Source organism: Helianthus annuus, chromosome 9 (assembly GCF_002127325.2).
Source record: "Helianthus annuus cultivar XRQ/B chromosome 9, HanXRQr2.0-SUNRISE, whole genome shotgun sequence".
Classification (NCBI taxonomy): Eukaryota; Viridiplantae; Streptophyta; class Magnoliopsida; order Asterales; family Asteraceae; genus Helianthus; species Helianthus annuus.
The window spans coordinates 125,139,074-125,211,162 of NC_035441.2; the positions used below are offsets into that span (position 1 = coordinate 125,139,074).

General features: G+C 38.2%; 2 protein-coding genes across 3 annotated transcripts; one reads left to right on the forward strand and one right to left on the reverse strand.

Annotated features, from left to right (window-relative positions):
- The first annotated feature begins 17,095 nt into the window (after positions 1-17,095).
- LOC110878497 (protein S-acyltransferase 10) lies at positions 17,096-22,315 on the forward strand. Its single transcript, XM_022126811.2, has 11 exons — positions 17,096-17,368; positions 17,470-17,584; positions 17,914-17,988; positions 18,075-18,143; positions 18,273-18,410; positions 19,097-19,130; positions 20,480-20,589; positions 20,712-20,798; positions 20,879-20,962; positions 21,073-21,138; positions 21,964-22,315. The coding sequence occupies exons 1-11, from the start codon at positions 17,299-17,301 to the stop codon at positions 22,139-22,141; spliced, it is 1,026 nt and encodes a 341-aa protein (XP_021982503.1). The 5' UTR covers positions 17,096-17,298; the 3' UTR covers positions 22,142-22,315.
- A 517-nt stretch (positions 22,316-22,832) lies between these two features.
- On the reverse strand, positions 22,833-32,321 carry LOC110878496 (ribonuclease E/G-like protein, chloroplastic). Of its 2 annotated transcripts, none has more exons than XM_022126810.2 (12): positions 32,183-32,311; positions 29,782-30,036; positions 28,519-29,690; positions 26,185-26,502; positions 26,058-26,099; positions 25,786-25,910; positions 25,288-25,435; positions 24,573-24,645; positions 23,853-23,965; positions 23,628-23,747; positions 23,368-23,520; positions 22,833-23,260 (listed from the first exon to the last, which is right to left on the reverse strand). In XM_022126810.2, exons 2-12 carry the CDS (start codon positions 29,984-29,986, stop codon positions 23,066-23,068), a joined length of 2,664 nt encoding a protein of 887 aa, XP_021982502.1. In that variant the 5' UTR covers positions 29,987-30,036; positions 32,183-32,311; the 3' UTR covers positions 22,833-23,065. The 2 variants fall into 2 exon arrangements, with proteins under 2 accessions (XP_021982502.1, XP_021982501.1); XM_022126809.2 differs by having other exon boundaries at positions 22,847-23,260; positions 29,782-30,033; positions 32,183-32,321.
- Positions 32,322-72,089: the final 39,768 nt, after the last annotated feature.

Genomic DNA, 72,089 nt, shown 5'->3' on the forward strand with positions numbered 1-72,089 from the left:
CCGGTATGTTCGGTACCAGTACCGGTACCGAACTCATCCCTAATCATATATGTGTTAATAGACCATATTGGGCTTTATTGGGTCACAATGGCCAATAGTGGTCATAGATATGTTAATAAACCATATTGGGTCTTAATGGATCACAATATAGTAGATCACACATGTCTTAATGGACCAAATTGGGCCTAAATAATAGTGGATCATAGATGTCTTAATGGATCACAATGTACAATAGTATATCATATATGTATTAAAGGATCATATTGGGCCTTAATGGATCACAAAGGGTAATAATAGCTCATATATGTCTTAATTGACTACATTGGGCCTTAATGAATCACAACAGACAACAATAGCTCATATATATCTTAATGGACCATATTTGGCCTTAATGGATCACAATGGACACTAGTAGATCAATCACACATGTGTTAATAGACCATATTGGGCCTTCATGGATCACAACAGATAATAGTAGATCATACTTGTCTTAGTGGACCATATTGGGTCTTAATGGATCGCAATGGCCAATAGTAGATCATACAAGTGTTAGTGGACCATATTGGGCTTAATGGATTATAACGGCCAATAGTAGATCATACAAGTGTTAGTGGACCATATTGGGGCTTAATGGATCACAATGGTCAATAGTAGATCATACAAGTGTTAATGAACCATATTGGACCTTAATGGATTACAATGGTCAATTATAGATCATACAAGTGTTAAGGGACCATAGTAGGCCTTAATGGATCACGATGACCAATAGTAGATCATATAGTTCTTAATGGATCACAATGAACTATAATAGACCCTACATGTTTTAATGGACCATATTGGGCCTTGTGGATCATGATGGCCAACAGTAGATCATACATGTGTTAATGGATCATATTGTGCCTTAATGGATCACGAGAACCAATATTAGCTCATACATGTCTTAATGGACCATATCGTAGAGGTGCACAAAATGATTTTTTTCCATTAATGGTTTGTTTATCCGAATCGTCGGTTTTTTCTCATTTTTGATTTAATCGGTTTTTACTTTAAGAGATTCGGTTAATAACCATTTTCTTCGGTTATTCACTTTAAACGGTTCAATGAATAACCAGGTTTTTTTAGTTAATTAACCGTTTTTTAAAATTTTTAAATTTTTTCTGTTTCGTTTAATAAGTTTTTTCCGTTATTCAATGGCTATGAGGTTTTAAAAGATTCGTTTAGGTTTCAAAATATTTAGAGGGTGTTTGGGTTAGCTTATTTTTGGAAGAACTTATAACTTATTGAATGCAAACTACGGTTGAGAGGGCACAGCACAAATGGTGTGTGGGCTGCACTTCAACACATAGGCGCATGCTTTTGACAACATAGGCTTTACTGTAAAATGCATCTCGATTGAACTATGCGTCTTGATTTACACATTCTAAATCATATGGATATTTTCTTTTGGATACACCCTACACAAAAGTTCTTAGTGTTGGTGAATGTTTGGATCATAAGTTTTTTTATTATCTTTTTTGTCATTTTAAATATCAGTAAAATACTCATTAAACTAATCTGTGCGTAGTTAAACATTGCATTTTTTCGGGTTGGAAATAGTATAAGGTAATGAAAGCATTGCATCTATAACCATTTGTTTAGTGTCTGATGATCTGATATGTTATAATAAGATGTCATCTTAATTCATAAAAATGTTCAAAAGGCATTGTTTTTTTCCATGTGATACCTAGTCCTAAAATTACTTATGATGGAGTATGGTTATTAATTGAGATTCTTGAATTATGAACTTATGCAGAGGTCAATCAAATCTCAAGCCGATTTACATCAGAATCACACATATACGTTGATAAAGCAAGAGATCTAAACCGCCAGGTTGGTTTGTTTAAATTACGATAAAATATATAAATATTTTGTGATGTTCTTGCCATAGTTTCAACTTTCATTTATGTTCTCGTTTGATTATTGAAAATTCTGCTTTTTCAGTGATATTGTTTGATCATACGACATGAGAATTAGCCACTGGTTACAAGTTTACTCACCACCACGACAACACTAAAGGTGGCCACCAGCCCATGGATGCAAATTTGCAGCACTTTCAAGTCCAAATGCAGCCAGTGATTATATGGACTTGAAGAAAACATTTTAGAAATAGTTCTTAGTTTGTGTATAGTTGTTTCCCTCTGTGTAACTTTTGTAGATAGGTTTTGATTATAAGTTTATGTTATTAATTAGTATTTAAACCGAAAACTTATGTATGGATTTTGGGTTATTATTGTTAATATCATTTGTTTTTTTTAGAATTTCTTATGTTTACATTAGTTTTTATTTTAGAAAAAAATGAAAATAAAATGTGTAACTACACAAAAGTGTCCACATAAAATCACACTAAAAATGTGTGACTAAAAGTTGGACAACAGCCACACTATAGTCACTTTTTCCTATTTGTGTGACAGAATTATACCAAACATCATGGGAAAAAAAGTTACATATGATCAAAAGTTACACAATAGCCACATTTAAAAATACAAAATTTTGTGTGACGAAATGATACCAAACGTCATGCGAAGTACAAAGATGTGTGACCAAATGTTAGACAATAGCCACACATAAAATTACAAAATTGTTTCTTGTTTGTGTGACAAAATGATAGAAAACGTCATAAGAAAAAAAACGTGCGACCAAAGATTAGACAATAGCCACATTTAAAATTACAAAATTTCACGTGGCTATAAATTACTATTAGCCATACCATGGTCACGTTGTTTTTGTTTATGTGCCTATATAATAGAAACAACCACACTTATAGTAAGTTCATGTGACTATATAATAGAAACGACTACACTTGCACTAATTCATGTGGCCTTTGCTACCCTTTAGCCACACTTAATAGACAAAATGTTTGATTACAACCCTTTTTGCCACTCTTTTTTTAAATTAATGTGACTAAAACAAACTTTTTTGGTAATTCATGTGACTATATAGTAGTAACGGTCACACTTAAAGTACATACATGTGACCGTTGGCATCCTTTAGCCATACTTAATGGAGGAAATGATAGATTTTAACCAAAAATGTTGGAACCCTTTAGCCACACTTTTAAGTTCTACGGCCACTAAAAAGTGTGTGTGGCCGTATGATACCTATGATGACTCGAGCTTTGGTCACACTTGACCTTAAAAAAATATGTGTGGTGAAAGACATATAGTCACACTTTTTTTGTGTGACTGAATCCCTATTTTGGCATAGTGTTTGGTGGTGACATGTGGCATTGATGCTAAATTACACTAAGGGATAATATTGTCAAAAAAACCCACTCACATGAACTGGCTGTTCAAATAAAACGTCATAAAAACACCCAATTCAGAAAAACGCCATGAAAAATACCCAGTTAAAAATGCCATAAAACACCCAGTTCAGAAAAACGCCATTAAAAACTCAGTTGAAAACGCCATAAAACACTCAGTTCAGAAAAACGCCATGAAAATACCTAGTTAAAACGCCAAAAAAATACCTAGTTCAGAGCAGCAGATGCTCTATTGTTTGATGCGCTAATATAATAGATGCCCTAGTACTAGATGCTCTAATTAGATGCTCTAATAGATGCTCTAATATGTGGCATGCGTTATTATGTGGGATGCGCTATTATGGAGCAAGTTCAGAAAAACGCCATGAAAATAACTAGTCTAAAACGCCATAAAACACTCAGTTCAGAAAACGCCATAAAACCCAGTTAATTTTTTTTCGAAAAGTATATCAATAGTATATTCGTTTGAAAGATTAAAAAACGTTGAGTTTTATGGTGTATTTTTTTCGAAAAATAGTCACGTATAAAAAAGTTATTGTCGTTTAAATATGATGAGAGAAAATGGCATGTGATTAGCATGTGCACATTTGCTTGGATCTTCCTATTTTACCCCTCCTGGTAGTTCCAAGGCCCCTATTATTTACAAAAATGCCACCGCATCAATCTAAGCCACAAACTACTAAGATCTTGTGGCTGAGAATCGTTCTCACCGTTCTCACACTTTGAGGCGTTCTCTCCTGATCCTATTTCTATATATATATATAAGGCTAGTGTAACAACCCGACTTCTTGAAGTCAAAGTACAAGTCAAAGTCGAAGTCAAAGGAAGAAAAGATTGCTAATTCGATCTGTCATTCCTTGCTTAATTATTACTTGTACTCTCGAACCTCGATAGTCGATACTTTAATTTATGTTGCTTTAGTTGTATTATGTGGAGTAAATGCAATAATCGCTATTAACCGCTATCCATTTAACGCTATCTCACCACTATCGCATCGCAACTTGAATCGCAGTTCTGGATATTGTTTTACGTATGTGTGTGCTATTATGTGTTACTTGTGCATGTTTAATTTTGTTAAAAGTGTTAATCGCAAACGCAATCGCAACTCTATCACAACGCAATCTCATCGCGAACTGGAAACGCAAGGTTATTTATGTTGTTGTATGTTAGCTATGTTATTTGTGTAACTATTATTTAAAACTATCGCATCGCTTAATCGACACTCACTTAAACGCATCACAATGCTCAACGCACGAAATAAAAAGTCGGAAACTAACTCACTCAAGCCATCCGATCGAAGGACCATTCGATCGAATGGTCATCCGTCCAGATGACCATCCGATCGAAGGGCCCTCCGACCTAATAACCTACACCGCCTCTCCTCCTCACACCTATAAATACTCACCTGTCACATCATTGTTCATGATGTGACAGCTCTCCTCCGACCCTTCGCCTTCTCAGCCACTTTTCTTCCAATTTCTAGCGATTCTTGTAAGTTTTCATTTCAAATCGTGTACTTCTATCATCTACACATACTTTCTCATCGATTTCACCATCAAATCTTAACTTTTCACCATGAAATCCGTGGATTTGGGCTGTTCTAGGATGATGTCATCATGGGTTCTTATGAACACCAAAGTGTGACCTCATTCCAGCAAGAACAACTCAGATCTAAAGAATTTCTACAATGATTAAACACTGATTTCACCTAATCTAAGCTTAAACTAAGTGTTTCTAACTTTTCTTCAATATTCTTAACTTTTCATTCAAAAACCGATAGAATTTGAGCTCGTACAGGCCTTCTACTCATCTTCTAGTAAAGTGTCGGTCTGAGAACGGATTACTATCAAGGAGATGACCGACTTAACGGGTTGAATATGAAGTTCCGTCAAGAACAGTTAACTGATCGGATGGGGTGATTCCCATCCGATCGGATGACTTAGACTTGATGGGGTTTCCGTTGTTTGACACGTTGTCAAACCATCTCAGTCAAACCGCAAACTTTTTTAACTTAACAAATTTTACAAGTTTCACAAACGAACAGGTTGCCAAGCTAATTGTCGTCTGATCGGATCGCCATCCGATCGAACGACAATTCGAACGGGTGACTTGTGATTTCCTTTCAACACTTAAACAATTTATAAAAACTTCAAAAATTATCAGCTTCCAATGAATAGTCATTCGATCGGATGACCATCCGATCGAATGACTATTCTACCAAGGGACATGAAGATTTTTCAACATTCCAAATGAACCGCCATCCGATCGAACGGCCATCCGTCCGGATGACCATCCGACCGGATGGCTGGACAAATAGAGACACTTCTCTCTTTTTAAAATGCTACAACGAAAACTTCAAAGTCACATCATACACAAACACATCCTTCCCAAACGGACAACCCTCCGACCGAATGGTCATCCATCCGGATGACCATCCGCCCGGAAGGTCATCCGATCGGATCACTATCCATCACTCAGTTCCCTCGACACCGTTTAACGCACTGTTCATCGCTTATACTATTGTACTGTGCTCAGGCTAACTCTCCAGTGCTCCCTTCAATCCAAGACTGTGTTTAGTTATTAAACACGATCTGTGAGTATACTCGATCCCTTTTTGCTTAACGCACTTTTGGGTGTTACATACGTTACCTATATCAAATCACATCGATCACACAACGCAAACACTTTTTATACGCGAACCGCTTGCATGTTATACGTGTTATTAGATGAATGCTTGTATGTTATGTTTACATAGTGACTGTTGCCTGACACCTTAGCAACGATAGTACTATAGTTTGGACTCAGCACCTGTCGTGGACAGGGGTTGTTAAGGGTATTTCTTCACGTGTCACAGTGGTGATACGTGTTGCGCATTCTACAACTCGCGGTCATGTCTGTGCATATTTCATTGCCGATAACCTACTTGCTTCACATTTTCTACGTGTTACATGTTGGTTGCGTAAATTGCTTTCGCTACTATTATACTATTAAACTTGTATGCTCACCTTTACACTATGTGTATTGAATTTATTTTAACATATGTGACAGGTGTTTAGGATGCTTGTGCTATGCTTTGCTTTTGTGGAATCAAGACTAAGGGAGTCTAGAAACCAAATAAACAATTTATGAGTTGTCGGAACAATCTGTGTCTTTGAGAACACTATGGCTGTAATAACTGTATTTATTTGATATGTTATGGTATGGGACATAACGTTAAATATCTGGTAATTATAGTTATTATGGATTCTCTTGGACAATCTGTTTCGCTCAGTGTCGCGCCCCGATGTTTCCGCCATCGGTTGGGATGTGACAGCTAGGTTCATTAGTGAACAACTCCCTTAATTGTGAACACTAGTGAACTTATCTTAGCTAGGGGTGTTCAAACTATCCGAATCCAAAAAAACGGATATCCGAAATTCAGATATCCGAATTTTTCGGATTCGGTTAGTGATTTTCAAAATTTTCAGATATTTCGGATATCCGGAATATCCGAAAATTTAATTTTCATTTTTTTCGGATATCCGAATATCTGAAAATATCCGAAAATTTCCGAAAAATATCCGAAAACTTATATTTGGATATCCGAAACTATCCAAAATATCCGTTTCCGAATATGAAAAAAATAACAAAAAAATAAAAATTAAATAAAAAGTTGGATTTTCGGATATCCGAATCCGTATCCGAAATTTTGGATATCCGGAATTTCGGATACGGATTCGGATAGTGAAATCTGGTATCCGAAAATTTCGGATATCCGAAATGATATCCGAAATTCGAATATCCGAATTTTCGGATATCCGGTTTTGAACACCCCTAATCTTAGCCTTTGGTTATCAATACACAAGTGTAAATCAATGGGCAGGATTTGATGATAAAAGTACACTAGTGTATTTTACAATTTAATGATGTAAATCAATGGTCAGCATGTGTTCACTCAGTTCACAAATACAATAGGGTTCACTCTAGAACCCCACCTTATATATAAGGTAGGGTTCATGTGAAAACCACCTTTATTGCGAGAACTGCGAGAACCAATGTGAACACAACAAAATAACCTAAAAAAACCTAACCCCCCTCCCCCCCAACCTCAAAAAACCTAACCCCCCCCCCCCACCCCCCACCCAAGCTAAATGCTAAAAAACTAAACCCCTAAAAAAACCTAAAAAATCTAAAAAAAAACAAAAAACACACACAATTTTTTTTTAAGTATTTTTACTTAAAAATCGCTACTTTTAGTAGCCTAAAAAATTTTTTAATACCGAAATAAAATGATTTTTAAGTAAAAAATATTTAAAAAAAATGTGTGTTTTTTAGGTATTTTTAGGTATTTTTGTTGTTTTCACATTGGTTCTCGTAAAAAAGTGTGGTGCCTAACGTATCCTTCTCCTATATATATATATATATATATATATATATATATATATATATATATATATATATATATATATATAGGGGAAGGATGTATAGAAAACCCACTTTAATTTAGAAAACCCGGGAAACTCAAAGCTCCCGATGTTTTTTTTTTTTTTTGAAAAAATTTACACATGTTATATACATGTTTTTAAGGGTTTTGGGCCAAAAAAATCAAAAAAGCGCCGAGTAGATATTTAAAAAAAAAAAACAAGTTTTGGTGTAACACATGTTACAAATATGTCAGATGAATGTAACATGTGTTACACCAAAACTTGTTTATTTTTTTTTTTAAATATATACTCGGCGCTTTTTTGATTTTTTTTTTTTTTTGCCCAAAACCCTTAAAAACATGTATATAACATGTGTAAATTTTTTCAAAAAAAAAAAAAAACATCGGGAGCTTTGAGTTTCCCGGGTTTTCTAAATTAAAATGGGTTTTCTATAGATACTTACACTATATATATATATATATATATATATATATTGGAACGGGATCAAGAGAGAACGGTGAAAAGTGTGAGAACGGATCCTGGCCCAACATTATATATATATATATATATATAGGAACGGGATCAGGAGAGAACGGTGAAAAGTGTGAGAACGGATCCTGGCCCAACATGTGGCAGGGAGCGCTTATTGTTATGCCGGGGTACGATTGTCATTGTCCACTTCCCGCTAAACAATGGCGTTATGATTCCTTTGCCCAAAAATAATTAAATATAAATGGCGTTTTCATCTTTATGCTAGTTTACATGGCGTTTTTTTTAAGTGTATTTTTTACGAATGGCGTTTATGTTTTAATGGCGTTTTCATCTTTATGCTTGTTTTTTCATGGCGTTTTTTTAAAAAGTATTTTTTTACGAATGGCGTTTATGTTTTAATGGCGTTTTATTGATTTCCTATATATTTGGCGTTTTTGTGTTTTCTACTTGTCTTAATTTAGTTTTTTTAACCCTTTTTTTTAATGTTGTTTATGTTTTAAATGGTTACTATTTGTTAATTTTTCTAATCATGGCGTTTTCTTTGATTTGCACAAATACCGTAGTAGATCACACAACCAAACATGTAGTTGTAATAAGTAAAGAGTAAAACACGATAGTCAACATTAAAATACATGGCGTTTAGCTAATCTACATATTCTAACATTCGTTTTGCTATTCTCTCGTCTGCTTTGTCAAACAACTTACGTATTTTTTCTCCTCCTAAAGCCATGAATGTATTTAGACAACTTGTCAGTAGTTTTATGTTTTCATTTTCGCTATGAAACGGGATTTTTCCAATGTATTTTACCCTTAGTTCATTTAGCTGTCTTTGTTTGGGTTGATTTGGGGCATCTTCTGTTGCCAAACCACTTTTCCAACTAGCTATATCCCCCATGTATGTTTCCATATGCCTCATTGCGAAAATCCCACAGTCGATGACGTTAGACTTTGTCCTCCAATCCACCTTTTGTCTGACAACCTTCGCCTTGCTCATGATCTTATGCTTTGGGTGATTTTTAATACGCAAGTAGTTTGCAAAACCTCCGTGCTGCAGTTTTCACATTTTTTTGCATATATTAGTTTGGCATTTTGTCAACATAGTTCCTATATTCAAAGTTTTTAAGATACTTACCAATTTTTCCACCCATCCTTCATACTTTTTTTATGCTGACGTTATCCCCTACACCGCTGTTGTCCAATACATCAACTCTTTTGTGTTTCATGTTGAAACAGACAACATAGAAATGTCTTTCCCAGATTATTGGCACGAAGACCAGTTCATAATCCTTGATGGTTTTATGTTTCTTGTCTCCTTTGAAACGTGTGTTTTTCAGAATAGTTTCCATGTTTCTGTTGAATTCATTGTTTCGTAGTATGTCGGAGTATTCTGTAATATTGAGTACCACATAATTAAACAACACAACAATGTACTATTATAATTTTATCAATTATATATAGCAAAAGAGTTACCAGCAGTATTTTTGTGCAGAATAACCTTGAGGGTGATTCATGAGCCTTGTATCTTTCTTCATAGTTCAGAATATGTGCCCAAGATAGAATAATTGAGACGTGTGCTTGAAATCCTAGTTTCATGCTCTCACAAATCACCCTCATGAGAAACTTTTCTCCCATCTTGAGCAGCTCAGTTCTAAAAAAACATCATTTGGCGTTTTAGTTATACAAACTCATTCTATTATAATACATGGCATTTTGATTTTTTTTGCATGCATATTCTCAAGTAAACGTTATGAATGGAAAGTTTGGCATTTTATTTTGAGCTGTTCTCCGATCTTGAAAAGCTCAGTTCTAAAAAAAACATCATTTTGCGTTTTAGTTATACAAACTCATTCTATTACAATACATGGCGTTTTGATTGTTTTTCCATGCATATTCTCAAGTAAACGTTATGAATGGAAAGTTTGCCGTTTTATTTTGAGAGAAGTGTACATACTCATAATCGCCGATTCCTGTGAAGATGTATGTGGAAAGGTTATTTTCAGGGTTTGTCCTTTTTTCATGTATTACCACTTGCCTCCTTAGATAAGGTGACAAACATGCCTTGCAAAATTTTTTATCTCTCTTCTCCTCTTCAGCCACATTCTTTTTTTTATATTTTTATCTTCTTCTTCATCTTTATCAGCTTTTTCATCACCAGGCAGCTCTTCAGGGTTTAAAATTTTATTTTCTTGCATCAGCTTTGTGATGTCTGGAGTGTTGTCCTCATTACCTTTCTCCTGCACATCTGACATGTTTGGCGTTTTTGGTGGTGATGTGTTGATGGCGTTTTCATCCTGGGGTTTATTGGGTGTCTCTTACTCTTCAAAACTTTTCAAGAGGTTTTTCCCATATGTAGTTGGTGGCTGTTCATATGGCGTTTTATAAAACACTGCCCTTTGTTGGTCAACACTTTTGTTCACCATCTCCCCTTCAGTTTTTTCTTTTTCAATGTTGAATGCCTGACTGTCTTGTGTTTCTGTCATGGCGACGTTTGGTGTCTTATCAAATACATGCATTTTTGGGGTCTCTTCAGCAGGTTGCAGATGTTTTTTATTGCTTTAATTACTTCATCCACCATCCTTGAATTATCAAGACCTTCTTTAATATCAATCATTTGTTTTAGATCTTGTCCTGGCAGCTTCGAAATTTCAGCAATATTCCTCTTAATTGTTTTTCCCCATTGTATCTTGAAATGTGATATTCAAGTGTCTTGAAATCACAACTCCACCTCTCAATATCGTTTTCGTTTACATCTTCATCTGATGATATAGTATCCTTTTCATCATCATATATGGGGGCTGTTGTAGCAGTCGAGGGTTCGACATTTTGTTCTATTGTCACATCCCTTGTATCTCCTTCTCCTTCCCCTTCTCTTTCTCTTTTTCCTTCTCTTTCTCCATCCCCTTCACCATTCCCTTCCCACTCCCCTTCCTCTTCTTCTTCTCCTTCCCCTTTTCCTTTTCCTTCTCCTTCCCCTTCTTCTTTTCCTTTTCCTTCATTTTCATCTTCAATGGCATTTTCATGAACTATTTCCACTTGCATGGCGTTTTCATCAACTGTTTCCACTTCAATGGCGTTTTCAATTCCAGCCATCTCCTTCTCCCTTTCTTCTTCATTTTCACATCCTTCCTCTCCTTGTTCTTCATTTTCAAATTTTTTGGCGTTTTCATGAACTGTTTGCTCTTTAATGGCGTTTTCTTTTTCAGCCATCTCCTTTTCCCCTTCTTGTTCATTTTCATCTCCTAGTACCACCTCATTTTCATTCTCAGTTTCTTGTGTATCTTCTTCTGTTTCAGCTGGCATTTCTTTGGCGTTTTCATCAACAAATTTTGAGATGTTCTCCAATAATGTCATACATTGTGAATATTTAATGTGTACCAGGTGGCTGTTTGGGTATTCACTCTTTGACTGTTTTAACAATGCGCTCATTTTATTGTAACAGTCTTCTAATTCTTTGTATGCTCCATCCAATTTATCAGACATTTCCTGTTATATTAAATAAAAGGATTTTGTTTATCATGGTGTTTTTTCTTTTTTTTTAATTTATTATTTGAACAACATACCTCTTCAGGTTCTTTGTTTTGTTCTTCTTCATCAGCAAAAATGTTGTCATACTTTGTTACTCCTCTGATAAGAGCATGGTTTCCTGATGCAGAAACTTCAAACATCGTTTCCCGGCTTTCTATATCCTCATTCACCGTCCTTTGAAGTGAAGCCTCTTCATCATCATTGAAGGGCATGGCGTTTTGCACCTCATAGTTATAATGATTATCATGATCAAAACCATCATCATCATCAAACTCATCATCATGCTCATCGACCTTGTGAACATCATCTTCATCTTCATTCTCAACATCATCACCATCATCTTCATCATGAACAACAATATGCATTTTTCTTGTTTTTTGGGGCTTGCTTCCTTTACCTTTTTTGGCTGTTTTCCTTTTTACTTCATTGCCCACAAGGTGTTTTGCCATTGCACTCTCAAATAAGTCAAGAGTTTCTGTTGTAACCCACTCAATTGGGTATCCTTCTTTTCGGTCCCATTTTTTCATATTGCAAGCATCGTTCACCAAGGCAAGCTATAACAAAATAGATTTTCAAATGACAAATATTTTTTGACGTTTTAATGACACACAAATGAATAGTGAAATTTTATTCTTACCGCAAGTATGATCAGTGGCCCTGTGTAATGCTTTTTGGGAGCCATGTGGTTTTGGCGTGTTGCAAGCATTGGATGATATAACTACACCAGTTCATTTGGTTTATTTGAACGTCTGGTGTAACATTGTGCAAGAATTTTTTGTTGACGATTACGTTGTCAGTTGCATGCCCTATTATAGTGAAGAATGCTACAAGGAAATTTAGGCAGAAGTTTCTCCCAAAACCATGCATCATAGGAAAAACGTTATCAAAGTATATCCTCACACTTGGTCTGTTAACCCAGCCCAACCCTCGGAACTGTGCTTTCCACTCAGCCACCACATGGTCTTTAGTTGTTGGTCTTTTTTTCATGTTAACGGGCACCCTTCCATTTGGTATACCCGTTAAAGAGTTTACTAATTCTTCATTTATATGTATAGTATGGTTGCCAACGTTTAGGGTGTTTATCTTTTCATTATAATTTTCAACCAACCAGTACGCAAGCATTGTCGGTACGATGTCTATTTTCAACTTTAGTGTAGCACCAAACCCCATTTGCTGTACTGTCTTTCTTTGGTTTTCGTTTAGATTCATAAACCAACCAGTCAAGTTTGTAGGTTTTACTCTTGACAAGATCCTAACCCCACTGAACTCATGATATGGTTCTTCCTCAACCTCCACATTCTGACTTAATGCCTTTCTCTTATTGGCGTTTTGGGCCTTTCCAGTATGCACATTTATTCTCAATCTTAACCTCTCTTTGCCTATAAAAAATGATTTCATGGCGTTTTAATAGTATAATTTAACATAACTATGATACATTCATGGCGTTTTATAAATCAATAAGAGATTATAGATGTTGAATAACTCAGTAACAGTTAAATGGCGTTTATAAGAGAATCCATACATTTTTTGGCGTTTATTAACAAAGCTATGACGGGATTCATGTGTTGTGGCCTTTAGTAACAAACGATACATATTTTGGCGTTTTGGCAACAAAGTATGAAAGTGCATTGTTACATCACGAAAAGTAACATTTGTGTACCATGTCCTCTTGTTGTCTTCTTTCGTTGCTCGTTCATTTTTTGGCGTTTTGGAGCAGATGACCCTTCCCCTTCCCCCTTGTAGAAACTGCAAATTTTTGTTAAAATTAGAACGCCAAAAGCAGCATAAACTAGCACAATGTAAATCGAAGTTAACTCACGATGTTTTTTTTCCTCTGGATCTAGTTTGATCTTTCGACGCCATAGTTTTTGTTGTTTCGCGTTTTCTAGGGTTTTCGCGTTTCACGTTGATTTTGGGGAGGTTTTTCTAGGAAGTATATATGTTTCGGTCAGGCTTTGATGTGTTTTGTATATGGACATTTACCTTTTTGCCCTTATGGAAGCACGCCACACTAATAAAAGTAATGTTATTTACGAAAATGCCACCGCGTCATATAGTCCATAGATTGTTTTGATCTGACGGTTCCTAATCGTTCTCACCGTTCTCACACTTTTAGTCGTTCTCTCTAAATTCTCACCCTATATATATATATATATATATATATGTATATATGAAAAAACTAGTTTAAATGAGAAAACCAAAAAACTAACTAAAAAACCTAAAAAACATACCAAATTTTTTTTTGAATTTTTTAATTAAAATTTGCTATATTTAATATATATTAAAAAATTCAAAAAAAAAAGTTGCATTGCACATGTGCAATAATACGTAAAAGCCTAACCCCACCGACACCCCCCCCCTCCCCCAAAAAAACCTAAACCCCCCACCCCCACCTCCAAAAAACCTAATTTCACCCTCCCACCAAAAGCCTAAATCCCCCCCCCCCACCCTAAAAAAAACCTAAAACTAAACCCTAAACATAAACCAAAAAAAAAAAAAACCTAACCCCCCCCCCCCCACCTGCACCCCTCAAAAAACCTAATCCTAAACCTCCAAAAAACCTAACCCTAAAAGCTAAACTAAACTCAAAAGCTAATTTTAAGCATATAATGCACATGTGTAGCATATACATATAATGCACATGTGCAGTACACGTATAATGCACATGTGCAGTACACGTATAATGCACATGAGTAGTACAAGTTTAGGGTTGGTATTTATAGACTGGGGAGTGAGTTTGGGACAAGTGGGTCTGGGACGAGTGGGGCATTTGGGATGATAGCGCATTTGGGGCGACTGGCTGCGAGAGGGGCCAGGCCCTTATGTTTGAAATCCAAATTCTCGTGTTTTGCCGGTTTTAAGTGTTTTAAACATATAAGTGATATGTATAAGTGGGATATATGAAATAATGAATGAATTTGTATGTATAATAAGTATGAGGTTGCGTAAAAATGTATTTAAACTATGGACTGAACGAGTAACAAGTATGCATAAAATATGAATTTCGCTACGATCGAGGTTTTAAATTGCGGAATTGAAAGAGGATTGTGAATATGATATGAAGGCAAGTTTCCAAGGGTAGAATTACAAGTAATCTTTCTAATTGAGGAAGGCTCTAAAAAGCGAGGCGTTACAGTAAGACTTCAACCTTCACGAGTCGAGATAATCGTTCTTGTGAGATGTAGCCTAAACGTTGATACCACAACATGGATGAAGTATCTAAGTCTCATTTCCGTTTACTCTTTGTTAGTGATTCATTAATGTTATATGATAACAAACATTTGGGGAATTCATCATTTAGTTCTAATTAATATAGACCACCATCCAGAAAACCATAAGAATACACTTGAGAATTAAAAGAAATTGAGAGTTCTCCATGACCATGGGAAACAACAAAACCGTCCAAGTCTAACTTTGGTCCTAATACAAGATTCCGAGTAATCTTGGGAATATATAAGATATCATAAAGTTTAATACATTAACATGTTTTCATAAGTAAATTTAAAGTTCCCACAGCTTTGACTTCAAGTTTTTTCCGTTTCCTAGTTTAAGTGTTCTTTGGTTTCTTGCCAACGTCCAGATTGTAAGGAATCCCTGGGTAGAATTGGTTACATGATCGATAGAACCAGAATCAAACCACCATGTATTAGTTGAAACTTTTCAAATTAGATGACTCAAGTATCACGAAGTGATTATTACCTTTCTTAGTTAACCATTCCTTAAATGATAGGCCTTTTTTCTGCTTATGCCCACCCTTTTTACAAAACTTGCAGTAAGGCTTCCCAGTGGAGTTCTTAGGGTTGGGTGCTGCAGTTGGATTACTCTTCTGGACCTTTTAAGAATCCTTTATTGGGTAAGTGTCCTTCCTTATCTTTGAGCTGGAGGTAGCAAGGTAAGCAACATCTGGTTTGTCTAGTTTCATCTGCTCTTCCTCCTGTACGCACATAACAATCAACTCACCCATTCTTTTTTATCCTTCTGAGTGTTGTGGTTGATCTTAAAGGCTTCATAAGCAGAAAGAAGAGAAGTCTTGATGAAGTGCTCTAGAAAACCATCACGGGTCTCCATGTCTAAGGCTTTGAGCTTATGAGCCATGTCGTTCATTATCATGATGTGCACACGAATACCACTCCTGCCATCATACATAGTAGTCACCAACTTGAGAATGAGAGTACTAGCATGCACCTTAGATGTTCCTTTGAAATGGATGTGGAAAAGCAGACATTTCATTTTACATCTAATTCAGTAGCAGTAGTTTAGGTTATGAAATGGATGTGGAAAAGCAGACGTTTGAGTTTGTGTCTGTCTCAGTATATTTCGACGCCAATAACGTAAGAGGCTTCTCCGAGATCCTTCATGTCGAAATTACACGAAAGAATTCGCTTCGACTCATGCAACATATCTAAACTATTACTTGCCAATAGAATGTCATCTACGTAAAGGACAAGTATAGTAAATTTGCTCCCACTCATCTTGAGGTAGATGCATTGATCCACTTGATTCGTCATAAAAACCTTCTTTCTTCATGACCTCATCAAACTTTAGATACCATTGACGTTGACGTGATGCTTGTTTCAACCCGTGTAGGGATTCTTGAACTTACAGACTAGGTATTCTTGACCTTCGTGCTCAAAACCTTAAAGCGGTTTCATGAACACATCTTTATCTAAGTCGTCGTTAAGGAAAGCGGTTTTAACGTCCATTTGATGTAGCTCTAAATCTAAATGAGTTACTAAGAACATAACAATCGTTAATGAGTTTTTTTAGAGATAGGTGAAAAGGTCTCTTAATATGTTTTCTTACATGTACTTAAATACGCTAATGTCACTGTCACAGCGAGTGCAACTAAGTTCGCAAACGCGCGGGCAACTTTGCTCGTAGAAACTTAAAAACCATGGTCTTTAGTTTTCTTTTTTAACCCTCAATTTTACAGACTTTACACATTTATCCCCAATCTTTTAGTAAGTGATACATTGACTCCTAACTTTTGGCATTTAACAACTTTGACCCCCCATTTATTTCAACTTAATAACTTCACACCTGATCTTCTCCAACACTTCAATTCTTTTCTTCAAATTACTATTACAACTTTACACCGCAACGTGCGATACATTATACTCTTTTTTTCAGTGCCTAGCCACGTATTAGTCACTAACGTAACGTATGTAATACTACAAAAATACGTCACGTCATGCGTAGGTACCACACGCTAATGTTACCACCGTAACACGTGTCACGAAGTCACAAACGTGACGTTACCACTGCAACGCGCACCATGCATAAAAATCTAGTTGTCTATAAACATCAAATTATCTTTTATTTTGTTTGGATTATCAAAGTACAGTCCAAAATACCCAATCTAACATTTGGGGTAGTATTGCAAAAGAAGCATAGATCAAAGTACCATGATGCAATTATCCCATCACTAACCCTCCCCCACCACACCACACCCCTCCCATCTTGACCTCTGCATCACCACCACCATCACCACCATCCCAGCTGCTAAGCACTCTTCCTCAATCCTCATACCCAATAATCAATCAAAAGCTCACCAAAATCTATCTGGGCTTTACTCGAATGACGATGATGAGCTGTTGCGTTCCCTCTCGCGACGCATCCGATCGCTTCCCGTGCCTCTCCGATCCCGGTAACATTACACGCTTCTGTTATATCTATCTTGTGCTTTAATCTCTCTAGTGAAGTGGGTATGATTGAATTCAATTCATTTCTTGTTGATTGTGATTGCAGTTAGAAGATCTACGTTGTGTTTGCGATTGGCGTTGGTGACGCTGCATCTAATCTTTGTCGGTTTTATTTTCATTTTTAATCAAGAATTCAGAGATAATATAAAAGAGCAGCCTTTGTAAGCAGATTAAGTTTAGTTAGTTAGTTAGTTACACACTTGTAGAATTAGTTAGTTGCAGTGGCGAAGCTTGACCCGAATGGGGGGGGGGGGGGGGGGGCGAAAACGTTATACCAAAAATTTCTATAGAACCGGGGGTCGAAAACGTATATACCCAAAAATTTCTAATACGAAAACTACATATATAACACTACTGAGCGAAAAGTCGCCCCCCCCCCCCCCCCGGCGCCCTTTCTATACTTTGCCCCTGGTTAGTTGGTGTTTGAAAGTGAACTTATCGTTACTGTTGTTGTGGAGTCTAATTGTGTACATAACCTCTTTTTCGACAGGTATACGTCGATGTATTTGTTGTTGGTTGTTGTGACATTAGCTCAGTATTTCTTTACCTCTGGTTCTTCTCCAGGGTATGTGATGATCTTTTTGTGTTTTGTTTTTTAAAATATGTGATCTTGAATGTTTGTATAACTATAATAGTTTTATGACTGCTTAGGTACGTGCTTGATGCGATGAGAGAATTTGCTAAGACAGAAGCGTCGTTAAGGGCATCGGAAGTATCAAAGTAAGCACTTATTCCAACATTAGTTATGTTAAAGTGAGGCGTTCTATTATACTATACCCTGTACTTATGTATGTTGTAAGGAAATACATGATAATATATATGTATATTGGTGTGAATGATCAAGCAAAGACAACCTGCTTCAAGTAAAAATGGGAATGTAGTTGTGACTATAGACAGAAACCGGTCGGGAGAACATCTTGTAGGGAATAACCCGATGAATTGGACAAAGATGGTGATGGACATGTACCCACCTGGAACATCTGTCAGGTAGTTGCTTGTTATTTTGTGTATATTATACATTTCTTTTTGTGCAATTGCTTAAAGTTTATTGTATTTAGTACATGAAATCTAAATGGTGCAACGAATCTTTATCGTCTTCGTTTAGTAGATACTACAATGTTGCTCTTTGAAGTTTAGCAGCACAAATTTTCTTAGAATGAGGCTTTATTATCTACTTATAAGGTTTCCCTTAAAATTTTCTTTTAAACACTTTTTTTAAAAAAACTATCGGCTAGTCTATGCAGTTAATATCGGTGAGATATCGGTTATATCGGTCATATCGGTCCCCTAGTAAAATATCGGTGTTAAATATCGGTACCGATATTATCGGCGATATTGACCGATATAACCGATATATCACTGAATTATTATTGTTAAATTGCTATATATGTAAATTTTGCATTATATTAAAATTACCGATATCCCACCGATATCTCACCGAGATAACCTATATCTCAAATATCGGTCCTTGACCGATATCCGATATTTTACCGCGTTAACTGCATTGCGGCTAGTGTTCACACAAGTATTTAAAAGGTTACATTACAAGCCACCCAAGTATCAGTTTGGTTTGGGTTGGGTTGTGTCGTGCTAATTCCGACCTATAAATTGCCGGAAAGTTGTAATTAAACTGAAAACTTTATCTCTCTAACTAACAGCTATGTTTGTTTCAGGACTTACACCTGCTCTTACTGTAATGTTGTGCAGGTACGTCTTTTTGTATCTTTCATTTGTACGGCCTACTTGATTTTGTTGTGAGATCTCTACTGTATGATTGCTAAATTCTTAACCATTATGGAAGTTAGATGGAAAGTGACCTGAATTTGTCTTTGGTTTAATCTCGGATTTGTCTGTTCAGTGAGATACAATATTTAAGATGACGATCGTACCCTTTTTCTCTTTACATTTTGTATCTCACGTAAGCTAAATCCTTATATAGGAGAAGGGTATATATGTCAAACATATGAAAATAAGTATCCTTGGTATTATGGTTTTTAGAAGGGTAAATATGATAATATTCAAGTTTTGAGGGGATATATATATATATATATATATAGGGTAAGGTTCATGCGAGAACCACCTTTATTGCGAGAACCGCGAGAACCAATGTGAACACAAGCTAAAATAGCTAAAAAAACCCTAAAAAAAAACCTAACCCCCACCCCCCACCCCCCAAAAACCTAAACCCCCCCACCCCCCCCCCCCCCAAAAAACCTAACCCCCCCCCCCCCCCCAAAGCTAAATGCTAAAAACTAAAACCCTCAAAAAACCTAAAAAAAAACCTAACCCCCCCCCCCACCCCACCCCCCCCCACCCCACCCCCCCCCCCCCAAAAAAACCTAAACCCCCCTCCCCCACCCCCAAAAACCTAAACCCCCCCCCCCCCCCCCCAAGCTAAAATGCTAAAAACTAAACCCCCCAAAAAACCTAAAAAATCAAAAAAAATCAAAAAAAAATCTAAAATTTTTTTTTTATTTTTTTACTATTTTTTATGTTCAAATCGCTACTTTTAGTAGCCAAAAAAAAAATTTTTTTTTTTTTTTTAAAAAAAATTTAAAAAAAAAAACTTTTTTTTTTTGGATACTAAAAGTAGCGATTTTTATATAAAAAATAGTAAAAAAATAAAAAAAAAAATTTTTGGGTGTTTTTTAGATTTTTTTAGGTATTACTGTTTGTGTTCACACTGGTTCTCGTGGTTCTCGCAATAAAGGGTGGTTCCTAACGGATCTTTGTCCTATATATATATATATATATATATATATATATATATATATATATATATATAGAGTAAGGTTAACATACAAAAAGCCTTATCATACATCACGTAGGAGACAATGATAACCGTTGGATCAGGGGTATAATCACGCATGGGACCACATAATCACGCATGGGACTATAATCACGCACGTTCTATGATAATAACGCACGTTATATTTTTTGTCATGTATGTTAATGTAGGTTAAGCCTTGAAGTACATTATACTTTCTCTATATATATATATCACATGTATAATATTATGTCTAAATTTAAATTTTCATTGAAAAACTTTATTGCAGCCTCCAAGAGCAAAGCATTGCCATGATTGTGACAAATGCGTACTTCAATTTGACCATCATTGCGTTTGGCTTGGAACATGTATCGGCCAGGGCAACCATTGTCGATTTTGGTGTGTAATATGTAAACGTTATTGACAGCTTCTCTTTCTTTGAATATCTCTTTGTACTTTAACGTTTATATCTTAATTTCTGATTGTTTTTTACAGTATGTCAATGGTTAAATGATTGACAGGTGGTACATTCTTGAGGAAACAGCCTTGAGTATTTGGACTGGCATTTTGTATATTAAGTACCTACAAGCGTCATTTGATAAAGCATGGTATGTTGTATACTCGTTTCCAACTTGTTATTCAATAATATACGAAAAGAGATGATACGATTTTTTTTCATTTCATTCAGGTTGGTGGATGTTATTATGATTATTCTGCTGTCTATTTTGTCGATCGCGTTGATATTTCTTCTCCTTCTTCTACTATTTCATAGGTGAGTTTTTTGTTTTTGAAATTGCTTTATAAACATTCATATGTGTTATTTCCTACGCAAAATATAAGGTAACATATTCACCTAAATTTGTTCTTTATCGATCTTGACAGCTATCTAGTTGTGACAAATCAAACAACCTATGAGCTTGTGAGACGCCGGAGAATACCATATATGAGGTTAGTTGATTAATCATACGATTTTTCTTTTTTTGTATTTTAACTAAATTTTATAGAGTTTAGTTACAATAGACTGGGGCGTCTTATTCTAAAATCTAAATGCTGCAGTGACGGTAAATATTGCATGCTTCCAATGTTTTGCTAACAAAGATGGTATTTACAAGAAATTAACAAATAGTTAAAACTGCAACCATGTTTCACTTATCAACGTATGCAAATAAGTTGATTTGTTACCGGTGTGTGCAACCATGTATTGACTATGATACCAGCTTTTGCCGGTGTATTTGATTAACTCTATTTTGCTCTAATGACTGGTAAAAAACGTTTCAATATTAAGTTGAAACGTGGTTTTACAAAGTAGTAACAAATCCACTTAGTTTCATCCATTGGTAAAAAGGTGAAATTTTGTTGTTTTTTTTTTTTTTTTTTTTTTTTTTTTTTTGGTAAAAAGGTGAAATTTGGATCGACCCAAAAACCTGGTTTTTAAATATTTTTATTTAGAGGAACGGCATGGGTATGGACCAGTAACTATATTGATTACAACCTTTACTTGTCTATAATTATTATTTAGGGGAACGCCATGGGTATGGACCAGTAACTAAATACGACATGAAATGGAAACCTTAAGTATATATAATTATATATGTATGTGTGTATATGGGTACGCTCAGTTTAAAGCCAGTAATATACTGAGAACGAGGACCACATAATGTAGTTGTGCATAGTGCATAAAAGATGGTGAGAAGAGGTGGAAGAGAGACACAAACAGTTACATGAGCGTATTGTGAATCTAAACAGGCCCTAACACTTGGAATTAATGTGCAGAAATATCCCAGAAAGAGTATATCCGTTCAGTAAAGGTGCGTGCAGAAACTTGTACAACTTTTGCTTTGCAAGAACAAGCATATACGCAATGGAACCGCTTCCAGGTGCACAAGAGCTAGAGCAGATGTCGGTACCATATACATGTTTAGACGTCATATCGTGTAGATGTTGTTGCTGAACTTATTACTTATGTTCATATCATTTTAAACAAGGGTATGTTGTGCTAGTACTAGTATCTGACCACATGATTGCTTGTTTTGCGACTTTGTTATGATCATCGTGTTTAATCAAGAGACAAACTGAAATATACCGGCATTAGATTTGGCCTTCGGGCTCAATTTGTTTTCTTGTTTTTTCACCTGTTTTTATTTTTATTTTGTTTGTATGTTATTCTAATCGATCGACCATTACGACACAACAAACCCCTTAAGTCTTGCCCTTAGCCATAATCTCTAATTTGAGTTTGTATTTACTCTTCAAAATATTCAACTTGTTTGGCATTTCTTATCACAAAATTTGAGTTTTTATAATTCATTTTGCAAAAATTTTTATTAAAAATTATTTAAATGCATAATATAGAACTTTCAAAACCTTAATTAAAGTTAAAAATCTCTCAATTTTGATAGTATGGTTCAAAACTAATTAAATACATCAATTTATTTTTTAAATTTAAAACTTGAACAACCTTTTAACATCACTTATAATCCAAACACAACTATTTGGCGACCTAACCAATTGTAAACAATAAATCAAAATTACTAATATTAAATAAAATCAAAATTAAGCATTTTTAACATCAATTTAAATACTTACAATGGAGGGTGTTTAATCAAATTCAATAATCACTCAAAACACTTGTCAGAATCATATGATGGATATACGCTGCTTACAAAATTCTTCATTCTTTGTTATAACCCAATAAATATTTTAGACTCTGAATCACAAAAAATAAAAATAAAAAACTAAAGTGCATGGCATCATTAACCATCTATAAAATTCTGTTATTTGTCACTAAATAATCTAAAAAAACAGTTCTCACTTGTGACCTTTTGATATGAGCAGAAAAGTAGCTAAAAATGAGATTTCCAAATCTCACATCTGTTCATTTACCACCACCACCACCCGTCTTCCACTTATTGATGGGAACGATGGTGACTTTCCGTCTAGGTGTATCTCTGGCGGTCTTCTTCGATGGCTGCAACGGCGGCCGCCTTTTAATTTCATCTTCATCTCTATCATCCTTAAACTCTGCTAGTGGCTTTAACTCAAACGCACCCCTAGTAAAATTTCTTGCAACCTGATGTATTTGTCATAATCCTTTTAGCTGATTTGTATGATTCGATTCGACCCGTTTTGAGATAAAATAAAAATTAAAAAATTAAAAAAAACAAATCGACCCATTACCTTGAGCAAAATCCATACTCTAAGAGAACTACTAAGGATAGCTAACCGTGTCCTCTTTCCAGAAGTTAGATAACTACCCATGTATCGATCAACCATCAGGACGAATTTTGGCCATGTTTCAGGCTTTGCAGGATCTGGTTTCTCTATCTGTGCCTAACACAAATGAAAATGGTATGAACAATTATCCTTATTAATCAACTGTTTTTGGTTTTTATATTGGATTTGGGCCCCATTGGCAAATGGAGCAAAGAAATACTCACAAGCAATCGACAAATCTCACGCTCGATTTTTGAAAATGAGGTTTCCAAAGCTTCGACTCTCCCAGTGGCATGACAACAAGAGCATGGTTCACTGATCATAAATGTCACACTAGGTCGTACCTGATCATAAAATGAATATTTTTTTTTTTTTATTAAACTTTTTTTATGAAGTGAAAAATCAAAAGCACCATGTATGTATCAGTACATGGAAAAAAAAGGCCATACCCTTTTTCTGGTGATCTCCATTAGGCCATGCCTTGAAAGTTCAGAGACTTTGACCAATGAACGGTCCCTCTCAACTGCACTTTTAACCTCTTCATAGACCAATCTCTTATATGCTGAACAATATTCACAAAGATAAATGTAGCTGTGAGTTAATGTTGATACAGAACCAAGATTTCTTGTATGACCGTTTCTGAACATAATAACACACGCACACACAGATATATATATATATATATATATACATACACATACACACAAGTGGCTTAACATACTAAACGTGAGAAGTGAATTTCTTTTCCATCTGCTTAAGCATTAAGCATGATGTTTAGTTTAAAAATGTAAAAAAAAAGAAATTTTTTCGTGTATTTATGTTTATGTGCAATTACACTAGAGTGATTACATAATTACTCTACTAGTTTAAATACACAAAAAAAATAGATTCTAAAATACGTGCTTGACAAGATAGGAAAATAAAATTCAAATAAAAAAAATCCCCCCTTCACTTCTTACGTTTAGTATGTTAAGCCCATTTGTACAATTACCTTTATCTCTCTCTCTCTCTCTCTCTCTCTCTCTCTCTATCTATCTATATATATATATATAGAGAGAGAGAGAGAGAGAGAAAGAACCAGGCTTTCTTGTATGACCGTTTCTGAACATAATCATACACACACACACATACACACACACACACACATATATAGAGAGAGAGAAACTTACAATCATCCGACATATCAATGAAATCGACCACAATAATCCCACCAATATCTCTCAATCGTAATTCCCTAGCAATCTGAAATCATGGAAAATCAATATTAAGGATTTTAAGTGAGGGGAAAAAGGATTATTCGGGTTGAAAATCATATCACAAACAGTTACTGAGATACTTTGAACTCTTCCATCATCAGCATTTTTTAAGATCGGAATGCATAGATCTCCTTCATAATATCACAATCTATAAGCACGAAGCCTAAGCGGTTTGCCATAATTACTTATTTATTATACAACTCAATTAGAGACTTGCGGTATGCGTGCGCGGGGGGGGGGGGGGGTACTAATTTTAACGTTATTTTACTAATTTCGTGAAAATAACGTTAAAAGCGGGGGACGGTTAATCATGCATCATGTAGTAGCGTTGATAGCTGAAAGACAAAAAGGTACATGCACTAATCCGTCTTTGTCCCGATTGCTGAGTGTTATGTGCCTTATGTCCAAGGCTTGATGGAAAACTACTATTGAGCCGGGGGTCTCACTGGAAGCAGCCTCTCTATTCCTACGGGGTAGAGGTAAGGCTGTCTACATCTTACCCTCCTCAAACCCTACCTTAGCTTTGCTATTGGTGGGATTTATTGAGTATGATGATGATGAATTAGAGACACAGAATTTTAACATCGACAAACACATTTAAAATGAACTAAACGATACACATACATACTTGTTTAGCAGCTGCAAGATTAACTTCAAGGATGGCTTTCTCTTGTGAAGTCCCATGACCAAGCATACATTGTCCTCCGTTCACATCAATGGAGACCAAAGCCTCTGTTTGTTCAATTACTAGATAACCTCCATTAGAGAGTGCAACCCTACATTACAAAACACATATATGACTCCAGTAAGTATTGCAGAAAATATATACAAACTAGACAACAAAAAACAATATTACTCGAGGTATAGGCTTACCATTTTAATATAACAAATTAAGGGATAATTTCATATATCCCTCAAAACTTGATATAATATTATATTTACCCGACAAAAAAAATCACAATATCAAATAAACCCATTTTATAATTTATGGCATCTATACCCCTAAGACTTGTATTGCGATATACGAGTTTGAGATGTAAGGAGAAGGGTATTATGGTCATATTATTCCAAGATTTTGAGTTTTACATTTTTAATGAACTTGAGACTAACAGTGGTTACTTCTCACCTTTTACTTAGCATGTTGTTGAGTTCTTCTTCAATGTTATACTCATCAAAAAGTGGATTCTTTTTGTTGTACAACTCAACGCGGTTGCAGAGATCAGGCGCCATATCCTGAAGATAATTCGTAACCTGAATGGAGACGCAAAGATTCAGAGACAGATGAATAAGTGAATGAAAAAAAAAAGCATTGTAAGACACAAGTTAAGCACCATTTATTCAAAATCAATCGTAAAATAAATATACACGCAAGTGAGTAACATAAGTAACAATACATACCTCATGATATATCCTTGGAGAATCAACTACCATTTTCTTAACCTGAAGACAACCGAATAGAGCATTAATACATATTAAAAGTGATGCCTAAATGCTAAACATTAAACAACTATTATTCTAGTATTACCTTATGATTAAAATAATCTTGGACAACAGAGAGCGTTTGGCCCATTGCTCTATGTAACATAGCGGGAATTGCACCTTCAACACCTTCATCAGCCGCAAGGGCTGCAGATGTTGCTTGTTCGGTAATAGTTTTCCACATTGAAAGCAAGCCATCAAGATCCTTTTGCAGCTCTTCCAAAGTATGACCAGCGGCAACGGTCCTTACGGTTAGACCGAACCCAGGTGGCTGCAACGTCTTCGCTATGACCCGCAACCGAGTTCTCTCCACCCCGGATATTTTCTTGGAAATTCCAATTCTATTGCAACGTGTCATCAGAACCTGCACGTTATTTAAATTTCCTTTTTTAATAAATGCAATTATTCTCAATTTGCATGGAAAAGCACCTCAGCCTAATTTGGGTATATTGAACTTGTTTAGAATACACATACTTGTGAACTTTGAAAACAAAAATGACTTGCTATCCACTTAAATCAGGGGATTTCATGGGGTGACTTTCAAATGCTGATATGGGTACCTTTTTTGATCGTATACAATGATTTGGATTTTACGTAAAGCTGTCAAAGTTCGATGAGGAAAGCTCCGAGTCAGAAAAAGAGTATATATCGCATCCACGTCAGCAAAAAGTCGTCTACATGATCTCCACATATGTGATGATCATTTTAGAGTAAATTCAATAGATGGTCCCTGTGGTTGACCAAAATTTTGGATTTGGTCCCTAGCTTTCCAAAAGTACATAGATGGTCCCTGTGGTTTGCATCTTCTAACGCAATTAGTCCCCAACTTTTACCAAAAGTACATGGATTGTCCTTGTGGTATGCACGTTGTAACGCGTTTAGTCCCTAACCTGGACCTACTGAAACCTTTAGATATGTGAGCTGGGGACTAAATGCGTTACAAAGTGCAAACCACAGGGACCATCCGTGTACTTTTGAAAAGCTAGGGACCAAATCCAAAATTTTGATTAACCAGAGGGACCATCTGTGTACTTTACTCATCATTTTATTAGCTGGCATATACCATTTGTTTCACAGATTGTGTATCTTGAACAAGTTCACAGATTTTAAGACTTTTTTTTTTCGGGTTGAGGACTTAGTTGTGCAAAATGAGAAAGTATACTGGTCTCTTATGTTATTACCCTTTTTTTAATACATATTGAGTTGACCGGCCAACATCTTGTTGTTCCTTTTTCATCGAAGTTATAGATAAGTAATGCATAATATAATTAAATAACTCTATCATCGTGAGATCAGTCTAGTCTTTTGAATTAACAAATTTAAGAGGTTGTAAGCCTCTAAATCCACATCTGGTCGCTTTCAACCATTTGAACCGTTTCAGTTCAAACCAACTTTTTTAAGTTTACCCGTTGGATACAAAATATAACCCTATAGGCCTATACCTCATATTTTAAGCAGACAAGTCAAAATTGCCACCTCTAAGCATGCGCATAATCAGCTATGCACTTAATATCAGTGATAAACCGATATATCAGTTATCGGTCCCCATGTAAAATGTCGGTCTCAAATATCTGTACCAATATTATTGGCGATATTGACCGATATTTGACTCATATATATCACCGATTTTCCCGATATCAGTACCCTTCTTCTTAGTTCTACCATTCGTTCTTTTTCTTATTGCTGCTATTAGTGTTTTAAGTCTTAACTGTTAATTGTTAGTGTTAAATGTTGGTGTTTTAAGTCTTAATCAGTTCCTAGTCTAAGCAGTCAATAGCGGTGCTATAGCGGTTAGCGGACCTCAGGGTGTGTAGCGGTCCAAATAGCGGTGGCCTATAGCGGTTCCGCTATTAGCGGCGCTAAATACCGCTATAGCACCGGCCTATAGCGGTTATAGCAGTAACGGTGTTTGATTGTGTTAATTCTTAAATTAAATACTTCAAAGTTACTATTAGTATTTGATTTGCAACAGGTTTTTGATAATGGAATGATATTACTATGAATTTTGATATTACTATTAATATTTTTCAAAGATATATTTATATATATATAAAAATACATAAATTATGCATGGTATAAAAATTACCGATATATCACCACTATACCACCGCTATAACCTATATATCATATATAGCGGACCTTGACCGCTATTCGATTTTGGACCGCTATAATTGCATAGTTCCTAGTTGCTCCAATTGTTAGTGTTTTGCAAGTTGCAAAAGGTTAATTTGTTAATGGCAGGAGAGTATACAGAATTGTTATATATATATATAAATTTTGCATGATATTAAAATTACCGATGATATCTCAAATATCGGTCCTTGACCAATATCTGATATTTTACCGCATTAGCTGAATAGATAATCAGAATAGGACATACCCAGAATCGGCTCCTTAACTTTGGATAAGCGGTCAATGTCGGGCCTTTGGTACCCAATCCCTCTTTGACCACTTGAACGATTATCTTAGTGCCTCGTTGAACTTGGGACCACGTACTTCCATCGGAACTAGCATCCCGATCTTGAAGTTTATCGTCTGCACCATCTATATTTCCCATGCCGACAGTAATGTTAGTCATGGTTTGACTATTTGAATTACGAGAGTTTCCGATCGGTTGAAATATATTCCTCTTTCCATTAATATACATCACAGAGTCACCAACCACTGCACCGTTCGCATTTCGTTCAAAATCTTCTGACACATCAAACTCATCATCTACATCATGCTCTCCAAAATCATCATCATTGTTCTGATCGGGATCACTTGTATTATCAATGACTTCCGCATCTTCCGACTTGTGCTTTTTCGCATTAACTCTAGTAGGATGTTCTAGAAGCTCAACAAGCAAAGACCCGTCTACCGATCTATGATCTTTATAATGAGAAAACGGAGGAAAAATAAACGGCTCGAGATGATGTCGTATTTCCACAAGAGAAGCCCTAGAGTGCCCAATGTTTACAAATGCACCACCCATGTGGGGAACTAGTTTCGTAACAACTCCTATATATACACTATCACATTGCACGTTATTTTTTATCGGTTCTAGTAATATTTCAACCAGTTTTTCATCTTCCATTACCGCAACCCTTTGCATGGTACATAACGAAGAGTTTATCAATATAACCGTATCCACGCATACTTCCTGCATACCTACGCCTGCCCTACTCTCACTATCACAAAACAAATTTTTCGGAATTTCGTCAAGCTCGTTAAGACTCGGTTTATCAAGCGAGAGTATTTCTGCAACTTGTGGGCCCGCATTGTTCTTCGGAATCTCGATAGATAACCAGGGCTCTTCAACAGGGTATTCGTTTTCTGAACTATTTTGCTTTAAGTATATCTTATTTAATAAACTTGAAGAATCGGTTTTCGTATTAGATTTGAAAAGCTCGGAAGATTCTAGAAGCCAGGGTTCCTCTACGGGCTGGTAACTTCTGCTGTATAGTCCGTTAACATCTTCGGAACCGAAGTCATCTTCGAAATCTAGATCGCCCAATAACTGTTTCGAGACCAAAAAGTCACTTCCGGAATTTTCCAATGTTTTTCCTTCATCTGTCAAATCACTGGAAGCATTTGAGTTTTCAGAAACATATTAAATGTTTAAGTTTCGGTTTACGCAAAAGTATATGTAGTGAATAGATACCTCTAGGTTGAGCGGAAATCAACGATTGTCCAGGGAGCCATGTGTCCACCATCCACGACCCGAAAAAATTCGGTGAAGGGTTTCGGATACATCGTCTTGTTAATGACCTCCGTAATAATATTTTCTTGCTCTTTTTACTAGCTAATTGTGGTGAAAGTAAGACTTCGGGTCTTAACATCCACAAGAGTTCACATACAGATTGCATACCTCCGTTGTAAAACCGCTATACGAAAAACATTCTCTACCATGTATCTGCTGAAATTAACAAAGATTCTATTAATTTTTTTGTGATTTAAGTTTTGTAGAAATGTTACTCAAATTAACATAAGTTACAACTCGTGGATATGGTTAAGGTTATGGATAAATTGTTATCTCAACAAAATGTAATAAAATAAAACAGATAAAAGTCTACACGTCTAGAGAAAACTGAAACTATAAGCTACATTATGAACAGGATTTTATTATAAAGCTACAGCTTAAGAATCTTGTTGTTTGTAAGGATCGGAAGATAATGCATAGAAGAGCGCATGTTTGATTAGAACTAGTTTCAAATTAAACACTTTGGCTTCAACATAAACTGATAAAACTTTGGTTATAAACGAAAATATAGAAATGCATCTTGGTTTAAAAAGCACGAAGCGCACAAAAGTGACAAGGTCTAAAATCAAAGCGCAAAAGCGGAGGGCTTTTCGTACGCGGAACGCAACGTGCCTATATAATTATAATTTTTTATATATATCCTATAAATACGGTTTATATATGATTTAATGTAGAAATCACTTAAATGTACAACCTTTTTTGCTACATGTATTAACACTTTAAATAAAAAAAAAAACCTGTACAAGAAGCGCGCACCTCAGTGGGTTTTTTTTTTTCAAAAAAACCTCACTTTTTGCAAACAGACAACAGGGAATGCTTTCAGAGAGACTATCGGCTCCAAACAGACAACAGGGAAACAAACAAAACTAGATACACAAACATAAAAAGGTAGCAGAAACATGGGCAGATATAACATGATACGCAATATATAGACATGCAAAGTCACAATCACATGTAAACACCACCTAAAGTAAAAGAACATCTAAGTCCCTAAATCCATAGCTAAGACACGTAGATAACTTCCCCTAAAAATCCTTAACCTCGATCCTTTGCCTCCATGCCCTCTTATCCTAGACCATGTCCTACGTGCAACTCAAAAAATCTTGCCTAATCCGCTTATCGCAAATCAATTTAGGTCTATCTCTACTCATCCTCCCCTCCATAGTGAGGATTTCCATTACTCTAACTGGCGTTGTCGTCACATGCCCAAACCATCTCAATCTCCCCTACTTAATCTTATCCAAAATGCTAGCCAAATTTATAATAAACCATTTCATGGTATCACACTTGGTTTAAAAAAGCGGGAAGCGCACAAAAGCGATGAGGTCTAAAACCGATTTTTAAAAAGCGAAGCGCAAAAGCGGTGAGCTTTTCGTATGCAAAGCGAAAAGTGATTATATAATTTATTTTGTATATCCCATAAGTGTTTAGCATCCAATACCTATGATTTAGCTATAATTAAGCTTTATGTATGTTTTAAAATGAAAAAAAACAAAAATGCACAGCAAAAAAAGCCTGTTGTACAACACTCAAACACCCCATGTACAAAAAGCGTGCGCCTCAGCTGCGCCTTAGGTCGATTTTCACTATAAAAAGTGCGCCTCAGCTGCGCTTCTTGTACATCGTGCGCCTTATGTCACACAAGGCGATGGGGTTTGCGCCTAGATGCGCTTTGCGCTTAAGTGCGCTTAGGGCGCGCTTTTTTAAACCAAGGTATCACATGATTCATTGCATCAAGCTACTTTTCTAGGTTATAAAACTAACCTAGAATAAGGACATTAAACACCACATATGAAACTCTCTATAATCGAGTTTCAACAAAATGTCTAGAGAAAAGGAACAGTAAACCATGTTGCATCATCCATATAAAAATGTGAATAAAATTACAGAATAACTGTGTTACACACCTATCTATATACTTAGGAATTACATGACAACAATTTCCACACCCAATGCTTAACACACTAAAACTTAAAATGGTAACACTAATCCAATGAATTCTTAGTCACCCATGTAAATAATTTGAGCATGCACTGTAATAAAATTCAGCTACACTTTTTCACAAACAGTTGGTGTGCATAGCAACAGAGTCTATCGGTGTAAAAACTAATTGAATAAACTTTCAAACCCATAAAATATTAACGAAAACGATTCACAAATTGGCAGTAAACCAGTTCATTCCAAACTAAATAAATTATTATAGAATAACAAAAGATTCCGTTCAAACATAAAAATTGGGACACTGATAGAGAGGAAACGAAGAAATGAATGAGAGTGTGAGAGACAGAGAGAGGAAGTGTACGATGTGGGGTTGTGCAGAAGGTAGTGAAAGAGTGAAGCAGCAGGTGTAGAAATGGCGAGCTCTGCCTGCACCAAGATAAGGGAGGAAGAGGCAACAAGATGGGGGGTCAAGTTTCGTCAAGTTTTTGGTAGCAGAGCAATTTACACATCATTTAAATTTAACTAAGGCCATGTTTGGCTTAGCTTTTCAGGAGTGACTTATGACTTTTTGAAAAGTCAGGATTGAGTGACTTTTTGGAAAAGTCACTTTTCCTCTCACATACACCCTCAATCCAAACAGACTTTTTGAAGCTTATGACTTTTCAAAAAGCCAATAAGTCAATAAGTTGTTTCAAAAAGCTTAGCCAAACATGCCCTAAGAGAGTGGAAAATGTAATTGATTTTTTTTTTAAATAGTGTAAATCATCGTTTATATTGTGTTCCCAAATGAAAAGAAAGGATTTGAAAGGGTGTTTAAAAAAAGTAAAAGATTTTTAGCACGGAAAATCTTTACTTTTCTTTACGTTTCCTTCTAACTCGAAAATAGGAATGAGCATTTGGTATTAGGTATCGGTTTCCATTTTTTACGTTTTTCGGTACAGTACCGGTATTTATGGGTAAAACACCGGTAAGTACCAGTATCGAACCGGTGTATTCGGTACCGGTACCAGTACCACTTTGCCCCATTTTCGGTACCGGTACCGGTTTGGTACCGAACGGGTACCGTGCTCATCCCTACTTGGAAACATGATAATTAATTAAATCTTTTCTTTCCACTCCCTTTCTTTTTTCTCCTTAATTCAACTTTTTTAACATTCGTTTATTAAACTCGAGAACACAACGTTAGCCGTTAAGAGCATTCACAGTGTTACGTATCTTATTTTTATTTTTATTACTATTGTTAAGTCAACGGATTAGTATGCTATTTTGGTTTAGTTTGGGGTGTCTTATGTAAGTTTCTTATTTATTTATTTGGGGTTACGTATGGAATGGAAATCAAGCATAATTTGAGTCAAATATCTCTCTATCTCTTAGTTTTCTTTCTCCCCAAGGTTTTAACCCTATCAAGGGTATCAGAGCTCCAGTCCGATTCCTCATCGGAATTCCTTGCCGCCGCCATGACTAACACCCGCAATAATGAAATCGACAACACCCTCAAGTCCCATGGTAAGGCAATCAGCGACATCCAAGCTGCGTTAGCGGCCCTGATGAAGCAACATGAACAATCTTCGAAGCAGCAGGAAGAGATTTTGAAGGCAGTGCGTGACAAAGCCGTGCAATCATCGGGTAGTTCCTTCGGGTCCTTCTCCGGCCCAGATGGTGACTCACGAACATCCAAACCATTCCGTATCGGTAAGATCGACTTCCTTAAATTTTCGGGGGACGATGTTGAGGGGTGGGTCTATCGCTGCGAACAATTTTTTTCGATGGATGACACCCCCGATGACTCGAAATTACGCTGTGTTGCGGTTCACTTGAAAGGCGATGCCCTCCAATAGCACCGTGCCTACTTGAAGACCCGTAATGCCACGGTTGCCGAGGTCCCATGGGCGGACTATGTTTGTTCGATCTCTGCCCGTTTTTCTGATGCAATGTTTGAAGACCCTATGGAAGAGATTGCATCTCTCGTTCAACTTACTGATGACGCCAAGGGTCTACAAGAATATAATTCAGGTTTCGATCGTTTGCTTAACAAGGTTACCGTTAGCGAACTTTATGCCGTTAGCCTATATTTGAAGGGTTTGAAGCCGGAAATAAAAGGGCCGGAAAAGATGTTCAAGCCTCAGACACTACGTGAGGCGTATGGGTTAGCAAGAATTCAAACTATGAACAACACATGTTTGATGAAGCGTTTCAACGCTGTGGAGGATGGGCTGCAACCCGAAGACGTCAAAATAACACCTCCCGTTAATGGTTCAAAACTACCCTTGCTGCCAAGTCCAACAACCGAGCCATCAAGTTCTACACCGGGAATCCTTAGATCGAGGCGTTTGACGAGTAATGAAATTGAGCAAAAAAGGGCAAAGGGGGAATGTTTCTGGTGTACCGAAAGGTTCGTTCCGGGGCACAAATGTAAGAAAAAACAACTTTACATACTTGAAGTGGTAGAAGATGAAAAACAAGCAACGGAAGAGGATGAAGACAAGGTTTCTTGAAGTACTTTTTGAGGGCAAAAAGTAGGTTAAGGGGGAAGTATTGTTACGTATCTTATTTTTATTTTTATTACTATTGTTAAGTCAAGGGATTAGTATGCTATTTTGGTTTAGTTTGGGGTGTCTTATGTAAGTTTCTTATTTATTTATTTGGGGTTACGTATGGAATGGTAATCAAGCATAATTTGAGTCAAATATCTCTCTATCTCTTAGTTTTCTTTCTCCCCAAGGTTTTAACCCTATCACACAGGAGCTTCTTTATTTCAGAATTTCAAAGAAATGATACATCCACATTGCGTTCTTCATTCGCATGAGCTTCTTTATTTCACTCTTTATCTCAAAGTTTCAAAGAAATGATACATCCACATTGCGTTCTTTATTTTACTTTTTATCTCAAAAATATGTAGTAGAGGGTAAATTCAGTCTTTATATTTGATATATTATTATTCATCTCTAAATAAAATGTTGTGAGTGTATAAAACCAAGAAAAATTAATAAAATAATTGTTTGTTAGTGTTTTGGTCAAAAATCAAGCTAGGATAATATAACCAAATCTTCTGTTGTGAGGAATGATGCTTGAATCAATGAACAAATGTATGAACAACTTGCAAATGAAATGAACAAGTGACGCAAGGATTTGTACGAGAAAAAAGCCCTTGATCAAGAGATGATCTCCGGCATAAAAAACCTCGGGTGATGGAAACTACCGATCACCAACTATAATTAAACAAAAAATCGATACAACCCGGGATGATACCAAGCTTGTTACAAGGATCACTAGAGTGCAATGTGTATGAAATCGCTAATGTATTGCCGAGAGCTTGCGAGAGTGTGTGTGTTTGCTAATGTGTTCTAACTCAAGCTTGTTATCCCCTTTAAGAACAGAATTAATCTAAATAACTAACATTCCGCAAATCGTGCTAGGCTCCCACTACTTCCATAACGGTTGCTCTAGCTGAACACGTGCAGAATACAAGAGCATATTCCCCAAGAATATCGGTAAGACTTGGTCCAATGCGTATACTCCTGCAAAATAAGCTTAAACATAGTGAGAGCAACTGTTAGTATAAGGATAACAACGAGGATCCTGGATCCTGATCCTGCAACACCTTCTGAGTATCCTTAATTGAAGCAGAATTGAGGATCCGTGATCCTGACAGTATTTGAGGATCCGTGATCCTTAGGTTTAGAAAATCTACCCCTAACAGTTGCCCCCAAAATATGAGGAATAAAATATAACTATATGAGTCATATTTTCGATCTTATCTGCAACAAACTAAACAACGGAAATATAGCCGTTATCTTCTAACTAGCTGTTACACTTCATGCGTCACCGAAGTGACAACCTGCAGAATCATCATTATAAATAGGTTAGAGATAAGGATTGATTTGCATTTAAATTCGAGCGATACTCCCCTTTAAATCCTCATTAAAAGGTCGATCGAGTATCTCTCTTCTCCTTCTCTCTTCATCTTCTTACTCTGTTCTTCTTTTTTATCATCACCCATGGCAAAGATGGTTCTAAGATCCTCACCGGCTAAGGACCCAAAGAACGATAGCCCCTTGAAGAGCCAAGGCATTATCCAAAATCCTTTGAAGGAACTCTGCCGCTTCACCGACCCGGAGATTGACCGGATTCGCCATTGTTTTCCGACGGATACCGTTTTCAAGCCCTTTAATTCCTTTGCAAAAAGCGACTCCGTCTCCGACACCTGGGTTGCTTTTCCGACCCCCCATTCCTGATAGGATTCTCCTATCCTTTCCCTGCCTTGACCCAATCCTTCTTTGCACTCACCGGTATGTGCTATATTCAGGCCATGCCGATGATGTGGAGAGTATTGTACACTTTAGAAAACATCATAGAGCAGGAAGGTATAGAGATAGGAATGTCGGAACTGGCTGAGCTGTATAACCTTGTGAGCCATGGATCATACCGTTACTTGTTCAAACACAAACCCGGTGATCCTCACCCAATCCTCAAGACCACAAAGAATGATACCCACTGGAGAAACCACTTCTTCTTTGTTAGGAGGGACTCTATCCCTGATGGGAAAGATCTCCCCATAAAGGGGACCACCCATGGTAGGATATAGGATCCTTATAGAAGGATCATAGGATAACTCTGTCTCTGTTGAGGATAACTGATCCTTTTCTGTCTTTTTATGCAGCTATCTCAGTCTCTCACCTCATTAAGTCACCTGCAACACAAGAAAGGATCGCTGCCTTTTGGAACCTTGATCCTGCAGTTAGATCATTCCAGGTAAACACAAAGGATTCACAAGAAGTATCCTCTGGTTCAGTCACCATGTCAAGTAAGTGTTTAGATTTATGTATGAGTAAATAAATATAGATTAAGGATACTTATCTGTTATTTGTCCTTTGTAGGTGCTGGAAAGTCTTCAAAGTCAGCCTCCCGCTTCAGCGTTAGTGATCTTAATGTTGTCACTGCCCGGTCCGGCAAGAAACGATCTGCTACTAGCCCTATCGTCACAATTCCCAAGCCTGTCACCTCCAAGGGTAATGGAGGAAAGAAGAGGAAGACCACTGAGGCTGATAATCTTGAAGGCCTGCCCCTCATCCGTCATCAGTTTGAAGAATACTTCTCTGATGTAAGGATCCCTGATCCTTAATTCTATCATGCCCATTTGAGGATAACGGATCCTGACTCATATCTTTCCATTTTTTGCAGAAATTTGCCGAGATCTAGATGCTCTTTGATGCGTATGTTGAAGAGGCTGAGCAGAAGTGTTTTGGTCAAAAATCCAATGAGGATAATGCAACCAAACTCTTAGTTACGGGGAATGATGCTTGAAATGAAGAACAATAATAAGGATCACTTCGATGTAAATTGCACAAACAACACAAGGATTTATACGAGGAAAAAGCCCTTGGTCAATGAATGATCTCCGGCATAAAAAACCTCGGGTGATGGAAACTACCGATCACCAAGCTTAAATAAATCAATAAAAGTTTACAACTTCGGATAGTGACGAGCTAAGTACAAGGATCACTATGGTTAATCGTGTAAAAATGTGAGATTTGTTAAGTGTTTGTTGAGAGCTTTGAGACTGCAATTGTACGAGTGTGTGTGTGTAACCGAAAATGGCTAAGTGTTCTAAATTTAGCTCGTCACCCTTTTAAAAATGAAAGCTAACTAATTGTCCGAATTTCGTGCCATGCTCTCACGTTCTCCACAACGTCCATTTCTATTCAAATGTGTGCGAAATACCCGTGGAATATTCCATAATAACGTTGCCAAGACCAAGTCAAGCTCAATACTCTTGCAAAACAATACGGAACACAAACAGCCAATCGTTAGTATGAGGATCCTTAGGGTGATCCATGATCCTGAACCTGAAGCTATTCTGAGGATCACTATCTGTCACAGAAGTAAGGATCACTATTAGGATAGCAAATAAGGATCACTAATTGTTAGAAAATCCCCCCCTAACAATTGCCCCCAAAATATAAGGAGTAAAATGTAAAATTAACGAGTTATATTTTCTTGATCTTATCTGCAACAAACTCAACGGATATATAGCCGTTGAAATCGAACTATCCGTTGCATTATGGCGTCACAGAAGTGACACCCCTGCAGAATCATCATTATAAATAGGAGATATGGATATGATCGTATGCATTTAAGTTCCAAAGCTACTCCCTTTATAACCGCATTCAGAAGATCAAACAGGTATTCTCCCCTTCATCTTCTCTCTTTGCTTGCTCTGTTTTTCTTTCCTTTCAATTATTCTACCAAAATGTTGCTCCGAAACTCCCCTTCCAAGGATCACACGAAGAACAGCCCGCTAAAAAGCCAAGGAATCATTGAAGATTCCATTAAAGAACGATGTTGCTTCTCCGATCCACAAATCGATAGGATCCGCTACTGCTTCCCGGCGAACACGGTGTTCAAATCCTTTGATCCCAACACCCTCAGCGATCACATTTCTGATAACTGGGTTGCGTTTCCTGTTACCCCATTCACCATAGGTTACACATATCCCTTTCCAGCTTTCACCCAATCCTTCTTTTCCCTGACCGGCATATCTTACATCCAAGCCATGCCGATGATCTGGAGGGTTTTACATACCCTTGAAAGGATCATCGAGCAGGAGGGGATAGATTTAGGCATGGCTGAGTTGGGAGAACTGTATGATCTTACCACCTTTGGTTCCCATCGTTATCTATTCAAACGAAAACCTGGGGAGGAGCATTCGATCTTCAAGGCTACCAAAAACGATACCAACTGGAAGCGGCGCTTCTTTTTTGTCAGGAGAGATTCTATCCCTGATGGGAAGGATCTACCCAAGAAGTGGGCTACCCACGGTAGGATGGAGGATCCTGAGAAGGATCACCAGAGAACTTTATAATATGAGGATCACTGATATTGTTTTGCTTTCTTGTTGTGCAGTTATCTCCGTTTCACATCTCAGATTGACTCCTGCTGCTAAAGAGAGACTCTCCGCCTTCAAGACACTTGACCCTGAAATAAGAACTTTCAAGACTACCACCCAAGATTCTCAGGAAGTATCCTCTGGTTCTGTCACGATGTCAAGTAAGTATCCTTGCTTAATAATTCAAATAAATAATGAAATGCAAGTGAAATTAAGATACTTATCTCGTTTTGGTTGCGTAGGTGTCGGAAAGTCCACCAAGTCTGCTTCAAAGTTCAGCATCGCTGATCTCACCACCGTCAGATCCTCCAAGAGAAAAGCTCCTACCAGCCCGTCAGCCTCGATCCCCAAGGCACCCCTCAAAGGAAAGGGAGGCAAGAAGAGAAAGGCCTCTGAAGCTGAGGATCTGCAAGGTCTCCCCTTGATCCGCCAACAATTCCTCGATTACTTCAATGAGGTAAGGATCACCATCCCTGCTCCTATATCCTGCTGATATGAGGATCATTTGGTTCTAACCTTATCCTTTGTCCTCTTTGCAGAAATTTGCTGAAATTGAGACCTATGTTGGCCATGTTGAGGATCAGGATAGCAAGATTGCTGATCGTCAACAAGTTGCAGTGCTGAAGGACCTCAAGATAGCTGATCTTCAGAAGGATCTCTAGAATGCCAGAAACGAAACGGCCAAGGTGTTGATCAACTTTGACTATGAGAGGCACGAGATCACCGAAGATGCCAAGGTCTCCGCTGTCACACCCCAACCAATGGCGGAAACATCGGGATGAGACGAAGTGTGAAGATTGCTAGAGACATCATAACGCTATTTGTGACAATATTTAGAAAATCCAAATTTCATTTCATTTCATAACTTCAAATAGTCAACATTACAAGATATTCAAATACGACAAGTTTAACAAAACAACATGATAACATAACAAAATTTTGATACAACATTTTAAACCCTAACGTCTATATGTGTATCTAGGCATCAACGCTACTTCATTTCATAGCATCATCGTCCTCAACCTGTAACATGTTTAAAATAAAGTTCAATGCAAAAGCAAAGGCGAGTATACAAGTTTGATACGTACATAGCAAAAGATAAGTTTGAACAATTCCTCATAGCAAGCATGTGATTCAAGATAAACATTTAAACATGGCATGTGTCTAACATATCAAACCAAGAAAACGCAATATGCTCAAGACATAACCTCAAGTTTACGGGCGGGTCGTTAATCCTATAGCGCTACATATGTCAAGGTTTGGCTCGTACGAAGTTAATGATAAGTTCAACACATAAGAATAACCCAAGTTTAAAGTATCAAGTCATCACGTATACAAGCATGTTATAGGAACGTTCATGTGTTTAATAAAGTGTTCATGTGTAAGTTAATAGGTAAACATGTTACACCCCAAAAGTGGTAAAAGTAAAAAGGGGGAAATACGAGTATACTCACAAAGTTTGCATATGTTTTCCGATTATCCAATTGTTGACGAGTAGAGATTTAGAGTCCGAATGTATAAGGGTTAAGGTTCAAGTATGTTTAGAGTCGAGATTCGGTGTTTAAAACAACATAAAAATAAGATATGAGAATAACATGGAAAATAATCATTTAGTACATATGATGCTTGTTCTTGACACTAGGAAACTCGAAGGAGTTTAGATGTTTTCATGGAACAAGGTTCCATTAGAATCGTGACAAGTTATCATAGTCTAGGATGATGTAATCTAGTACCCCGACATATGAACACTAGTTCATCATCAAAGATTCGATTATTCGAATAATATATTTAGGTTATATAATATATGTCCAATAGTTCAAGCATGAGGTAGAAGATTAAAATCTTCATTTTGGTACCTCTAAATGTCATAGAAGTCATGTAGGAGGTAGGAAGATCAAGTCTTCCATTTAGGCACCTCTATGTGTTCACCACTACACTTGATGTAAAAAAAACAACCAAGGAGGGTCATGAACATACAATAAAGAATAAGAAATATACACACTAACTAAGAGAAATCATCAAATCATGTGAGGATTGTATGTTTGGACAACCCAAGTTGTTCCATAATCACTCATGTATCAAAGACAAAGTTTGACATGACTTGTGGGTTAAAAACCCTAAACAAAACACCAAGTTTATGAGGTTTAATCCTCTGATTTTAAATGTCTCAACCTTGTTTTTAAGCTTAACCAACCATGGGATAAGTTGTAAGCATTAGGACATAGGTATGAGATGTGTTGGACACAAGTTGCATAGGTTTAAACAAGTTTTTGATGAACATAAAAACAAACAGAAAGTTTATGGACTATTTCGGGGCATTTCCAGGTCTGATTTCTCCAAGGAGAAGTCTAGGAATCGAACCCCATGATTATACAAGCAAGTAGGAAAAAGAATCGAGTGAATCGGATAAGAATTGAGTGAGTTATGCTCATTTTCGTGAAGGGGTGTCAATCTACTCGAACCCTTGCTTTCAGCTACGGTTTGGTGGATGTTTTGTGAGTTTTTAGGGTTGCAAAAGTGGTAGGGAGGCTGGTTATAAGTGGTATTTATAGGGGGAAGGATTAGGGTTTCAATGGGTTGGGCTTTGGAAGTGTTTAGAAGGGGTTACACCTTGAAACTAGCCCACAAAACCCAACTATATGGGCTGAATTTTGCTGAATTGGGGCTGCCATATTTCTTTATTTTTTTATTTTTTTAAAACATTATAATGAGTAATTTTGTTAGTTAAGTTGTGTAATAATGTGCAACAATGTTTCCCCTAACTTGTAACAAGGTGAAATATGAAATAAAACATGATTTAACTAGGTAAAAAGTGTAATGTACAAGTTTTATTTACGAAGCAAGTTCCGTATTTTACAACGATTACGATGAAAGAATGGTTATAAGAACACAAGATTTCCAAAGATAGAATTTCACGTAAGGTTTCTAAATGTAGGATGTTTGAAAACGCAGGGCGTTACAGTCTCCCCTCCTTTAGGAAATTTCGTCCCGAAATTTATTCAAGAGGAAGGCTTGAAAGAGTTTTTGGCATAAAGGTGATCATTAAGAATTGAAACTTGGGAAGTTTGAAAGTTTTGAAAAGTACCAAATTTTGGAGAACGTCAAGGTAGATTTGCAAGGGGAAGTTTTTAAGGATAGTATAAAAAAATCATACTTTCGTAAAACCTGTTTATTGAGAGGAACGAAAAGGTTTGTTACTTTAAATAAAGCAATAGAGGTATACTAAGTATAGTTTCACAAGAATCAAGAATAGGGAGGCTATTTTATAGGTAACGAGGTAAGTTAGGACTCAAATGTTTAAACAAGCTAGATTGCGAACGAGTTTTGTATAAAATAATACGAGTATAGAATGAACGAATGACTCTTAAAGAGTACAAGTATGTGAATAGCATAAGTGTTGGATAGATGAACGTAGTGTGTTAAGGATGAAGTCTCGTCATGAATAATCGGATATAATGCGTTTGTGAGTTGCGTGAAGTTGTATTAGGTCCAAAAGGTCTGCAACACACTGAATTTCTCATGGCACGTTTTACGAAAGTTTGGTAACATGGTGAAAACACTTATATATAGGAAGTACCAGCGGCGTATCCACCATGTTTTAACCACATTACGTCCGTTTCGTTACTTGGGGTCATGTTACGTTCCGTGTCTTACCATACACAGTAGTACACTCTATGGTTCTCATACGCCTATCACTATAATCCCGTGTGCACCCGCGATTATACTGATCGTCGCATGATCCACATAGCTTGTACTAGTTATGTATGAATCAAGGTATACATGAATTTGAAAATAAGAATGTGTACGTAGAAGAATGTCGTATGTAAGCATGTTTATGTTTAAGCATGTATGGGACCCACGTAAGCGAATCCCTCGGATTACGCTCGCGTATAGGTACGAATGTACGAATCATGAGTAAGGATGAAAGTATGAGCATAAGTTTAAGTATGAATACGCATGTATGTATGAGCATAAACATAAAATGTGTAAGTAGTATGTGTACAAGTAGAAGTGCAAAACGTATAAGTAGTATGCGTATAAGTAGAAGCATAAAACGTATGAACATAGGTGTAGGTATGAAAAATAAATATTGCGTATATAGTGTTTGATGGGACACCACGGATCTAAGTGTATAAAGCATTCAAAAGTTCGAGTATGTAATACGAATGATATAAATGATGTTATCGCGAGGTATCGACCAAAATGTGTATGATGATATGCATGTATAGTTGTTTAAACGAAACATTGAGTTTATTGAATCAAATTTAGATTGAGCTTGGTTTAAAATGGTAGAATATAGTTTGCATATGTAAGAGTATATAAAGTACTTATTGGTCATGCATATCGCATTTCGTAATGAATGGAAATGCTACCTTTGTTTTAAAAGAGTTTACGAGATCCGAAGATGGTCGGTCCCTATGAAGTCTTCTTGCCCACGTGTTTTGAAAAATAGGTGTAGGAAAAATGTAAGTTCGTTTCATCTAACAAGAAATTTTGGAGTTTTTTTGTGAATACGTTGATCCTTGGAAAAGGGATTTATCAAAGGTCTTAGTGTTCATTTTAAAGGGTTTAGACAAATGGTTCGTTGATGTTGGAAATATTCTTTGGTAAAACGATCTCATAATATCTATAAGATCCTATAGGTAATTGAGAAAGGTTGGTTTGGTTTCAATTTAGAATGGAAGTCTCTAGTATGACGATATAATGTGAGCAAGTTTTAGTGATTAAGTCGAATACGAAGTTCATGGGCAAGAGTTTCATTGGGCCGATTAAATTGATAGGTAGCATTTCGTAAGGTTTTGAAGTTTGAGTAATAAAACGTTTTAAGACATGATTATGAATTTCGCGTATATGAGTTGAGTGAAAATAGATTGTAGAATAAAAGTACGTTTGATAAAACAATGTATTTCGAAATCTGTATGAGTGGGTATTTTTAAATAACATTAAACAATTTGGGTATAAAGTATGATCGAGTTTGCATAATAAGATGTTTCGAAAAAGAAGTTTTGGTAACGGTCACCTAAGTAAGGGAATCACCCCTAACTCGTTGGTGAGGTCGTTTTAAGGGAAGAGGGGTGGAGTCAATCGTCAAGGTAAGGGAGTCACTCCAATCTCGATGATACCTCTCCACTAGTTGTTACCAGGAATATGAATTTAAATTATATGAAAATCATGCATATATAAATGTATCGAAAAGGTTCGATATGTTGTGCGTGTGAAAAGAGAAATCAAAGGTAAACTCGAGGTTGAAAGATTGCATCGTATAAAATGAACAATAGAAACACATGTTTGACCAAAGTTTGGAGTGTTCCAAACGGAACTTTGACTAACCAAAGTGGTCGAAAAGTCTTTTGAATTTGAGGAGCATGCTTTGGCCTAATAGGTAAAATACTCTCGCCGACAGGTCGGTTAACGGTATTTACCCTTCCGGTTACTACATGTCTCAAATCAATCGAAATTTCGAGACTTGGCGGGATTTATGAAAAAATCAAGGAGTGGAACTAGTCGACAAGGTGCGGGTTTCACCCCTATCTTGACGATTTCGTATCCTAAGTGTGGTTGGTACTCGTCGGGTCAAAATTTAAATTTCGACATGTTGACGAGGTTCCACTAGAATTTGAAATTTGAGATTTGCCATTTAGATGTGGATTTCACTCCTAGCTCAATGGCGATATCTCGTGTAAAAAGAAGAATAGATAGATTGAGAGTCGTTCACTAAATTGTGGGTTTCACACCTATTTTGGTGAATTCGTCTCATTTGTACAATATGAGTGTTGTCGGATTTAGAATAATCAAGTAAAATGCATGAGGGAAGTGTGTGTTGAAGGAAATACACAAGCAAGTATAAACACATAAGAAAGCATATCAAGAATGGTACTTAAATAATGAAATGATAAAACAAGTGTTAACACATAATAGAACAAGCTTTAATGCGTACGAATAACATGTCAAATATTACACATGAGTAACATACATGTTTAAAAGAGCATAAATAAGTAACAAATAAGGTATCATGTAGTAGTCCAAGCAAAGCATACGAATAAGGCTCTAAAACTATAGACTAAGTGAAAGCATTCCTACTTTTCCTAATTCCCTATAGTTATGGCTCTGATACCAATCTGTCACACCCCAACCAATGGCGGAAACATCGGGATGAGACGAAGTGTGAAGATTGCTAGAGACATCATAACGCTATTTGTGACAATATTTAGAAAATCCAAATTTCATTTCATTTCATAACTTCAAATAGTCAACATTACAAGATATTCAAATACGACAAGTTTAACAAAACAACATGATAACATAACAAAATTTTGATACAACATTTTAAACCCTAACGTCTATATGTGTATCTAGGCATCAACGCTACTTCATTTCATAGCATCATCGTCCTCAACCTGTAACATGTTTAAAATAAAGTTCAATGCAAAAGCAAAGGCGAGTATACAAGTTTGATACGTACATAGCAAAAGATAAGTTTGAACAATTCCTCATAGCAAGCATGTGATTCAAGATAAACATTTAAACATGGCATGTGTCTAACATATCAAACCAAGAAAACGCAATATGCTCAAGACATAACCTCAAGTTTACGGGCGGGTCGTTAATCCTATAGCGCTACATATGTCAAGGTTTGGCTCGTACGAAGTTAATGATAAGTTCAACACATAAGAATAACCCAAGTTTAAAGTATCAAGTCATCACGTATACAAGCATGTTATAGGAACGTTCATGTGTTTAATAAAGTGTTCATGTGTAAGTTAATAGGTAAACATGTTACACCCCAAAAGTGGTAAAAGTAAAAAGGGGGAAATACGAGTATACTCACAAAGTTTGCATATGTTTTCCGATTATCCAATTGTTGACGAGTAGAGATTTAGAGTCCGAATGTATAAGGGTTAAGGTTCAAGTATGTTTAGAGTCGAGATTCGGTGTTTAAAACAACATAAAAATAAGATATGAGAATAACATGGAAAATAATCATTTAGTACATATGATGCTTGTTCTTGACACTAGGAAACTCGAAGGAGTTTAGATGTTTTCATGGAACAAGGTTCCATTAGAATCGTGACAAGTTATCATAGTCTAGGATGATGTAATCTAGTACCCCGACATATGAACACTAGTTCATCATCAAAGATTCGATTATTCGAATAATATATTTAGGTTATATAATATATGTCCAATAGTTCAAGCATGAGGTAGAAGATTAAAATCTTCATTTTGGTACCTCTAAATCTCATAGAAGTCATGTAGGAGGTAGGAAGATCAAGTCTTCCATTTAGGCACCTCTATGTGTTCACCACTACACTTGATGTAAAAAAAACAACCAAGGAGGGTCATGAACATACAATAAAGAATAAGAAATATACACACTAACTAAGAGAAATCATCAAATCATGTGAGGATTGTATGTTTGGACAACCCAAGTTGTTCCATAATCACTCATGTATCAAAGACAAAGTTTGACATGACTTGTGGGTTAAAAACCCTAAACAAAACACCAAGTTTATGAGGTTTAATCCTCTGATTTTAAATGTCTCAACCTTGTTTTTAAGCTTAACCAACCATGGGATAAGTTGTAAGCATTAGGACATAGGTATGAGATGTGTTGGACACAAGTTGCATAGGTTTAAACAAGTTTTTGATGAACATAAAAACAAACAGAAAGTTTATGGACTATTTCGGGGCATTTCCAGGTCTGATTTCTCCAAGGAGAAGTCTAGGAATCGAACCCCATGATTATACAAGCAAGTAGGAAAAAGAATCGAGTGAATCGGATAAGAATTGAGTGAGTTATGCTCATTTTCGTGAAGGGGTGTCAATCTACTCGAACCCTTGCTTTCAGCTACGGTTTGGTGGATGTTTTGTGAGTTTTTAGGGTTGCAAAAGTGGTAGGGAGGCTGGTTATAAGTGGTATTTATAGGGGGAAGGATTAGGGTTTCAATGGGTTGGGCTTTGGAAGTGTTTAGAAGGGGTTACACCTTGAAACTAGCCCACAAAACCCAACTATATGGGCTGAATTTTGCTGAATTGGGGCTGCCATATTTCTTTATTTTTTTATTTTTTTAAAACATTATAATGAGTAATTTTGTTAGTTAAGTTGTGTAATAATGTGCAACAATGTTTCCCCTAACTTGTAACAAGGTGAAATATGAAATAAAACATGATTTAACTAGGTAAAAAGTGTAATGTACAAGTTTTATTTACGAAGCAAGTTCCGTATTTTACAACGATTACGATGAAAGAATGGTTATAAGAACACAAGATTTCCAAAGATAGAATTTCACGTAAGGTTTCTAAATGTAGGATGTTTGAAAACGCAGGGCGTTACATCCGCCGCCATAGCAATGTACAAGACCCAGCTGCAAATGGCCCTGGAAGCTCAGGATCCTGCTTTTGACAAGAGCACCTGGGATGTGGAGGGCTGGAAGGCAAGGCTGGCTGAACTGGAGGATGAAGAAGAGGCTGAAGAGATCCTGACCATTGAGGCTGGAGGCAAGGGTGAAGGTGGTGAAGCAAGTGGAGCCGGAGGTGGTGATGCAGCAAAGGTCTAGGCTGCAGGATTGGGCGATGAAGGAAACTTCTAGACATAGCCGGAGCCCAATTTTTTTTTTGTTTGATGGTAGTTTGTTTTGTTGAACAATGAGGGTTTGTACTCTTGAACAATAGCTTTAGGTTTAAGGATCAAGGATCCTTCAGACAATAGGCATGATTGCAAATGGTGGAGGGATCCTCTGTTTGGGGGATGAAACCATTGTGATCCTGCCGCCTTTATGTTCCTGCACAACTTCAAACCTATTATCATGGACACCCTTCACCTACCCCAGCGGACGGGCCACGTATTGCTAGTAGATGCTTGGGGTAGGTAATTTTGACAACCTTTAAGGGTTAGTCTTTTTGTTAATAAATAAAATCCTAATCTTTTGTCGCTTATCTTGTGTTGTTATCCTTTTAGTTCCTTTGATTCTCAATTGTTTTGGTATACACTTATTAAATCAGCAGTTTTAAATAAGTCAGATTGAAAACATTTAGGATATGATCCTTGATCAAATATCCTATAGTTGAAAAATCCCAAAAAGTAGTATATGTTTTAAGGATCATAAGTTCAGTTGTCATAGTATAAGGGTTATTCAAATAAACAATGAATAAGATAAAAATTGTTAAGGATCATACCTGAGGATCCAAGTTAGGATCCTAACCATAATCAGGATAACTATAAGATAAACCTTAGGGAGGAGTAAGGATCAAGGATCCCTAGTTGTTTAACTTCAAGGACCTGAAATAGAGCATAACTTGGGACTAAGCCAATATAAGATAAGAGTTAGCAACTGGGGACAAGCCCAAAGATAACTGGGGACAAGCCCAAGGATAACTGGGGACAAGCCCAAGGATAACTGGGGACAAGCCCAAGGATAACTGGGGACAAGCCCAAGGATAACTGGCGACAAGCCCAAGGATCGTATGTAAACTGGAGTATGGCCCTAACTGGCGACTATCCAAACTTAGTGACATGATAATGCCAAAACCTTAGCTAACGTGAAAACGTTAGAAACCTTAGGAACGGATGTATGGTACGTCTACCATTATACGTGTTTTGGTCAAAAATCACACAAGGATAATGTAACCAAACTTTATGTAAACGGGGTATGATGCTTGGTTAATTATGAAAGTAAAGGATCACTTCTGTGATAAAGATGCAAAGACACAATGATTTATACGAGGAAAAAGCCCTTGATCAATGGATGATCTCCGGCATAAAAAACCTCGGGTGATGGCAACTACCGATCACCAACTTTAATATAATAAAAATGTAGTTACAACTTCGGATAGTAATGAGCTGAGTACAAGGATCACTGAGTGTCTAAGTGTTTGAGAGTTGTGTCGTATGTCGTGTATGTTCTTCCGAATGAGGAAGAGGGGTATTTATACAAGTGTAGGTGACTTATTTTAGGTAAAATGACTAATTATCAGCTCATTACCCCTTTAGAAATAAAGACAATCTAGCCTAAATTGCTGCCCATGAATCAAGCCATGTTTCCATATCCTGTGCAACGTCTTTCTTCAATTAAGCTCTTGCCATAATTGTGAAGACGCGTCCCTGGATCATGATGCCTAGAGCATATCCTGCTAGATATTCCTGCAAAAATAACATTGCATTAAGCGAAGATGATCGTTAGTATGAGGATCCTATAATGTCCCATGATCCTGATCCTGAAGTCCTCCTGAGGATCACTGTCTGCCAAAGAAACAAGGATCACTGGTTAGGATCACGTGTAAGGATCACCTATAATAAAAATCCAGCCCTAACAATTGCCCCCAAAATATAAGGAGTTAATTGTAAATAGATGAGTTATATTTTGTTTTGATCTTATCTCTAACGGGCGACTCCAAGAAACTAGCCGTTATGCTCGGACTAGCCGTTGTGATCATTACGTCATAGATGTGAAAATCCCTGCAAATCATGATTATAAATAGGAGATAGGGTTAGGATCACTCTGCATTTAAATTCGAGATATCTTCCCTTTATAATCGCTACCGAAGACTGATCAGGTATCCTCTTCTTCTCTCTTTCTTTTCTCTTTGCTCTGTTTTCTGCTTCTACTCTGTTTCCATCCCGTTACAAATATGTTGCTCCGTAATTCTCCACACAAGGATCCCAAGAAGGATAGTCCCTTAAAAAGCCAGGGGATTATCAAGGATTCTCCTACGGAGAGGTGTTGTTTCACTGATGTTCACATAGACAGAATTCGTCATTGCTTTCCGGCGAATGCCGTTTTTAAATCCTTTGATCCTACTGCTTTGAGCGACTTTGTCTCGGATGTCTGGGTGGCTTTTCCTGCTACCCCGTTTGCTATAGGGTACTCGTATCCTTTTCCAGACTTTACCCAGTCTTTCTTTTCCTTAACCGGCATCTCTTACATCCAAGCTATGCCGATGATCTGGAGGGTTCTTTATACCTTCGAGAGGATCATTGAGCAGAAAGGGATTGATCTGGGGATGACGGAGTTGGTCGAGCTTTACGATTTTACCACTTTTGGTTCTTACCGGTATCTGCTGAAACGGAAAGCCGGGGAGGATCACCCTGTCTTCAAGGTTACCAAGAATGATACAAACTGGAAGCGTCGTTTTTTCTTTGTTAGAAGGGATTCCATCCCGGATGGGAAGGATCTGCCCAAGGAATGGGCCACTCATGGTAGGGTAGAGGATCCTCGAAGGATCACTATCAGTCCTGTCTCATATGATGAGGATCACTAATGTCTTTTTCTTTTTCTTTTATGTAGCTATTTCCGTTGCTCACTTAAAGTTGACTCCTGCTGCAAGAGAAAGAGTGTTGGCTTTTAAAAAGCTTGGTCCTGGAGTTAGAAGTTTCCAAGTCACTATCCAAGATTCTCAAGAGATATCCTCTGCATCTGCCACAATGTCAAGTAAGTATCCTTATAGAAAATAAGTTTTATGTAAAAGTATTTAATTTAACAAGGGAACTTATCTTGTTTTTGAATTGTGTAGGTGCTGGAAAATCTGCCAGGTCTGTTAAATCTGCCTCCAAATTTGGGATAAGTGATCTTGCCAATGTCACGTCTTCAAAGAAGAAGGCTCCTGCTGCCAGTCCTTCAGCATCAGCTCCCAAAGCGTCTATCCGGGGCAAGGGAAAAAAGAGGAAAACCTCTGAAGATCTCCAAGGATTTCCCCTCCTCCGTCAGCAATTCCTTGACTACGTGAATGAGGTAAGGATCACTGCCCCTGTTGGTCATCCGTTTCGAATATCCTGTTTGTGTGTCCTGTTTCTTCGAGGATCATCCGGTTCTGAACTTACCTTATTTCCCTATTTGCAGAAACTTGCCGAGATTGAGACTTATCTTGGCCATGTTGAGGACCAGGAGAGCCAAATTGCCGATCTCCAGCAAATGGGTGTGTTAAAGGATCTCAAGATAGGAGATCTTGAGAAGGAACTCCGGGTCATGAAGGCTGAGGCTGCTCAGAGGTTGATCGATATGGATAACGAGAAGCAGGAGATCACCCAAGATGCTAAGGTCTCCGCGGCAATTGCTATGTACAAGATACAACTTCAGATGGCCGAGGAGGCTCAGGATCCTACCTTTGACAAAAGCTCGTGGGATGTTGAAGGTTGGAAGGCAAGGCTGGCAGACCTGGAGGACGAGGATGAGGCTGAGGAGATCCCCATGCTGGAAGGTGGTGATGCTGAGAAGGATCAAGGTGGAGATGCTGGTGGTGATGAAGCAGCGAAGGTGTAGGCTGCATGATTGGGCGATGATGGATATTGTTGACTAGGCCGGAGCCCAATTTTTTAGGTTTGATAGTGGTTTTTTGTGGTTGTTGATGGTTTGAAACAATTATGGTCTGTAATATCTGAACAATAGTTTCTTAGGGTTAAGGATCCTGGATCCTTTGAACAATAGGTAGGATTGCAAAAGGTGGAGGGATCCTCTGTTTGGGGGATGAAGCCTTTGTGATCCTGCCGCTTTTATTTCCCTGCACAATGCTAAGACCGCATAGACAATGGACACCCTTTGCCAACCCATGTGGACGGGCCACGTTTTGCTGGTAGAAATGTGGGTTGGAAATTTTGACAATCTTTTGAAAGGGTTAATGATCCTTTTATTTAATAATATAACTTAACTTTTCTGGCTTATCTCGTGTCGTTATCCTTTAATTATCCTCTTTTTTCTCAATTGTCTTTGTAGTATATTTATCAAGAGTTGAAAATATGTTTTAATAAATTTAGGATATGATCCTGGATCAAATATCCTGATATCGAAAATATTCAAAGCACTTCAGTTCAAGGATCATAGGTTTGGTTGTCAAAGTATAAGGGTCGGTTAGGATAATGAATATAATCAAAATAGTCAAGGATCATACCTGAGGATCCAAGTCAGGATCCTAACCTTCAATCGAGACAACCGTAGATAAGACTTTGATAGTTAATAAGGATTAAGGACCCTTATGTGTTTAGACTTCCAAAACCTGAAAAGTGAGATATAACTTGGGACTAAGCCAATGTAAAAGATAAATTAGTAACTGGGGACATGCCCAAAGGATAACTGAGAATGATCCCAGAGGATCACTGGGGACAAGCCCATAGGAATCTGGGGACAAGCCCAAAGGATAACTGGGGACAAGCCCAAAGGATCGTATGTAAACTGGAGTATGGCCCTTTCTGGCAACTATCCAAACTTAGTGACATGAAAATGTCAAAACCTTAGCTAACGTGAAAACGTTAGAAACCTTAGGAACGGATGTATGGTACGTCTACCATTATACGTAGGATCCTAAGTATAGCCAGTACGATGAGGTTGTCAGCCCCGAAAGTGGGTACTGGTCCCAAAGACGTGAACTATACCAGGATCATCGTGCGCTGCTGGCGGAAACTGGGGATAATCCCAAGGATAACTGGGGTTAGACCCAAGGATCTGCGGTGCTTTTGAAGATCTTTGACGATATGCTGAAGATACCTGAACTTATCATAACTCAAATGGTTTGTGAGTAGAGGATGAAGGATACATGATCCTTATCCTTAGGTAAAAAGTAAGAAAATGCAATAGTTTCAGGATAAGCATATTACCAGAGTAAGGATCACTGATATCTCCGGGATCCTTCAAGGATACTTCAATGTAAGGATCACACTGAAGGATCATGTTCACATGAAATATCTCTTTAAGTGAACAGCATTCCAGGCTCTTGGTAACAAGTTTCCTTCCATGGTTAGCAACCTGTATGCCCCCTTTCCTGCTTCAGCTTCAATCAAGTAGGGGCCTTCCCATTTTGGTGCTAACTTCCCGTCAGCAGGATTGATTGTATTTTGAAATGCTTTTCTCAACACCATGTCTCCGACTTGGAACTTCCTTATTCTGACATTTTTGTTGTAGGCACCAGCCATTCTTTGTTGGTAGCTAGCCATCCTTATCCTAGCTAGATCCCTGTTTTCCTCAATAGTATCCAAATCCTAAGCTAGGATTGTAGCATTTTCTTCAGGATCACGAGCACTTGTTCTAGCAGTTGGGATCACCATTTCTGTTGGGATCACTGCTTCTGCCCCAAATACTAAAGAGAAAGGTGTTTGACCAGTGGCATTCTTGGGAGTTGTCCTATCAGCCCATAGCACATAAGGTAATTCTTCTGCCCATTTTCCTTTCTTGGATCCTAGCTTCTTCTTCAGATTGTTGATGATGATCTTGTTGGATGATTCTGCTTGACCATTGGCTTGTGGATGAACTGGTGTTGATGTTATCATCTTGATTCCCCAACTGTCACAAAAGTTAGTGGTTCTGCTTCCAATGAATTGGGAGCCATTATCACATACAATTTCAGAGGGAATGCCAAATCTAGTTATAATGTTTCTTTTAATGAAGGATATGACTTCCTTTTCTCTGACTTGAGCGAAGGCTTCAGCTTCTATCCACTTGGAAAAATAGTCAGTCATGGCAAGCATAAATACTTTTCCACCAGGTGCTTTAGGGAGCTTGCCAACTATATCCATTCCCCATCTCATGAATGGCCAAGAGGATGGTATGGGGTGTAGTAATTCAGCTGGTTGGTGAAGGATATTGCTATGTCTTTGGCAAGGATCACATCTCTTAGCATACTCTACAGCATCCCTTTTCATGGTTGGCCAGTAGTATCCTGTTCTAAGGATCCTTGAGAATAATGCCCTGCCCCCAGTGTGGTTTCCACAATCTCCTTCATGGAAGTCTCTCAACACTTCTTCAATTTCAGGATCCTCAATACATCTTAAATATGGTCCTGCAAGGGATCGTTTATATAGCATATTATTTAAGATTGTAAATTGAGATACCTTGATCCTGAAAGCTCTAGGATTTTCTCCCATTGGGATCTCTCCGTTTTGCAAGTATTTCATGATTGGTGGGATCCATGATCCTGAATAAGATTGAGCTTCTTCACTAGGGATTACTGCAGTATCCTCTTCTATTTCCATGGCTACTTGATTTTCAATAGCAGGCGCCAGGATATGGATGATAGGGATACTTATATCTTCTGGAATTTTTAAGGATGATCCTAGGTTGGCCAATGCATCAGCTTCCGTGTTATCCTCCCTTGGTACCTGTGTTAAGCTAAAAGAAACAAAAGAGAGTGCCAATTCTTTGACTATCTCTAAATATTTGGTTAGTTTTTCACCTTTAACAGCATAGGATCCATTAAAGTGATTGGTGATCAATAATGAATCTACATATACTTCGAGATATCTTACCCCCATATCCTTAGCAATCTGTAAGCCAGCAATTAAGGCTTCATATTCAGCCTCATTGTTAGTTGCTTGAAACTCACAGGCTATGGAGTGGGGTATTATGTCCCCCTGTGGCGATTTTAGTAGGATCCCTAGCCCTGTGCCTTTGATATTTGAGGATCCGTCAGTATGTAGTATCCAAGGATCCTTGGTCTCATCCAGCTGCTGAACCTCCAATTCTGCTTCTATTTGTAGATCACTACTGAAATCAGCCACAAAGTCAGCTAGTGCTTGAGATTTAATAGCTGTTCTTGGTTCGTATCTTATATCATGGGCACTAAGCTTTACTGCCCACTTAGCCATTCTCCCTGACATATCTGGTTTCCTGAGGACATTCTTAATTGGAAAATTAGTTCTAACGACAATAGTATGGGTTTCAAAATAATGTCTTAACTTAGTCGATGCCATGATTAATGCAAGGATAAGTTTTTCGAGGTGTGAGTACCTGGATTCGGCATCAAGTAGACTTTTACTTACATAGTAGATAGGATATTGTGTACCTTCGTGATCCTTGACAAGGACAGCACTTACAGCGGTTGAGGATACCGCCAGGTATAAGGATAACACATCTCCTTTTTCCGGTTTTGCTAATGCTGGTGCTGAGGACATATATTCTTTAAGGGCTTGTAAAGCGTTCTCATGTTTCTCAGTCCACTCAAACTTCTTATTCTTCCTTAGGATATCGTAGAATTCTTTGCATTTTTCTGAGGATTTCGATATGAACCTGTTTAAGGCTGCTATCCTGCCTGTCAGTCTTTGAACATCCTTGGCATTGGCAGGAGATTTAATATTTATCAATGCTTTGATTTGTTCCGGGCTTGCTTCAATGCCCCTCTGGGTTACCATGTATCCTAAGAACTTTCCTGCCTTAACACCAAAATGGCATTTTGAAGGATTAAGCTTCATGTTGTAATTATCCAGGATATCGAATGCTTCTTCCAAGTCCCTTAGGTGATCCTCAGCTTTCTTTGACTTGACCACCATATCATCTATGTACACCTCCATAGTTTTTCCAATTTGATCTTTGAACATCATATTTACCAGCCTTTGATATGTTGCACCTGCATTTCTTAGTCCAAAAGGCATGGCAATATAACAATATAAACCGGTTGGGGTCATAAAGGCTGTATCCTCTTGGTCAGATGGTTCCATCTGAATTTGTTGGAATCCAGATGATGCATCCATAAAGGTCAGCAGTTCATGCCCCGCCGTTGCATCCACCATGGAGTCAATGTGGGGTAATGGGAAAGGATCCTTGGGACATGCCTTATTCAAATCAGTGAAATCGACACATACCCTCCACTTTCCGTTTTTCTTTTGGACAACAACCACATTGGCTAACCATTTTGGATACTTTACCTCTCTGATCATACCTGCTCGAAGTAGTCTCTCTACTTCTTCTTGGATAATGGCATTCCTTTCTGGTGCAAACTTCCTCCTTTTTTGATGGATTGGTTTGATAGACCTGTCAATGCCAAGTTTGTGAGTAATAATATCCTTAGATATACCTGTCATATCTTCATGTTTCCAAGCAAAGGTAGATTTTCTTCTCTTGAGGAAGGATATCATGTCTTCTTTCATCTTGCCAAGGATCCCTGATCCGATATAGATTTTTGATTCAGGATCACTAGGATCCAAGAGGATTTCATCTACATCTTGTTCCCTTGCCTCCAAGACATTCCTTGGAGGATACTGTAATTGCTATTGCTCCCTTGGTTTCGAGGTTGGCTTCATAGATGAGGTATAACAATCCTTAGCCTCCTGCTGGTCACTATCGATCTTGATTATTCCCCATGGGCTAGGGAGCTTCACACATTGATGGTAGGTAGATGGAACTGCTTTCATGTCATGTATCCAAGGCCTGCCAAGAATAACGTTGCAACAAGATAAACAGTCAATAACACAAAATTTTTGGTAATTATGTAATCCTTCCACGTAGATTGGGAGTTTGATGTCCCCCAGAGTTTTCTTCGTTTCCCCACTGAATCCTACAAGCACGGAGGATCTTGGTGTGATGTCTGATTCTGGGATTCCCATCTTCTTCAAGACATCAAGCTGGATAATGTTCACTGAGCTCCCTCCGTCAATAAGGATCCTGCGGACAAAGTGGTTAGAGATAAAGAGAGTGATAACTAAACTATCATGGTGAGGATCCTGAATGTTAATGCGATCATCCTCATCAAATGTTATCATCTTTCCTTCTGAGACACTTGAGGTTCTAATAGGCCTTTCTCCATTATCCATTTTTGATTCTTTTGCATGTCTTTTGGCCGCTGAAAAGGATGTACCACAAATGTCTGATCCTCCGGATATAAAGTTAATCACTTGTGCGTTTGCCGGAGGTGCTGGAGCCTTTTCAGGGATCCTTTCAGCATCCTGGGTCCTTTGTTTTTTTCTCCCCAACAATTCTTTTAGATGCCCCTTGCTTAGCAGGTATCCAATTTCTTTTCTTAAGGCTATGCAATCTTCAGTTAGATGCCCGAAATCCTCATGGTATGCACACCATTTGGACTTGTCTTTAGTCCCGGATGGTTTATCATTCTTCCTGGGCCACCTAGCCTTTTCACCTAGATTCTGCATTGCAAGGATTAGTTCATGATTATCAACGGAAAAACAATATTCTGAGATTGGAGGATATTCTTCATCATCCTCTTCTTGGTCAACAGCATGCACATTCTTGTTCTCGTTTCTATGGTAGGATTTGAACTTGTTGCTTTTGAAGGAGGATCCTTGCTTATCTTGTTTTGAGGATCCTACTTGTCTTTCCTGGATCCTCTTGTCATCCTCTAGCCGGATAAACCTGAGTGCTCGAGTTCTTACTTCATCTAAATTCCTGCATGGTGTCATAACAAGATCATCATAGAATAATGAATCCTTAAGCAGTCCCATTTTGAAGGCTTCAACAGCCGTAGCCATATCCAAGTTAGGGATGTCCAAGGATTCTTTACTAAATTTAGTTATATAATCCCTTAATGATTCATTATTATTTTGAGTTATCCTGTACAAATCACTAGTTAATTTTTCAAATTTTCTACTACAAGAGAATTGGTTATTGAATAAGTTAACTAAATTGGCAGATGAAGTAATAGAGTAAGGGGGAAGACTTAGCAGCCACTTGAGAGCTGATCCAGTAAGAGTGGATCCAAATCCTTTACATAGGCATGCTTCCTTCAATTTTTCTGGGATAGGATTGATCTCCATCCTCTCCCTGTATTGTGCTATATGCTCCTCTGGATCCGTTGTGCCATCATACAACTTCATGGTAGGGATATGGAACCTTTTGGGTACCTCTGCATCACAAATTGGTGGTGCAAAGCGAGATACCTTGTGGCTCCCATCTGCAATCTCTGGGATAGGCTTGACTACCCCTGGAACACTTGAGATCATGTCCTTTAGTTTCTGTAATTCCCTGGCCATAGCATGATTGGTACCTGTATCCTGCATGAATCCATGGTTAGTGGTAGGATAATTATTTAAAGTGTTACCTCCCATTGGGTTCAAGTTTGGGAATCCGAATTGCTGGGATTCTGGAACAATGGAGGGACCAGTGGAAGCAATGGTCTGCATTGGAATGAAATCCCCTTGATGGACATCTAGACTTCCTGTTTGCAAACTTTTTAGGGATCCTGGCATCTGTAAGGATCCTGGTATCTGGGATGATCCTGGAACGAAGGAGGATCCGTGAACCTGGGATGATCCTGGAACAAAGGAGGATCCGTGAACCTGGGATGATCCTGGAACAAAGGAGGATCCGTGAACCTGGGATGATCCTGGAACAAAGGAGGATCCTTGGCCCTGGAATGATCCTGGAACAAAGGAGGATCCTTGGCCCTGGAATGATCCTGGAACAAAGTAGGATCCTCGAAACTGCTGTGCCCCCGGATAGGCTCCCGGATTCATGAAGGATCCCATGTATTGAGGATAGGATCCTACAGGCTGAAAATGTGAGTCTGATGTCTGAGTCATTGCTGCCGAGTTGAGATGTGATCCTCTTGACTCCCCTATGATTTGCACGTCCGGGATCCCTGATGGCTGGGAAGTGATCATTGGAGTATCAAAGCTCAAGGATTTGGGCATCAGTGGTGAATGATCCTCTGCCGCTTTCTTTTGTCTTTTGAGATCTCCAATTTCCCTGAGGATCCTCTCGTTAGTTTCATCTTGCCGCTGCATACGATCCTTCATCTGCAAAATTAAAGCAAATACATCACTAGTACTGGGAATAGAAGAATTCATAGCAGAAGAAGATAGAGGTTTAGAGAAAGTGGGAGTTGATCTCTTCTCAGTATTTTTCTGAGATCCTGCCGGTGGAGGAGGCAAGGTGATCTGTGATGAGGTGACCGCAGACATCGCCGTGGACGTGTTCTTCAATGATGAAGCCATGTAACTCTTTGAAATGATTTCGAACAAAAGATTTTCTTATGAATGAAGCACCAATTGCCCCACGGTGGGCGCCAAACTGTTTTGGTCAAAAATCACACAAGGATAATGTAACCAAACTTTATGTAAACGGGGTATGATGCTTGGTTAATTATGAAAGTAAAGGATCACTTCTGTGATAAAGATGCAAAGACACAATGATTTATACGAGGAAAAAGCCCTTGATCAATGGATGATCTCCGGCATAAAAAACCTCGGGTGATGGCAACTACCGATCACCAACTTTAATATAATAAAAATGTAGTTACAACTTCGGATAGTAATGAGCTGAGTACAAGGATCACTGAGTGTCTAAGTGTTTGAGAGTTGTGTCGTATGTCGTGTATGTTCTTCCGAATGAGGAAGAGGGGTATTTATACAAGTGTAGGTGACTTATTTTAGGTAAAATGACTAATTATCAGCTCATTACCCCTTTAGAAATAAAGACAATCTAGCCTAAATTGCTGCCCATGAATCAAGCCATGTTTCCATATCCTGTGCAACGTCTTTCTTCAATTAAGCTCTTGCCATAATTGTGAAGACGCGTCCCTGGATCATGATGCCTAGAGCATATCCTGCTAGATATTCCTGCAAAAATAACATTGCATTAAGCGAAGATGATCGTTAGTATGAGGATCCTATAATGTCCCATGATCCTGATCCTGAAGTCCTCCTGAGGATCACTGTCTGCCAAAGAAACAAGGATCACTGGTTAGGATCACGTGTAAGGATCACCTATAATAAAAATCCAGCCCTAACAATACGTAGGATCCTAGGTATAGCCAGTACAATGGAATTATCAGCCCCTAAAACGAGTACTGGTCCCAATGCCTTGAACTATACCAGGATCATCGTGCGCTACAGGCGGAACTGGGGTCAAGCCCAAATAACTGGGGTTAAACCCAAGGATCTGGATTGCTTCTGTAGATAATCAACATTATTCTAAGAATACCTGAACTTTCAAAACTCAAAATCTTGTGAGAGAAGGATAAAGGACACATGATCCTTATCCTTGTATGAGAAAATAAGTAAATGAAATAGTTCAAGATTAGGACATGACCAGAGTAAGGATCATTGATGCTTTAAGGATCCTTCAAGGATACCCCTAATGTAAGGATCATACGTGCCAGGAGGATCCTGCTCACATGAAATATTTCTTCAAATGGACAACATTCCAAGCTCTTGGTAACAAATCACCTTCCATAGTCAGCAATCTATATGCCCCCTTTCCTGGTTCAACTTCAATCAAATAAGGGCCTTCCCATTTTGGTGCCAATTTTCCATCAGCAGGATTGGTGGTATTCTGAAATGCTTTCCTTAATACCATATCACCAATCTGAAATTTCCTGATCCTAACATTTTTGTTGTAAGCACCAGCCATTCTTTGTTGATAACTAGCCATCCTTATCCTAGCCAGGTCCCTGATTTCCTCAATAGTATCCAGGTCTTGAGCCAGGTTCTCATCATTTTTCTCAGGATCACGGGTACTTGTTCTAGCAGTTGGAACTACCATTTCGTTGGGATCACTGATTCTGCCCCAAATACCAAAGAGAATGGTGTTTGACCAGTAGCATTCTTAGGGGTTGTCCTATCAGCCCAAAGCACATAAGGTAATTCTTCTGCCCATTTCCCTTTCTTGGATCCAAGCTTCTTCTTCAAATTGTTGATGATGATCTTATTGGATGATTCTGCTTGACCATTAGCTTGTGGGTGGACTGGTGTTGATGTTATCATCTTAATCCCCCAGCTGTCACAAAAGTTAGTGGTTCTGCCCCCAATAAATTGGGAACCATTATCACATATAATTTCAGAAGGAATACCAAATCTAGTTATAATATTTCTTTTAATGGAGGATATAACTTCCTTTTCTCTGACTTGGGCAAAAGCTTCAGCCTCTATCCACTTGGAGAAGTAATCAGTCACAGCAAGCATGAACACTTTCCCACCAGGTGCCTTAGGGAGATTACCAACTATATCCATCCCCCATCTCATAAATGGCCAAGAGGAGGATATAGGATGTAGAAATTCAGCCGGCTGATGAAGGATATTGTTGTGTCTCTGACAAGGATCACACTTTTTAGCATACTCCACAGCATCCCTTTTCATAGTTGGCCAGTAGTATCCTGTCCTTAGGATCCTTGAGAACAATGCCCTGCCCCCAGTGTGGTTTCCACAATCTCCTTCATGGAAGTCTTTTAAAACTTCTTGGACTTCAGGATCCTCGATGCATCTTAAATATGGTCCTGCAAGAGATCGCTTATACAACATATTATTTAAGATTGTGAATTGAGATACCTTAATTTTGAAAGCCCTAGGATTTTCTCCCGTAGAAATCTCTCCGTGTTGTAAGTATCTCATGATTGGTGAGATCCATGATCCTGATCCTGGATAAGATTGAGTATCCTCACTAGGGATAATTGTAGAATCCTCCCCTATTTCCATGGCCACATGATCCTCGATGGCAGGAGCCAAGATATGGATAATGGGAATGCTTATATCCTCCGGGATCTTCAAAGATGATCCTAAATTAGCCAATGCATCAGCTTCTGTATATTCTTCCCTTGGTACCTGTGTCAAACTAAAGGAAACAAAAGAGAGTGCCAATTCTTTGACTATCTCTAAATATTTGGTTAGCTTTTCACCTTTAACAGTATAGGATCCATTAAAATGATTTGTAATTAATAATGAATCTACATGTACCTCAAGGTACCTGATCCCCATATGCTTAGCAATTTGTAAACCAGCAATCAAGGCTTCATATTCAACCTCATTGTTAGTGGTTTGGAACTCACAAGCTATGGAGTGTGGTATTATGTCCCCCTGTGGCGATTTTAGTAGTATACCAAGCCCTGTGCCTTTAACGTTTGAGGATCCATCATTATAGAGTATCCAAGGATCCTTGGTCTCTTCTAGCTGCTGGACTTCTAACTCAGCTTCTTTTTGTAAATCACTACTGAAATCAGCCACAAAGTCGGCCAATGCTTGGGATTTGATGGCTGTCCAGGGCTCATATCTTATATCATAGGCACTAAGCTTCACTGCCCACTTAGCCATCCTTCCTGACATCTCTGGTTTCCTGAGGACATTCTTAATTGGAAAATTAGTTTTAACAACGATAACATGAGTTTCAAAATAATGTCTCAACTTAGTGGATGCCATAATTAATGCAAGAATAAGCTTTTCAAGGTGTGAATACCTGGATTCAGCATCAAGTAAACTCTTACTTACATAATAGACAGGATGTTGTGTACTTTCATGATCCTTAACAAGGACTGCACTTACTGCTTTTGAGGATACTGCAAGATATATGGATAACACGTCTCCTTTCTCTGGTTTCATCAAGGCTGGGGCTGAGGATAGGTAATCTTTGAGAGCTCGTAAAGCACTCTCATGCTTCTCAGTCCACTCAAATTTCTTGTTCTTCCTTAGGATATCATAGAATTCTTTGCACTTTTCAGAGGATTTGGATATAAATCTGTTCAAAGCTGCTATCCTGCCTGTTAGCCTTTGGACATCCTTAGCATTGGCAGGAGATTTGATATTCACTAAGGCTTTGATTTGTTCCGGGCTAGCTTCAATGCCTCTCTTGGTCACCATGTATCCTAAGAACTTACCTGCTTTAACACCAAAGTGACATTTCGAAGGATTAAGTTTCATGTTATATTTGTCAAGGATATCAAATGCTTCCTCCAAGTCCCTTAGGTGATCCTCAGCTTTTATGGATTTTACCACCATATCGTCTATGTAAACCTCCATTGTTTGTCCAATCTGATCCTTGAACATCATATTCACCAGCCTTTGATATGTGGCACCTGCATTCCTTAATCCAAACGGCATAGCAATATAACAATATATACCGGTTGGAGTCATAAAAGCCGTATCCTCTTGATCAGATGGTTCCATCTGAATTTGTTGAAATCCAGATGAAGCATCCATAAAAGTCAACAGTTCATGACCCGCCGTTGCATCCACCATGGAGTCAATGTGGGGTAATGGGAAAGGATCCTTGGGACATGCCTTATTTAAATCTGTAAAATCGACACATACCCTCCACTTTCCATTTTTCTTTTGAACAACAACCACATTGGCCAACCATCTTGGATACTTGACCTCTCTAATCATACCTGTTAGGGCTGGATTTTTATGACCTATGATCCTTACATATGATCCTAACCAGTGATCCTTATTTCTTTGGCAGATAGTGATCCTCAGAAGAGTTCCAGGATCAGGATCACGGACCACCACAGGGATCCTCATACTAACAGTTGTTTTCATTGGATTTAATGTTATCTTGCAGGGATGTCTGGCAGGATCCGCTCTTAGCAACGTAAACAAGGGACTCGTCTTTACAACTTTGGCATATGCTTAATCAGAGATGAACGTTGTGGACGATATGGAAACTCAGCATAATTTAAGGGCGATAATTTAGGCTAGATTTACTTTTATTCCTAAAGGGGTAACGAGCTAATAGTTAGTCTATTTACCTAAAATAGGGCCACTCACACTTGTATAAATAGCTCTCTTCCACATGCGGAAGACACAACACACTTCCCACACACTTTGACACACGATACTATAGTGATCCTAGTACTTAGCTCGTTACCATCCAAAGTTGTAACCATTATTTGTTATATTGAAGTTTGGTGATTGGTAGTTTCCATCACCCGAGGTTTTTTAAGCCGGAGATCATTGATCAAGGGCTTTTTCCTCGTACAAATCCTTGTGTCACTTGTGCATAATACATTTGAGTGATCCTTCACTTTGTTCTTCAAACCAAGCATCATTCCCCGTTTTCATAAGAGTTTGGTTGCATTATCCTTGTGTGATTTTTGACCAAAACAGTTTGGCGCCCACCGTGGGGCAATTGGTGCTTCATTCATAAAGAAATTTTTCTGTTGGTGATCATTCCGGAAGTGTTGCATGGCTTCATCACTAAAGAATACTTCCACAGCGATGTCTGCAGTCAACTCATCTAATGGCATTCCACCTTTGCCTCCACCACCAGCTGGATCTCAGAAAAATGCTGAGAAGAGACCAACTCCTATCTCCTCTAAACCATCATCTTCTGCTCTAACTTCCTCTATTCCCAGTACTAGTGATATATTTACTTTGATTTTGCAGATGAGGGATCGTATGCAGCAGCAGGATGAAACTAATGACAGGATCCTCAAGGAAATCGGAGATCTCAAAAGGCAAAAGAAAACGACAGAGGATCATTCCCCACTAATGCCCAGATCTTTGAATTTTGATACTCTGATGATTACTTCTCAGCCATCAGAGGCCCCAGACATTCAACATATGGGTGGATTAAGAGGAGTGCATTTCGGCCCAGCAGCAATGACTCAGGCATCGGGATCATATTTCCAACCGGCAGGGTCCTACACCCAGCATATGGGATCCTTCATGAGCTTAGGATCCTCCTTCGTTCCAGGATCATCCCAGGTTCAAGGATCCTCCTTTGTTCCAGGATCATCCCAGGTTCAAGGATCCTCCTTTGTTCCAGGATCATCCCAGGTTCAAGGATCCTCCTTCGTTCCAGGATCATCCCAGGTTCAAGGATCCCTTCAGATACCAGGATCCTTGAAGAATTTGCAAACAGGAAGTCCAGATGTCCATCAAGGAGATTTTATTCCAATGCAGACCATTGCTTTCACTGGTCCATCCATCATCCCAGAATCCCAGCAATATGGATTCACATCCAATGTTCCTAACTTGAACCCGATGGGAGGTAACACTTTTAATAACTCTCTTACCACTAACCATGGATTAATGCAGGATACAGGTATCAATCATGCTATGGCCAGAGAGCTACAGAAATTAAAGGATATGATATCGAGTGTTCCAGGGGTAGTCAAACCTATCCCGGAAATTGCAGAGGGAAGCCATAAGGTATCTCGTTTTGCACCACCAATTTGTGATGTTGAGATACCCAAAAGGTTCCATATCCCTACTATGAAGCTGTATGATGGTACAACAGATCCTAAGGAACACATAGCACAATACAGGGAAATGATGGAGATCAATCCAATTCCAGAAAAGCTAAAGGAAGCATGCCTATGCAAAGGATTTGGATCCACTCTTACTGGATCAGCTCTTAAATGGCTGCTAAGTCTTCCCCCTTACTCCATTACTTCATTTGCTAATTTAGTTAACTTATTCAATAACCAATTTTCTTGTAGTAGAAAATTTGAAAGATTGACTAGTGATTTATATAGGGTAACTCAGGGTCATAATGAATCATTAAGGGATTACATAACCAAATTTAGTAAAGAATCCTTGGACATTCCCAACTTGGATATGGCCACAGCTGTTGAGGCCTTCAAAATGGGATTGCTTAGAGATTCATTGTTCTATGATGATCTTGTTATGACACCATGCAGGAACCTAGATGAAGTAAGAACTCGTGCACTCAGGTTCATCCGGTTAGAAGATGACAAAAGGATCCAGGAAAGACAAGTAGGATCCTCAAAACAAGAAAAGCAAGGATCCTCTTTCAAAAGCAGCAGATTCAAATCCTACAATAGAAATGACAACCAGAACGTGCATGCCGTTGACCAAGAAGAGGATGATGAGGATTATCCTCCGATTTCTGAATATTGTTTTTCCGTTGATAATCATGAACTAATCCTTGCCATGCAGAATCTAGGAGAAAAAGCCAGATGGCCCAGAAAAAACGACAAACCAGCCGGAACTAAAGACAAGTCAAAGTGGTGTGCATACCACGAGGATTTCGGGCATTTAACTGAAGAATGCATCGCATTAAGAAAGGAAATTGGATATCTGCTAAGCAAGGGACATTTAAAAGAGTTGCTGGGAAGAAAAAAGCAAAGGATTCAGGATCCTGAAAGGATCCCTGAAAAAGCTCCAGCCCCTCCGGCAAATGCACAAGTGATCAACTTTATTTCTGGAGGATCAGACATCTGTGGTACATCCTTCTCAGCAGCTAAAAGGCATGCAAAGGAAGCTAAAATGGATAATGGAGAAAGGCCTATTCGAACATCAAGTGTCTCGGAAGGAAAAGCCATAACCTTTGATGAGGATGATCGCATTAATATCCAGGATCCTCATCATGATAGTTGTTAGGGCTGGATTTTACTGTAGGTGATCCTTACACATGATCCTAACCAGTGATCCTTCTTTCTTTGGCAGACAGTGATCCTCAGCAGAACTTCAGGATCAGGATCATGGGACATTATGGTGATCCTCATACTAACGGCTACTTCCACTCAATACAATATTGTTTTGCAGGAACATCTAGCAGGATATGCTCTAGACATCATGATCCAGGAACGCGTCTTCACAAATATGGCAAGAGCTTAATCGAAGAAAGACGTTGCACAGGATATGGAAACTAGGCTTGATTTATGGGCAGCAATTTAGGCTAGATTGTCTTTATTTCTAAAGGGGTAATGAGCTGATATTTAGTCATTTTACCTAAAATAAGTCACCCACACATGTATAAATACCCATCTTCCTCATTCGGAAGAACACACACGACATACGACACAACTCTCAAACACTTAGACACTCAGTGATCCTTGTACTCAGCTCATTATCATCCAAAGTTGTAATCATATTTTTGTTATATTGAAGTTGGTGATCGGTAGTTGCCATCACCCGAGGTTTTTTATGCCGGAGATCATTCATTGATCAAGGGCTTTTTCCTCGTATAAATCATTGTGTCTTTGCATCTTTTATCACAGAAGTGATCCTTTACTTTCATAATTAACCAAGCATCATACCCCGTTTACATAAAGTTTGGTTACATTATCCTTGTGTGATTATTGACCAAAACAGTTTGGCGCCCACCGTGGGGCCATTGGTGCTTCATTCATAAGAAAATCTTTTGTTCGAAATCATTTCGAAGAGTTACATGGCTTCATCATTGAAGAACACGTCCACGGCGATGTCTGCGGTCACCTCATCACAGATCACCTTGCCTCCTCCACCGGCAGGATCTCAGAAAAATACTGAGAAGAGATCAACTCCCACTTTCTCTAAACCTCTATCTTCTTCTGCTATGAATTCTTCTATTCCCAGTACTAGTGATGTATTTGCTTTAATTTTGCAGATGAAGGATCGTATGCAACGGCAAGATGAAACTAACGAAAGGATCCTCAGGGAAATTGGAGATCTCAAAAGACAAAAGAAAGCAGCAGAGGATCACTCTCCACTGATGCCCAAATCTTTGAGCTTCGATACTCCAATAATCACTTCCCAGTCATCAGGGATCCCGGACGTTCAAATCCTAGGGGAGTCAAGAGGATCACGTCTCAACTCGGCAGCAATGACTCAGACATCAGATTCACATTTTCAGCCAATAGGATCCTATCCTCAGTACATGGGATCCTTCATGAATCCGGGAGCCTATCCGGGGGCACATCATTTTCAAGGATCCTACTTTATTCCAAGATCATTCCAGGGCCAAGGATCCTCCTTTGTTCCAGGATCATCCCAGGTTCAAGGATCCTCCTTCGTTCCAGGATCATCCCAGATACCAGGATCCTTACAGATGCCAGGATCCCTAAAAAGTTTGCAAACAGGGAGCCTAGATGTCCATCAAGGGGACTTCATTCCAATGCAGACCATTGCTTCCACTGGTCCCTCCGTTGTTCCAGAATCCCAGCAATATGGATTCCCTAACCTGAACCCAATGGGAGGTAACACTTTAAATAATTATCCTATCACTAACCATGGATTCATGCAGGATACAGGTACCAATCACGCTATGGCCAGGGAATTACAGAAACTAAAGGACATGATCTCAAGTGTTCCAGGGGTAGTCAAGCCTATCCCAGAGATTGCAGATGGAAGCCACAAGGTATCTCGCTTTGCACCACCAATTTGTGATGCAGAGGTGCCCAAAAGGTTCCATATCCCTACCATGAAGCTGTATGATGGCACAACGGATCCAGAGGAGCATATAGCACAATACAGGGAAAGGATGGAAATCAATCCTATCCCAGAAAAGTTGAAGGAAGCATGCCTATGTAAAGGATTTGGATCCACTCTTACTGGATCAGCTCTTAAGTGGCTGCTAAGTCTTCCCCCTTACTCTATTACTTCATTTGCTAATTTAGTTAATTTATTCAATAACCAATTCTCTTGTAGTAGAAAATTTGAAAAATTAACTAGTGATTTGTATAGGATAACTCAAAATAATAATGAATCATTAAGGGATTATATAACTAAATTTAGTAAAGAATCCTTGGACATTCCCAACTTGGATATGGCTACGGCTGTTGAAGCCTTCAAAATGGGACTCCTTAAGGATTCATTATTCTATGATGATCTTGTTATGACACCATGCAGGAATTTAGATGAAGTAAGAACTCGAGCACTCAGGTTTATCCGGCTAGAGGATGACAAGAGGATCCAGGAGAGACAAGTAGGATCCTCAAAACAAGATAAGCAAGGATCCTCCTTCAAAAACAACAAGTTCAAATCCTACCATAGAAACGAGAACAAGAATGTGCATGCTGTCGACCAAGAAGAGGATGATGAAGAATATCCTCCAATCTCAGAATATCGTTTTTCCGTTGATAATCATGAACTAATCCTTGCAATGCAGAATCTAGGTGAAAAGGCTAGGTGGCCCAGGAAGAATGATAAACCATCCGGGACTAAAGACAAGTCCAAATGGTGTGCATACCATGAGGATTTCGGGCATCTAACTGAAGATTGCATCGCCTTAAGAAAAGAAATTGGATACCTGCTAAGCAAGGGGCATCTAAAAGAATTATTGGGGAGAAAAAAGCAAAGGACCCAGGATCCTGAAAGGATCCCTGAAAAGGCTCCAGCACCTCCGGCAGACGCACAAGTGATTAACTTTATATCCGGAGGATCAGACATTTGTGGTACATCCTTTTCAGCGGCCAAAAGACATGCAAAAGAATCAAAAATGGATAATGGAGAAAGGCCTATTAGAACCTCAAGCGTCTCAGAAGGGAAGATGATAACGTTTGATGAGAATGATCGCATTAACATTCAGGATCCTCACCATGATAGTTTAGTGATCACTCTCTTTATCTCTAACCATTTTGTCCGCAGGATCCTTATTGACGGAGGGAGCTCAGTGAACATTATCCAGCTTGATGTCTTGAAAAAGATGGGAATCCCAGAATCAGACATCACACCCAGATCCTCCGTGCTTGTAGGATTCAGTGGGGAAACGAAGAAAACTCTGGGGGACATCAAACTCCCAATCTACGTGGAAGGATTACATAATTACCAAAAATTTTGTGTTATTGACTGTTTATCTTGTTGCAATGTTATCCTTGGCAGGCCTTGGATACATGACATGAAAGCAGTTCCATCTACCTACCATCAATGTGTGAAGCTCCCTAGCCCATGGGGGATAATCAAGATCGACAGTGATCAGCAAGAGGCTAAGGATTGCTATACCTCATCCATGAAGCCAACCTCGAAGCCAAGGGAGCAATAGCAATTACAGTATCCTCCGAGGAATGTCTTGGAGGCAAGGGAACAAGATGTAGATGAAATCCTCTTGGATCCTAGTGATCCTGAATCAAAAATCTATATCGGATCAGGGATCCTTGGCAAGATGAAAGAAGACATGATATCCTTCCTCAAAAGAAGAAAATCTACCTTTGCTTGGAAACATGAAGATATGACAGGTATATCTAAGGATATTATTACTCACAAACTTGGCATTGACAGGTCTATCAAGCCAATCCATCAAAAAAGGAGGAAGTTTGCACCAGAAAGGAATGCCATTATCCAAGAAGAAGTAGAGAGACTACTTCGAGCAGGTATGATCAGAGAGGTAAAGTATCCAAAATGGTTAGCCAATGTGGTTGTTGTCCAAAAGAAAAACGGAAAGTGGAGGGTATGTGTCGATTTCACTGATTTGAATAAGGCATGTCCCAAGGATCCTTTCCCATTACCCCACATTGACTCCATGGTGGATGCAACAGCGGGGCATGAACTGTTGACCTTTATGGATGCATCATCTGGATTCCAACAAATACAGATGGAACCATCTGACCAAGAGGATACAGCCTTTATGACCCCAACCGGTTTATATTGTTATATTGCCATGCCTTTTGGACTAAGAAATGCAGGTGCAACATATCAAAGGCTGGTAAATATGATGTTCAAAGATCAAATTGGAAAAACTATGGAGGTGTACATAGATGATATGGTGGTCAAGTCAAAGAAAGCTGAGGATCACCTAAGGGACTTGGAAGAAGCATTCGATATCCTTGATAGTTACAACATGAAACTAAATCCTTCAAAATGCCATTTTGGTGTTAAGGCAGGAAAGTTCTTAGGATACATGGTAACCCAGAGGGGCATTGAAGCAAGCCCGGAACAAATCAAAGCATTAATAAATATCAAATCTCCTGCCAATGCCAAGGATGTTCAAAGACTAACAGGCAGGATAGCAGCTTTGAACAGGTTCATATCGAAATCCTCAGAAAAGTGCAAAGAATTCTACGATATCCTAAGGAAGAATAAGAAGTTCGAATGGACTGAGAAGCATGAGAATGCTTTACAAGCCCTAAAAGAGTATATGTCCTCAGCACCAGCATTAGCAAAACCGGAAAAAGGAGATGTGTTATCCTTATATCTGGCGGTATCCTCAACCGCTGTAAGTGCTGTCCTTGTTAAGGATCACGAAGGTACACAATATCCTATCTACTATGTAAGTAAAAGTCTACTTGATGCCGAATCCAGGTACTCACACCTCGAAAAACTCATCCTTGCATTAATCATGGCATCCACGAAGTTAAGGCATTATTTTGAAACCCATACTATTATTGTTAAAACTAATTTTCCAATTAAGAATGTCCTCAGGAAACCAGATATGTCAGGGAGAATGGCTAAGTGGGCAGTAAAGCTTAGTGATATAAGATACGAACCAAGAACAGCTATTAAATCTCAGGCACTAGCTGACTTTGTGGCTGATTTCAGTAGTGATCTACAAAAAGAAGCAGAATTGGAGGTTCAGCAGTTGGATGAGACCAAGGATCCTTGGATACTACACACTGACGGATCCTCAAATATCAAAGGCACAGGGCTAGGGATCCTACTAAAATCGCCACAGGGGGACATAATACCCCACTCCATAGCCTGTGAGTTCCAAGCAACTAACAATGAGGCTGAGTATGAAGCCTTAATTGCTGGCTTACAAATTGCTAAGGATATGGGGGTAAAGTATCTCAAAGTATATGTAGACTCGTTATTGATCACTAATCACTTTAACGGATCCTATGCTGTTAAAGGTGAAAAACTAACCAAATATTTAGAGATAGTCAAAAAATTGGCACTCTCTTTTGTTTCTTTTAGCTTAACACAGGTACCAAGGGAGGATAACACGGAAGCTGATGCATTGGCCAACCTAGGATCATCCTTGAAGATTCCAGAAGATATAAGTATCCCTATCATCCATATCCTGGCTCCTGCTATTGAAAATCAGGTGGCCATGGAAATAGAAGAGGATACTGCAATGATCCCTAGTGAAGAAGCCCAATCTTATTCAGGATCATGGATCTCACCAATCATGAGATACTTGCAACATGGGGAGATTCCAACGGGAGAAAATCCTAGAGCTTTCAGGATTAAGGTATCTCAATTTGCAATCTTAAATAATGTGCTATATAAACGATCCCTTGCAGGACCATATTTAAGATGTATTGAAGATCCTGAAATTGAAGAAGTGTTGAGAGACTTCCACGAAGGAGATTGTGGAAACCACACTGGGGGCAGGGCATTATTCTCAAGGATCCTTAGAACAGGATACTACTGGCCAACCATGAAAAGGGATGCTATAGAGTATGCTAAGAAATGTGATCCTTGCCAAAGACATAGCAATATCCTTCACCAACCAGCTGAATTACTACACCCCATACCATCCTCTTGGCCATTCATGAGATGGGGAATGGATATAGTTGGCAAGCTCCCTAAAGCACCTGGTGGAAAAGTATTTATGCTTGCCATGACTGACTATTTTTCCAAGTGGATAGAAGCTGAAGCCTTCGCTCAAGTCAGAGAAAAGGAAGTCATATCCTTCATTAAAAGAAACATTATAACTAGATTTGGCATTCCCTCTGAAATTGTATGTGATAATGGCTCCCAATTCATTGGAAGCAGAACCACTAACTTTTGTGACAGTTGGGGAATCAAGATGATCACATCAACACCAGTTCACCCACAAGCCAATGGTCAAGCAGAATCATCCAACAAGATCATCATCAACAATCTGAAGAAGAAGCTAGGATCCAAGAAAGGGAAATGGGCAGAAGAGTTACCTTATGTCCTATGGGCTGATAGGACAACTCCCAAGAATGCCACCGGTCAAACACCCTTCTCTTTAGTATTTGGGGCAGAAGCAGTGATCCCAACAGAGATGGTGATCCCAACTGCTAGAACAAGTGCTCGTGATCCTGAAGAAAATGCTACAATCCTAGCTCAGGATTTGGATACTATTGAGGAAAACAGGGATCTAGCTAGGGTAAGGATGGCAAGCTACCAACAAAGGATGGCTGGTGCCTACAACAAGAATGTCAGGATAAGGAAGTTCCAAGTTGGAGATATGGTGTTGAGAAAAGCATTTCAAAATACTATCAATCCTGCTGACGGGAAGCTAGCACCAAAATGGGAAGGTCCCTACTTGATCGAAGCTGAAGCAGGAAAGGGGGCATATAGGTTGCTAACCATGGAAGGAAACTTGTTACC

Bases quoted from the DNA above. Each gene is read 5' to 3' on its own strand.
- LOC110878496 (XM_022126810.2), bottom strand. From the start codon at position 29,986: ATGCAATCTGTATGTGAACTCTTGTGGATGTTAAGACCCGAAGTCTTA. The intron at 29,691-29,781 runs GTATCTATTCAC...GTGATTTGACAG, and splicing joins GATTTCCGCTCAACCTAGAG to ATGAAGGAAAAACATTGGAA. The intron at 25,436-25,785 runs GTGAGAAGTAAC...TTTGTAATGTAG, and splicing joins AACAACATGCTAAGTAAAAG to GGTTGCACTCTCTAATGGAG.
- LOC110878497 (XM_022126811.2), top strand. From the start codon at position 17,299: ATGACGATGATGAGCTGTTGCGTTCCCTCTCGCGACGCATCCGATCGC. The intron at 19,131-20,479 runs GTACGTCTTTTT...ACTTTATTGCAG, and splicing joins CTTACTGTAATGTTGTGCAG to CCTCCAAGAGCAAAGCATTG. The intron at 20,799-20,878 runs GTATGTTGTATA...CATTTCATTCAG, and splicing joins GCGTCATTTGATAAAGCATG to GTTGGTGGATGTTATTATGA.